Source organism: Pyrus communis, chromosome 10 (genome assembly GCF_041283825.1).
Source record: "Pyrus communis isolate YQ-2024b chromosome 10, ASM4128382v1, whole genome shotgun sequence".
NCBI classification, from domain to species: domain Eukaryota; kingdom Viridiplantae; phylum Streptophyta; class Magnoliopsida; order Rosales; family Rosaceae; genus Pyrus; species Pyrus communis.
Window position 1 is genome coordinate 6,407,749 of NC_142574.1, and position 72,089 is coordinate 6,479,837.

Below are 72,089 nucleotides of genomic sequence, written 5' to 3' on the forward strand. Positions count from 1 at the left end.
CTCCCTCTAAGCCACCACGGTAATTCTCCATTTTCATGCACAGAAGTTTTGGCTTTGCACTGATCAAGTCTAAGATGTAGCATTGCGCGAGACAACTAGAGTTTCTGGGTTTGTAGTTTGCAGAAACACAAAGTGAAGAGATAAGGAACACCTAGCATGCCGCCTAGCTCCGCCTAGCGCCGCCTAGTCAGCCGCCTAGACCCTCTCTGATTTATTGAACGTTTTCCCAAAATCGCCACGGAAGCCCACCGCCCAGCGCCTAGGCCGATTTTTAGAACACTAGTTGCCATATCATCACCATCATTCAAAAAGCCCAAGTGTTCCTTTGTAGCAACCTGATACAGTCCCATTTTAGCTCCAAGTCTTGCATACAATCCCTATGTTTCATAGATGTGATAATGCATGCAATAGCATTATCCCATTTAAGTAAGAATAAAGCTTGGCTACTTAAAAATGAACAAGAGTTCTTGCTCTCACCTAATTACAGTTTGACAAGTGTTCAAAAATTTGAAAAGTTAAAACTTGAACTAACAATTTAAGCACTTGTCAAGTTGTTATTGGGTGAGAGCAAGAGCTTTTGCTTGTTTTTAAGTAGCCAATCTTTTTTCTTTAATTAAAATACTTGCATCCTGCCATGGATATTCGGTGGTGATAATTACCCCATCTTGCATGCTTCATTATCTGATGTTGTGCAGCCGTATCATCTGTGACGCGCATAGCGCCAGTCATTACGTGAATGTAGTATTAGAGCGCAAATCATTATTACACCAAGTTCTATTCATGTTAGAATATCTCTGTATGAACTCGTGTGTCAGCATATGTCGATGAGCACCAGATATTACATGCTCTTTTATGCGAGATGTTGTGATTACCAGATTATTATCTATTTATTTATGAGAATTTGTGACGTACTGAATTCTTGAGATATAGCAGGATACGGTAAGTATTTTCACACTATACGTAGTATGTGTATTTGGAAACTATACTTGTTTTATGACGACGGGTTATTACGTTTTAAAAAGGTTTTACAAAGCTTTATTTTTAGGCCCACTCACCCTTGTTTTTGGCTCCTCCAAGTTTTAGTAGCAGAGCCTTCGTATCGACAAGGATTCTTGGCAAATCTTGGTATTGGAGATTACCTTTGATGGTATAATTCTTATTCTACTCGTACTGTACTTTACTTATGTTCTCTAACATCACATATGAAATGGGTTCATTCCCGCTCACATGTGCACTCTTCCATTTAGGCACTTTTAGGTTTAAATTTACTCACATGTTCCACACTATGACACTTTATGGCTTCGTCACCCTTCGGGTGTCGGAGAGCATAGCTCGATTCGAAGTTCAGGTGGACATTTCGAGTTCGGGTGTGTCAATGTCGCTCACTCATATTAAAACATGTGAAATGGAATATCAAGTGACAAGAATTCTGGTTATATAAAAATTTCTCAAGGGGGTTAACATTATAGAGACACATGGTTTCATAAACCAGCTTCAGTTAAGAGTTTGTTAGAGAATTGTTTAAGTGTTATTAGGATAATACTCAACACTCCTTGTAATTATTATTATTATTCTTTTTTTTCAAGATACATACAAAGACCGAAGCTGTCTTTCTCTTCAGTTCATCTTCCTCATTTTACTGACAGGTCGCTGATCTTCTACAGTAGTTAACAGTAAGCAAATTTATTTCTTATAATGAAGTACAAAACATGAAATGCAGAATGATAAAAAGAACAATGTAACCTAAATTTCGTTGTCATTTCTTGCATATTTATCTATTCAACGCTTCTTTGTCAAAGAGATAACCAGGTTAATGTACTGGCAATTCTCCATTTCCATGTGATCTAGGACATCTTCTTCGGACCGGCAAAACAAATCGTCCATTGCAGCTTCTCCAAATTGTGTTGCCAGAACAGGCTCTCCCACGGCTCTTATATCAGTGGCAAGTACGGCAGCCCGTGCCTTTTTACCAACGTCACTGTAAGCGTGCTTCATATAAGAGTCCCAATCATTTTTGAAAACTTCAACGCTTTGCAACGTAAAAGATCCTTCATCCTCGTTTACATCTTCAACTTCCTTTGTTGTTGGTGGATAATATGGCAGATTGAATATCTCCAAATTTTCCTTCTCAATCAAGCCCTGAAATTCATCAGACTAAATAAACTAAATAATTAGTAAAGTAATTATTGAAGGAAACCCGTACATTTTAAGACTTTGATGGGAAATTAAGGTTCCTTGTCATTAAGATTAGGGTTCGCTTTAGTCTGTTTTTTCAGTTTTCTTTATATATAGGATGTGTTTTGTAACTTTGTAGAATAACGAATCATTTAGAACATAGCCCTCAGTTTGTAATCGCATTGGCAATTTTGATTATTTGTTTTTCCATTGGTTCCATCTCGATTAGAAATGTACTTAAATAAATATCTAATAATAAATGTTGTACTTTTTTTGAACAAATTTATATTGTAAGTACTAATTATTAAGCTTGCGATAGTGGCCATAAACTAATGTGGTTCATATTAAGTTGCTTTTATTTTGTTCCTACCTGGTACGTAGACATTTAGGTTTGATAATCTCGGCCACACATTACCTCCAAAACCATATCATTGAGTTTGAGTCCATGGCTCTTAATGCTACCCATTGTTGTGAGGGCCCTCAGTTTGTAATCACATTGGCAATTTTGATTATTTATTTTTCCATTGGTTCCATCTCGATTAGAGATGTACTTAAATAAATATCTAATAATAAATGTTGTACTTTTTTTGAACAAATTTATATTGTAAGTACTAATTATTAAGCTTGCGATAGTGGCCATAAACTAATGTGGTTCATATTAAGTTGCTTTTATTTTGTTCCTACCTGGTACGTAGACATTTAGGTTTGATAATCTCGGCCACACATTACCTCCAAAACCATATCATTGAGTTTGAGTCCATGGCTCTTAATGCTACCCATTGTTGTGAGCGCCCTCAGTTTGTAATCGCATTGGCAATTTTGTTTATTTGTTTTTTCATTGGTTCCATCTCTATTAGAGATGTGCTTAAATAAATATCTAATAATAAATGTTGTATTTTTTTTAAACAAATTTATATTGTAAGTACTAATTATTAAGCTTGGGATAGTGGCCATAAACTAATGTGATTCATATTAAGTTGCTTTTGTTTTGTTCCTACCTGGTACGTAGACATTTAGGTTTGATAATCTCGGCCACACATTACCTCTAAAACCATATCATTGAGTTTGAGTCCATGGCTCTTTATGCTACCCATTGTTGTGAGGGCCATACTTCCTCAGAGGACCAGCTCTTCTGCTCGTAATCTCAAAAACACTGTGAAGTCCTTTTTGAATTGCTCAAAATACAGCTTATACACAGCATATGGGCTTGTTTTTGCTATTACATATGTTCTTCTTGTTTAGTCCCTCTCCTTCCTTGGTCATCAAACCTTCTGGAGCCTACACAGTACGTTTTATCATACTAAATACCATGATTAATTAAACCACCACGAAAAATATTAGTAAGTGTATGAGGGGTTAAAAAAACAATTCACACCTCAGATATCCACATAAGGGCATAATTAGAGTGAACGAAGTGGAGAGAATTGTTTGGAAAAAAGCCTGCCATAGAAAGAACCAGGCATTGCAGTAATGAAAAATGGCCCCAACTTCTGTTCTTCCTCAAGTTTCTTGTAGAACCCTGGCAATGACCTGAACACATTGTTGGAGAACAATTCAGAAATAAACAAAAAATAGCAGAAATAAACAGAACTTGAAATTCTAATATTTTATTAACCAAAAATACTTGATGTGCAAAATAAAATTATACAATAAATACAGAAACTAATATAAGAATATCAATGATACTAACTTGAAAACAGAAGGTAGAGGTTAGCGTAAAAGCTATGTCCTTCGAACAGTATTTTCATCCCACTCTTGTGCTTGTGGTTCTACAACGTTTACTCGACCAAGATTCAGCTACCTAATTCTACAACCCGCACTGGATTCTAGAATTCTAGCGAATTTGCTTTGTGTGCTTACTCTCTGGAAATTTCGTACGGAAGTAAAAGAGTAAGAAAGGATGATCTCACTTGGATACTGTGATTGCAAATATATAGGCTGTTTCACACCCTTTCAGATACCTGTTCATTGTATTTGAAAGTACACAATCTTTCTAATAGTTGTGTCTTTTAATCAAAACGTTTTTAATTAATAAATTAATATTAACTGTATTTAGGCTATATTATATTCAAGCCTAATCCACACAACCATAAGGCACAAGCCTTCTATCCATTTCCAAATGGTCCAAGTTCTAATTACTAAGAAGAAGGAATAAGCCTATACTGAAGGTAGTGAAAAAATATTGTTGCCCGATGTGGGATAAGAAGGGTCTCAAACTCCTACACACAGTGTTGAAATCGTTCCCGAGAAGATCATTCAAGAAGGCTTGGAGTGAAGGAGATGGATCTGATACCGCCAAAAGGGTGTTGGGTCCGGAAGAGCATCCCAAGTCTGCTATTTTTAAACAGTCAGAGAAGAGTGTGCTGCAAAGCTGCTCTATTTTTGCCTTAACTATGGGCTTCACCATCGAAATCACAGCTCTTTGAAATAAATTTAGACAGCTGAATATTATTAAAATGTTCTTAATTTTATGAGAACAATTAGTTCCTGTCATATTAAAAAAGCTCATTAAAATCGAATATGATCAAATAGTAAAGTCTACACAGAGACAAGAAAAAACAGGATGCTGTCTAACTTGAAGTAGAGAGTTGGTTGCATAGCTTGTTTTCCCAATTCCTCCATTCATGTCAAGCACTTGCTCTACCTCCAGTTTAGTTTGTGTACTCAAATAATGCTTCTCTACACTCTTAATCCCGGTGCCTATTCTGCTATAAGAGTTGCATATTTATAGCAAAATACTTTCCTCATGCAGCTTACTTGTTATTAGGTATAGAGTAATTTTTTGTATACTTGGAACCCAATCACGTGATATTATTAGTAGAGTCAAATTATCATACGTTTATTTTGTTTATATCATTTTATTTTAGAAGTAAAGCATATAAATCATGTCGTCAATAACTCGTCATACATATTATACATAAAATAGTAACACAAGGTGATGATGTTCCGGCTCTTTTTGTAAGTAGTTTTAGTTCATCACGAATATAATATGATAGTAGACAAATAACTTAAACTTAGTCTTCTGTAAATTTAGTTAAATAGTACGTAGCTATTTTACATACGACTCCATGCGTCATACACGTGACGTCATCTAGAAATCATAGGATAATCAAAATTCGTCTAACAAACACATGTTTGGCATCATTTCAGAATCTGCATCAATCAAGCTTGGTACATGTTGCACATAAAAAGTTGTCGTTCACTCTTTGGAAGAATCTAAAAATTTGGTCCAATGGTGTTGGTCTTGTCGTTTATGAATATGAATGACTAATTAAGGCACAATTCCGAAGAATTCAATATTTAAGGGCAGTGTTGGATCTAGGAAATAATATTAGGGGGTTCAGTAATAATAGTGAACGCAGCGTGCAAATTTTTTTTACTAAAAATAGCATGCATATTGCCATTTCATCGAGTCTTGGTAGGCCTGAAGTTATTTGGAAAGACATATTGCACACCTGTTAACGTATGCAAGGGGCAACACCCAAGGTATCCATGGACATTCACCGAGTCTTGGTAGGCCTGAAGTCAGTTGGAGGGTATGTATAAAGCCAACTCTAATCTTCAAAAGGGCAGCACCCAAGGTATCCATGAACATTCACCGAAGTTCGGAGGGTCAGCATCTAAGGTATCCATAGACGTTCACTGAAGTTCGGCGGGTCAGCTGACCTTCCTGCCCCTCAATGCATCCCCCACTGTTTAAGGGCATGCCATGCAGAATGATGATAATTCCGAAGAATTCACAGTTGAAAATAAAGGGTTTATCACAAATATAAGAATTTTCTACAATTACACAATTGGGGATGGGAAAAATACCCTTGGGTTTGGGTAATCGCGGTTACCCGTCTATTTAAAGTTCACAGTTACGGTTATGAGTAACCATTTAGATGAACAAACGGGTATGGGTATAACTGTTTATTCCGTGAAATTTAAATGAGTGGTTATGGGTATTACCTGCAGTTATAACGGGTATCCATTTACCAATTTAATATATATATATATATATATATATATATATATTGAGTGTACAATGTAAATTTTCTGTGATCACTTACCTATGTTGGATGCATGCTAATTGGTGTCGGTGTTCCTAAATGGGATACTAATTCAATTTATACATTTCTTTTGGAGGCCTCTTTTGGTCACAATGAGTCGATGAGACTTTGTGATTGAACGTGCTAAAGCATTAGTGTTCGAAAGTGTTCAGTTTCGGAATATTTTGGAGCTTTGAATCATCTAGTATTCAATATAATAACTACCTTTTGTTTTTAGAAGCTTTACTTTGTAATCATATGAATTATAATTAAAGACTTGCTTGGGTGGAGTAGAAAAATATCGTTCGTAAACTATTATTTCAATTATTGGAATTGTATGATTAAAATAGGGAAATGCATGCTAAAATGTACCTATAACGGTGTTTAATTGTCAGAAAACAAAAATCATGACAAATTTTTCCTTTGTAATTTTCAAATTGTTAAAAAAGAACATGTAGACGGGTGAAAAAAGGGATAAATGGGTTTAAAAAGGATAAACGGGTTCAAAAAACGGCTAAACGGGTAAATGGTTATGGTTAAATGGGTAAATGGTTATGGTTAAATGAATGGTTAAATGGGTAAATGGTTATGAGTATAGTTAACTGTTTATAAACAGTTATGAGTATGAATATTGTAACGTCCCGTCCCGAAATATTTATTTCGAGAAATAATATCGGTGATAGGCCCAAACTAAACTTCATTTTATTTAGCTACTATTAATCACGATTTTTTACTTAAATTCCTTAATTCCTCATAACACTATAGTCATATTTTAAGTACCAAAGCATATGTTTAGATCACCAATTAAATCTCCATATTTCTTCTATTGCATCAATTCTCAACAAAAGGTTAATTCTTGATTTTCCAATTATGAGTTGCTCACAAAATCTATAACCCAACTCATTTACCAAGAAGATAAGGTAAATTTTGTAAATTAATCACCCAATTACTCTTCTTAGACAAATTTCAACGAAAGATTAATCTCGGTTAATTTAAGGTTGCATCTAACTCTGTTAGACTGCCTACATACCTTTGAACGGGATCAAGCATTTCGTAGTTCACCATTCCATTTCCTAACTCATTTCCGAAAAATATTTAAGTGACTCACAATCACTAACTAGGTTCAAACAAGTGAATCACACCAAATGTATATTAAATATGGACTTAGAACATCAAAGTTAGCGTAAAAAGATGACATTCGCTCACTGGCCACGCGCCGCCAGACATGGCGGTCGGCCACCCATAAGTACATTTATTAAAATTAACCAAAAAATTATTGTATCAAAACATGGGAGGCCTCCAAATCTTTGCATAAATTTATAGTTGTTTTATATTACAGTTGTTGTTTATATATATATATATATATATATATATATATATATAAACATAAGTACATTTATTAAAATTAACCAAAAAATTATTGTATGGAGGCCCCCAAATCTTTGCATTTTATATTGTACATAAATATTAAAATTAACCAAAAAATTATTGTATGGAGGCCTCCAAATCTTTGCATTTTATATTGTACATAAATATTAAAATTAACCAAAAAATTATTGTATGGAGGCCTCCAAATCTTTGCATTTTATATTGTACATAAATATATATATATACACACACACACACGTAGCTATTTTGGCATCATTAGAGGGTCTACACCAATCAAAGCTTGGTACATGATGCACGGTAAAATTTGTCGTTTACTCTTGGAACAATCTTAAAATTTGATACCATGCAAAATTTGTCCTTTACCCTTGGAAGAATCTTAAAATTTGATCCCATGTTGGATATTGTCGCCTATGAATATGATCAACTAATTAAGGCACAATTCCGAAGAATTCACCATTTAAGGGCATGCCATGCAGCATGAAGATAATTCCCAAGAATCCCCTATTTATGGTGTTTAGTCTTCTGAATGATATTGGTCGAACTTAGGGTAACATGGATGTTGTTCACCCTTGTCTGGGATCTCAATGAAGGGTGGGGGTGGGTACTTGGAACCGAAAATCGAAACCGAAACACGAACCAAATCGAACCGCATCGAACAGTTTGGCTTTGAGGTTGTGAAACGGTTTCAGTTTGAAACCGAACCACAATGTAAGAAAACGGTGTAGACATGTAAATTGCATTGCATACAAATGATGCATCACAAAGCTCCACGTGGCATATGATTCATCACAAATGGACAAGTCATCAATGACATGTGGCACAAATCAAGCAAACGAAGCTCAAAAGCATTCCTAAAATTCGGCAAAGGGCCCAAATTGCCCCCAAAACTAGAATGAAAGCTAAAGCATCTTCACAAAATAAGTAAAAATTGAAGATTGCTCGCAAAATAGGCAAGAATGCTCTATAGATTTCAGCTAAGCAAGGGAAAGTGGCTGAAATTAAGACACAAAACATGCATAAATTCTCCCATTGACGAATCAAGACACAAATCAAAGCAAATCCATCCAAAGGAAAGCTTTGAGAAGTCTATAAATACAAGGTCCTTAGACAAGCATAAAGGTCGACAATTTCTACATTGAAGGGCCGAAATTCTCACGAGAACCTCTGCCAAATCTTTGAAGACTAATACGCTGCCAAAGCTCTCTTCGAAGAATGAACAACCAAAGCCAAAAATTTCTTTTGACCAAAGCCGAAGCATTCCCTTAAAGAATCAACAAGCACTTGTTCCGATTCCTTCAAGCTTTGTTGCAAGCTTAAAACTTGTAACGACGTTCGATTCAAGATCAAGTTGCTAAGACCCTTGAATCAACAAAATCCCACATCAACATCACCTTTTCTGTAAGTCATGCACAAACCTAAAGGTGAAGACTATCCACGCATTGTTTCAAGCTCAAAACTTGAAGCAATCGTTCGTTCATTCGTCCGAGATCAAGTCATCGTGACTCTTGGATCAACAACCTACACATCCACACATCTTTCAAAGATCGAATCAGAGGAAAGTTGTAAACAAAGATTGTAACCCTACAAATTTATCAATACAAATCTACTTTGTACACGTGTTCTCGTTTCATTCGTTACAGAATTTTCGTGTTTACAAATTTGGCACGCCCAATGGGATTTCTCTGCCTCTCATCTTTGTCTTCAAATCCATAAGAAACACACATGACATCAAGAAAGGATCAAGCTATTCCTGCAACCAACGCAAAGAACAAAATCATCCTTGCAGCAAGTGGTGACACTTTGGGCGTCACAACCTGAAGCAAGGCAAGAACTCTCTCTGCCGTGCCTTCCACCTCTACATCAACTCTGTCGAATGAGCAAGAACACCCAAGGCACGAGCCTATGATCATCATGTCCTCGCTAAGGGCACCAAGGGAAGAAAATAGCAACTTGTATCCTATAGCCATGCAAGTCATAACTACTGGTGCGACTTCAATCGAAGAGTAGCTGACACAAATGAGTGAAGCAATCACAAGGCTGATAAGGACCATGAAGGAAAATGACTTGTAGATTGCTACACTCGTCAATCTTCTGAAGGCGCAGCACGACAAGAAAGCTGACCCGAAGGTTGATCCACCAAAGGAGGAAATTAACGAAAAGGAAGAGCCTCTGATAGAAAAAGCTAAGGATAAGCTAGAGGTGGACCAAGCTGCAACGCTTATGAGATCTCTCTATCCAATAGCTGCAAGAGATGATCACAAGCATGATCAAGGAGCAATATGAAAGAAGCTCGCATGATTCCGTGTTGTACTCAAAACCATACTCTAAAAGGATTGACGCCTTGAGGATGCCAAAGGGTTGGTAGCCACCTAAGTTCATGCAATTCAATGGAAAAAGGCAATCCTAAACAACATATTACCCATTTCATTGAAACTTGCAACAATGTTGGGACCGGGGGGGGGGGGGCTACCTCGTCAAGTAGTTGGTGCACTCGCTAAAAGGTAATGTCTTTGACTGGTACACCGACCTCGAGCCCGAGTCTATCAACAGCTGAGACCAGCTTGAAAAGGAATTCCTCAACAGCTTCTATAGCACTCGCCGCACCATAAGCATATTGGAGCTGACGAGTACGAAACAGTGCAAGGATGAACCTGTCGTTGACTACATCAATAGATGTCGTTCATTAAATCTGGATTAAAAAGATCGGCTTTCTGAAACCTCTGCCATTGAGATGTGTGTTCAAGGCATGCAATGAGGGTTACATTACATCCTCCAACACATAAAACTAAGAACATTTGAAGAATTGGCAACTCGGTCCCATGATATGGAGCTGAGTATTGCCAATCATAGGAAGAATGAGCCGATCATCGACTTCCAAAAGGATAAGTTGTTTGCCCTAAAGGTAGACAAGATTGGAAAAAAGCCCGCCAAGGAACCTTTTGCCGTCCATACTACCCCCATCAAGAGCTCTTCCACACCCGTCAAGATCTCCTCCAAAAACAAAACGAAGGAGATGAAGAGAGGTGAGCCTTCTTGCACCCAAGATAGATACAAAAACACCTTGAGGGATTTTTTACGGTACTTTGGCTATATTTCGCACCAAAACCCCATCAAACCAAACCGTGCCCACCCTTAATGAAGGGTTAAGTGGCTATATTGCCCCAACATTAATGGAGGAATTTTTTATGGTACTTTGGCTCAGAAGATATTTTGAGTGTGTCAACTGTTAGATTTTTATTTAAAAATGCAAAACTAAAATCTAATTGTAAGTATGATGAGCTCCCAAATATCATTAGTAACGTTCTTTTAGAAGATTGTAATGTTTTTTAATAATAAAAAACTAGCTACTATTTCCCCTGAAAAATATTAGAGAAATGCAGAAATTTGCATATGTGAAGTTTCTTTGGAAAGAGGATTTTCTTTAAGTTCACTTTATGAGGATCTTAGATATCTCTACATTATAACTGTTTGTCGTATATTGTACGATTAGTTTTTGTCTGATTCTATTTACGTTTAAATTTAAATAAAAAAAAATCAAATAATTTTTAACAGCATAATGCACGATAAATAATTAAAATGTAAAGAGTTTTACAATTCTCACCATTTGAATTCGGATCAAAACCATATCCATAACCTGTGTACCAGTCAATAATCAGTCATGTGGTTTGCTTTCGTTTGCATTAAAAATTGAAATCTTTTCCTTGTCAGAATTCACATGGCCAAGCTACCAAACATTGACTTGGACTTGTAATAACAACTCACGTTTCATATATATATATTTTTTTAAATAACTCACATTTCATATTTGAAGTAGGGCTGGGCACGGGTCGGGCCGGGCCCAATTTTGAAGGGACCGGACCGAACCTAGGTTCAAAGGGAACGGGGCGGGCCGGGCCGGAGATTACTTTTTTTAATATAAGAACCGGACATTACCCGGCCCGGCTGAAACGGGCCGGGTCCACGGGTCTTTTTTTTTTTGGTTGTTTGAAAAAAAAAAAAAAATTGTACAGAATACAGATTGCAAACTGCACAGATTGCAATCTGCACAAAAAACTGCACAGATTGCAATCTGCACAAAACTGCACAGATTGCAAACTGCATAAAACTGCACAGATTGCAAACTGCACATTATTTTTTAAATCAAGCAGCTGGATGTTGTAGACTTTTAAACACCTAAAAATAGAGATTCAAAAGACCCAAATTAAGTTACTCACAAGCCTGCAAATCAATAATAGTATAGATATGCAAGCATGAGACTGTATCCACAAGGATTACTTTAAAACCAATTTACCAGTTAATTACACCACACTTAATTTAAGTACTTCTCTGAGAAGCACTTCAAGAGTTTCTTCCCTGCTGCTATCCGATGTTTCTGACTCGTCATTCTCACATTCATCATCATCACCATCTTCTTCTTCTAGCATTCTTTTTTCGAGTTCAATTGGATCTAACCCCGCCAATTGCTCAAATCTACGACGCTTCAGCAGAAGGTGGTGCTTTGTTCCTGTAAATTCAATGCAGGAAAGACCAAAATTGGTAACTTGTTCGAAAATTCAAAATTGCTACAAGAGTTGTCCATACACTCAAAAATAACCTGTTACTTTGATATCACATTTAGGAACCAACATTTGTTACTCAGATGGGAAAACAAAATAAAGGCACATACACAAACATATACATGCCTCCAAAATTTATTAATGTGCAGTTCTAATTTTGAAACTTTGAACTGATCCTCTCCTACTCTCGTGTCCTATATACGGATCTTTATTTAACTGTAATAACACCGAGGAAAAACAGAGAACGGGGGAAACAACTCTCGTGCCTTCAACAGGTTCCATAACAAAACAGGAAGAAGAAATGCAGAAAATAGGTGAATAATTGCCACATTTTGAAGCAGGGCAATCAATGAGCCTATAAATGAATAAAAAGGGTATGATCAAAACTGAAAACCACTAAAAACTCTCAAAACACAATCACAAATTTGAAATGAACAACTAGGGTTGATGAACCAACACATGCACATTGACATCAGAAAACAGAACTGTGGGTCACATATGCAGTTATGGTCACTGCAAAATTACGTATGTAACATCGATACAAAGACAACAAGCGTTTTGACCGACACTTCTGAACCGAAACACTGATAAAAACATGGAGAAGCAATCTGGCTATGGATCCCACAAAGATAAGCATGGTGTCATGACAAAAACAATCTTTGCTTTGAACTTTCATGTCCTACGTAACAAACAGTAACAAGCTCATTGAAAATGACCACACAACCAGCAAACAAGGGTATAAAGATTAAAAAAAAGTTTAGTACAGCATGGCAATTATTAGATACTCAGCACATTGGCATAGCTGCACTCCAAATCAAAACCGTCTTCATCGTCATGTCCCTCATCATCGTCTTGGAACGGAGGGTCCAATACAGAAACCGGACTGCATTGTTCCTTCTCTTCCTCCTCCTCCACTTCTGCTTGGAATTTCTGCAACCCCCCCTCCTATTAACACATCAAAACCCTAATCAAAACACTAATCACATGTAAGTAAGCAATATAATAATAGTTTAGATTAAATCCCAGATCCATAATTGCATTGCTGATTGACTTTTCTTGTTAAATTTTAGAGAATGTGATTGCACAAAGTGTATAATTTTAAATACGTCGGGACTCCATGATGGGATCCAACACAAGAAAAGAAGGGCAAATTTGTCAAACCCGGACCGGTTCTTCTTCGTAACGGTCTCCCGATTCGAATATTTCAACAGCTCCTTAACCACATCAAGGTGCCCTTTATCCGCCGCCGTGAACAAAGCCGTCTCTCCCAGCTCATTGACCTCATTCACTACCGCCGCCCGAACCTCAGCCACCTCCGTATCAAACTCCGCACCGCTAACTGTCCCCACAATCTGCGAATCGATATCGCCGAGAATCTTTTTCACGGCGGCTAGATCCGCGCGCTGAGCCGCCAAGTGGAGCTCCGTGTCGTTGTGCCGCCCGGTGACCTGCTTCAAGTACTTCTTCTTCCCCGCCTGGTCCATCCGCTTTCCGGAGTTGGAAAGCACCAAAGCCGGCGCCGACGTCGTGGAAGACGGAGACGGCGACGGCGATGGCTCCGCCAGAGAGTTCTGGTTTGGCTGTGCAGTCATCGGACCCTTCTCTAAATCCCCATCACCTCCTACAAGTGAACACTGAAGTCGTGTCGTGTCGGAGAAGGTGGACGGAGGAGCGGCGCCGCGAATTTGAGAAAGGGTTGGAGTGTTGGAGAGATTGAGATTTGAGACTGAACACTGAAGTCTGAAACTGATTTGGAAACCTAGGTTACAAATTAACGGTTCAGATTGAATGATAGGTTATCATTCAATCTCAACCGTTGATTATAATATGAAACGGGCCGGTCCGGGGCCCCGTTTTTCTAAGGTGTAGGAACCGGCCCGCCCCGTAAATAACCATGCCCCGGCCCGCCCCGCCCCGTTTGTTCCCAAAAAAAGGGGGACCCGGCCCTTACCCGCCGCGAACCTACACTACCCGCCCCTACCCGCGGTTCCTTTACCCTTTTGCCCACCCCTAATTTGAAGTACACGCATAAACGAGTTTTATGAATTGGATGCACCAAAAATATGTTTTACGAGATATTTAAGTAACGCGACTGAAAGAATATTATTTGAAGAACATGATACCACGTGATATTTGGATGGGTTGAAAAAACCAAACTAAAACAAATCATACTCTTATTCTGACAAAGAAATGGTATTGATCCAATGCAACTGATGATGCTCCAAAATAAATGAACGAGCTAGGTTCTCTTCATAGAGTTCTATACCAATGTGAATGAGAGGCTAAGTAGCCAATTCAAGTTAAATGATATATAGTATAATAAGCATGTCATTGTTGGATTCTACCAATGACAGTCTTTTGAGTGAGTTAAGTATTACTTGCACTTTAAATTATTGGGAATTACTTAAAATAGAATATTTTTTTAATCTTAGGATAGAAATAGGATTTTTCAAATATGCATAGACCATGCACAACAATCGGGCAAAAACATGATTTTTCTTACATCTTGAAATGACATAATTACCCTCGTATATAAATGGGTTATTTCTTCCCATTTTCTATTTTCTCTCTCTACTCTCCATCTCTCCCTCCCTCTCTCTTCTCTCACCTTCTCCCTCATGCACTCTCTCTCCCATTCTCACTGTGCACACACGGTGCATAGTCGTCCCGATCAACACCGTCCAAAATGAAGCCACCACCAATTTCATCTCGTCCTCACAAGTCGAAAACACCTAGCCTTGTCACAAATCCCATCCCTAATCGTTGGGATCAAAACTCCAGCAGGCCGTGAGTTTTCTGACCATTTTTCGGCAACACATCAAACAATCGAGGATCGAGACCAGCACCACTAGACTCACATTGAGGGTGGGAGGGTGGGAACAAAGCCTAGTCATTAACTGCTGCTACACACACGGTGTCTGGTAGGAAGAAAGCCCTCCTCCTCTCTCTCTCTCTCTCTCTCTCTCTCTCCACGAACATCCTGGGCTCGAAAGGTCAACACCACCGAAACAAGAAAACCCATTTGTTGTTTGCACTCTTCCTTCCAATATTTGCAAATTTGTGGGATTAAAGAAGTGAGCTTTTTCATATTTAGGGAAGGGGAGAATAAACCCAGAAGCTATATGAAGTAATAGTGAAACAAAATTTAATCATTTTTCCCTCTTCTATATCATAGGATTCCCTACATTGTTTTAATGTTCTGATGGTGTTTACTAAAAATTGGCAAAAATTGGTGTTTTGTTGGATGAATTTTTCAGGATATGCTCATTGTATGTACACGACATGCACACACATGCACATGATATGTTCACAAATATGAGCCAACCCAAAGCTCAAAGCTCTCTCTTCGAAATAAAAAAAATGACATCATCACCTGTGATGTCACCACCATATACACTATATGCACACCACATGCACATCATATGTACAGTACATGCACATTATATGCACAAAACTGAAGATCGAGCAATGAGTTGTTTTTTGCATTAATAAGAAACTTTAACGGCAACTTATTGGTATATTAGATACAATTAAAACATAATTGTTACGTATATAAGGTTATAGTGGTAGTTTGAAAAGTCTTGTTACGTATACCAACCACCGGTTAACCGTGCATGTGGAAAACATGATACTCATTGTTGTTATTTCAAGGACACGCATGACCCTTAATGTCCTCTAAGCTTTTTCTTAATTTTATTTTTCACTGAGGCCAACTAGTTGTGGTCATACTCGTTAAATTCCAGACCCCAACATACGTGCATCATAACTAGTAGACATTCCCCGTTTCTCATATTAACTAGTAGACATTTCCCTATATTATTTAACTTCTTAGAAGATTGTGCTTGTTTTGATTCTTTTCTTCGTCTAGTAACTTAAGGTAACTTAAGGACTTTGTTTTATATCCTACTACGTGCCAAGAATCCAAATATCAACGAAGTATAAAATAATAGCTTTGTCGCACTTCTTGTCTTTGAAGTGGCAGTTGTCCTGACGCTCAATCACTCGCAAAGCTCAAGAACACAGGCAAGTTGCAGCTCATCATCACGATAGCAAAGCTTCTACGTCTAAAATGGACGTGGCCTTTCTATAGTCTTAATTATTGACTGATACATATTAAATTTCTGACAACAAAGTTAACAAAAGTTAAGTTTATAAACACTTATTAGTCAATGATTTGGGTTATAGAAAAGCCACACCCATTTAGATGCAAAAGATTTGATCTCCATCGTCGCATCGGTGGCTCAATCACAATACACAGTTCATGCAAGGTATAGATCTTGTGGATTGAATTACCTTAATAAATCACATGAAAACTTGTCAAAAGTACGTAGATCTCCAAATATGTAGATGAACTAAGCTAGAATGACGCTTGTTAACTGGTAGAAAAGTATAAAAATTGGATTGAGAAACACACGAACTTCCTTCAATTGGAATCACTCTAAAATTCGTCTGTTTGACTACTTTTTGCTCAAGAGAAAGTCGAATGTTTTACATTAGAAATATAATTCAAAGTATCAAAATTCTCACAAAATAACTAGTAATTAATACTAAAAGTAGGAAAAAATATATAATATAATATCGACTTATCATTAAAGCGTAGGGTCTTTTTAGACTCATTAAAACAATGTATAGTTGACAAAGCACTATCTTAGTTATTAATGACAAGCGCCACCAATGACCGTTCTTTTACGAATGTCAACTCACGCGTTGGCTTGCAACAGAGAAGGACATAGTTGGTTTCAGAGCTAGTGCTTAGCTTAACTGATTTCCAACCACCCACTAACGAGCACTGCACTCGAGTGGTGTCGACGAAGGAAACCAAGCAAGTAGCCATTTCTTCTCCATGTGTCAATCAGATAGTGGAGAAGTAGCCTACGGACCAAGTTTACTAGTACAACTCATTTAGTAATAGGACTGTGAAAAACTTAAATGGCATAGACTTTTTGGGCTTAGTCATGACTTATATATAAAAAAATCAGTGCCCATTAGAAGTGGTTCGATCACGAGAATAGACTAGGATTACTTTATATTAAGAGTTCTTGTAACATACCAAATTTACAGGGATATTACTCCAATGGACATAGCCCAATTTTATGGGAGAACCATTTAAATCTTCTTGTTTTCGTATTTGTTTAACGTTAAACTCATCCAGGGTTAACCGTATTGGTCTTTTGTTGACCTCCAAGTTTTGATCGTTAACAGTTTGGCGCCGTTTTGGGGAAATGCTCAATTGGGCACTTCTTTGCCGATCAAAGTCATACACACTCCTTTGAGTATCATGACGAGCATAAGGTTAAAAGAGAAGTTTCTTTACTTAAGCCTCGAGAAGGTGGGATCTCCGACGGGTCAAGTTAGTGAATTGTTTTAGACTCAAGCAGTTGCAAGAAAATTCAAGTATAAAGATTGTGTTACCATAGGTGAACCCTAGATAGGTGTATTTATACTATGGGGAGAGACCGTTTTAGGATAAAATCATCTTTCTAAGCCAAGAAAATCTTGGAGGATACTTAGAAGTAGATATCGCACCCTCTTAGGAGTTGTGATTACTTATGGCGCATGCCAATTCCAAGATTGTAGGAACTCTAAGACTTATAAGGATCTGATTGAGTCTATATTTGGATCAGATCACGCGTCTTTCAAAACAAGTATGGTCATCCAGTGAAGTTGCTAGGACTCTGCTTATTACCCCAAAACAGGGTGATAGTTTCACCGCCGTTCTGGTTAATCTAACTCCTTGAAGCTGGTGAGTCTATGACCGAATTTCTAAGGTAATTGTATTTGGATTAGCCTTACTCCGACCTTGAAAAATCATGGTCACTAATATTAGCGTTAACAAAGCTTTCCTTAGCAGTTATATTTCCAGTATAGTGATTTGGCCAAGAGGAACTCTTAATGAAAGCAGCAATTGTTAGAACCAAATTTGGGCACTGCCATGAATGATGGAGGCATAAATTCGAATAACTTACAAATATCAAACAACTGTGACAGTAAAAGAGAACAGAAAAACATATGCATGAAAGGAATTGCATGTGGAATGTGTGTTTATGGTTTGTTATAATGGTCAAGAGAACAACAAACATACACAATGGTTGCACACTTCAGAGTGGCCATGCACCAACACCCATCCATGGTATTTCCCACATTAAGCCTGCTTGAGAAATCTAGGAGACTCCACAAAGAACGTATGAGTCGGTGAAATGGTAAACATGAAGTTTCTTTGACAACGGTCTTTTCCAAGCAAGGTGCAAGAAGAGATAAGCGTGCCTCAGCATTTAGACAAGATAGAGAGGATTTAAAAAGAATTTGTACCAATGAGAGTCAAAATGACTGATCATGTGTAAGGCTGTTCTTTGATTGGTCAATTGGGTACGTCTATTTCGCTTCTGCAATAGAAGGTGATGTAAAAGGTGGGCTTGGCTAACAAATAAAAACCTTCGTCCCCTTTCATTGGTCTAGTCCATCATTGCTAATCTCTTTCTTCTCTACTGGTGAATTGAAGGAGGTGAAAAGGCAAGAAATATTTGAACAGATGAGCCTTGAGATCTACGAAGCAAAGCAATGCCTTCATAAAGCCAACGAGATAGATGAAACTCATTGGGAGTTGAGGCTTGAGATTCCCCATTTCAAACTTTAGCAAGAAAGTCTTTGTTTGTTAAAAACTCTTGCTTTGCCATCTCACTCCAGTGTCTTACCAGATCATCACTTACTTCAAGCTCCTCAACAAGTGGTATGGTGTGGAGCTCGAAATTCAGGAGTTCTGAGTCTTGCACATAATGCACCAAAGTACAAGCACCCACTACTTCTTCTAGGCAAAGGCAAATCTTCATTGGGAAACCTATACTACCAATATGTCCAATCATGACAAAGATTGTTACAAAGATATTCTAGTTGTTGAGGGAGAATAGAAAGGTGATATCTTCAGAGTTAGGGTTCAGAATACTCCATACGTAGATCTGAATTTCAATAACAACATAAAGTAAGTTAGACCTTGTTTTCCCCATCTTATTAGTCTGGCCTTTGAGATCCTTCTAGTGGAGCACCGAGACTAGATGTGGCTTATAACTCTGAAGTGAAACAATACTAACAGAAAAGGTGTTGTCATGAGGCATTGCTTTAAAATACCCATTCTAGACCGCTCTTGATAGATGAAGTGCAAGTAAAAAAGGGGCTAAGGTATATTGAGGAGCCCAAGAAGACTAGAAGAAGGAGGAAGAGTAAGAAGTCAAGTGAGGCCATTCCTAAGAAGAAGTATGAAGAGGTAGCTATGAGAAAAAGAGAGTTCGTTGATGAAGAAACATCTAGTCTTGAGAACACACTGGTGCATTAAGACTTGCCTCTTGGATTATAAGGTCCATAATTTTTTGATGTTGGTCTTAAGGCCTTACTCGGTAACTTTTCACTCTTATTCACTAACTTTTGGTCATGGCCCAGAAGCAGGTATGTCCAAGTCTTACTCACACTGACATCTACTACAAAGAACCACCCATTTGATTATTGCAGTTTTAAGCCTCTCAAGTAACTTCTTGCTGCATTCACCTCTCTCTCTCTTGCTTCTCCCCTCCATTATCCAATGTGAACTTCCTATTGTTGCTCTCAGGCCATTTTAAATTCACCATGGTTATTGGGGCCTCATGAAAGAGATCAACATCAATTATCATTGTTGCTTGTGGTTTCTCGAGTAGCATCTTCCTTTTCTTGATCAAGTCATGGATCCAATCCTTGAACTTTACAAGTTTATAATGGAATGGTTGAAAGTGTAGTGGACCTTGCAATACTTCATTCCCCTAATTCCCTCAGGTTTTGGCATTGTCATCTTTGGATCGGGCTTAATGACCTTGGCCTTCACCATTCCTTATAGATATCAAGTGTTTTGGTCAAGCTGAATAAATAAGTTTGAAACTTTGGAGGTTTAATAGGAACAAACCCTTCACTATTCATCACAATCTTCTGGTCTTTAAATGACTTTACCAACCCCTTAACCATCAGTGGTTTAGAAGGTGGTACCAGCTTTTGTAGCACACATCTTTACTTTTCCTTCTATGCTTTCCATGCTTGCTTCTTGTTCTAAGTTCTCAAATTGGTGGATTGGAGCTTTGTTCTTGAAGAACTGGGGCTTTGATGAGTGCTCGAGTTGTTGCTCTTCTGAGCAATCTTTCATATTTGGTAGCTGTGATAACTATTTTTTGCTGCTCATTGAACTGCACATCATAAAATTTCTTTCTCAAAGGCAGTCACAAAGCGTTTTTAGCAATAGCAATGAGCTGCATGTGATTTAATATAAGAAACTGATATTCCATACAATATAGCAAAGCTTTAAACGTAAATGAAATTGCAAAGGTGTCGAATTACAAAAGAAAGTTGGTAACTGTAGGCTGCCAAACTTTAAAGTCTTGTGGTTTGAGTTGAGTGTCCTTGTTTTTTGCCTTCCGTCCATCAAATTACCGAAATGCCATCAAAAAGTTGATTTTCCTATGTAAAAACCTACCGAGGTTAACTGTGAGCTTAATTACTTTTTTTCTATTTTGGAACTTAGTTACTTGTTAGTCTTATACTAATTATTTAAAGTTCTGAAACACATTATAGTTCTGATTAGCATAAAAGCTTACGTAGGTTTGAGTTTTAGTACATCATGAGAAATGCGATGAAAATATGTAACGTCGAAGCCACACCTTATAATAACGTTCAAATAATTACCCATCCCTTTCATTTCTTTTATTTTATTTTTCCATTTGATTTATTTTATTCTTTTAATATTAAAAAATGTATAAAATTAAACTTCTTCTAAGATTCCTCTAACACACACATGTTTGACATCATTTATTATTTAGAGTACAATTTTCATTTTTCATTTTTTATCATTTCATTATTAGAGTCTACACCCCACATTAATCAAGTTAGGACGGTATCTTTTACTTTATTTTATTTTTAATAAAAGTTAACATCGCAATCAAATAGCAAGGTTTCTCATTTACTTTTTGGAGAGTTTAAAAATTGATCATTGTTGTAAGTATTATTATTTAAAATTAATCTAAATTTATTACTCTAAAATTTCTTGATTTTCAATATTTGGTACATAATTTTTTTTTGTCTCAGAGTGTTAACTCAAGTCACAATTTTAGGACAGTTTAGTACATCAGTTATGTTGGCCGTTAAGAACCCTATTATCTTCGGACGTGCCACCCACTAGCTAGTGACTTGACGCAACATGTTATTTTCGTGCCACGTGGAAATTAAAAAATTTACAAAAAAAATCGAAATTCAAAATCTAAAAAACGTGAAACAATTAAAAATAAGAATTCAAAAAGTAAAAACCACTTTTTACCTAAGCCCACATCCCCAGAAACACACGACCCCGATTCCTTCGCAACTCTACTAGATCCCCGCCGCAAGCTGTTGCGTTTTCCCGCCGTCGCTCTTACTCGTCGTCGGTCCGCCTTGCTGTTGACCCAACAATTTCTCACACCGTCGCATGTTTACGCACCTCGAAGAAGGGTGCGTCGTTTCTAGAAAAAGAAGCCTTCAAGCCATCAGAGGCGATGGGTTAGGAAAAACAGAAGATTGAAGTTAGTGAAGCACCCTCATATTGTAAGAATCCTACCTTTTCGATATTGATTAGGGTTTTAGGTTGTACGATTTAACAATTTTGAATTTTTAGGGAATTGTGACCTTTTTATTCCGATTTCTTTTAAGAGCAACTCCAGCGTTGGAGCCCTCCTCCTGGCAATACACTATTCAATCCACCTAATGAACAGTAACTGCCCTTAATGAACAGTAAGTAGCCCTGGCAATAGAATTTGCATCTCCACCGTTACACTTCAATAGCCCTGGCAATAGGCAATAAAATATTAGTATTTTTTTTTTATTATAAAATAATACAAAATAATTTTAATTGTAATATCGGATAAGATTTTTAATCGTTCTCGTTGTGCCACGTGTCATTATCCGAAGTATTATTAAATAATACAAAATAATACATTTATTGGTGATGGATTTCTGATAAGATTATTAACCAATCACGTCGCGCCATGTGTCATAATCGGTTCACAATCTTTGAGGATAGATTTCCATCAGATTTTTAACGAATGACGGCATGCCACGTGTCATAATCTGTTCACAATTTTTGAGGATAGATTTCCATCAGATTTGTAACAAATGACAGCATGCCACGTGGCATTATGCAGAACCTAATCCTTTCTGAATCCTCTATATAATCCACCATCCATCCTCACAAATCTCACACCAAAATTCTCAAGATCTCTATCATTATTCATAGTTTCTGCTTCCTTATTCACAAAAATTTGTATCATTATTCATAGTTTCTGTTTCTTTCTTTCAATGTCGTCTTCTTCTTCCTCAAGGATGATGTGGGAATACAATCAGGAAGAGGAAGAATTGTTTAACGAATCTGAAGCAATCTTCAATCACCAGAGGGTAAGAAATGAGAGGGAAGAGGATGAGGAGCGTCAAATGAGAAATGACGAAGTAAGAAGGGGCAGAGCCTCACATTCCCGTCGAGTCATCCAAGCTGCGGCTCAGATCTGCAGGCCTAGCCGTTCCGGAAACCTTGATAGAAGCAGGCAACGACGAGGTATGGAACTCTTGGATGATTATTTTGTTCCTAATAGTGCATTCCCTGATACGTACTTTAGACGTCATTTTAGAATGGAACGTCATTTGTTCAACAAAATCATGATTGCTGTTTGCAACCATGATTCTTATTTTGTGCAAAAAAAAGATGCTTTTGGTGCTATGGGTCTACTGCCTGAGCAAAAAATTACTGCTGCCTTGCGGATGCTTCCATATGGAGCATCTGCAGACCAAGTGGATGAGATAACGAGGATGGGGCAATCAACCATTCTTGAGTCCCTGATGAGGTTTTGCGGAGCAATCGAATCTATCTACACCGCTGAGTACCTCCGCAAACCTACACATATGGACTTGGAGCGGCTGTTGAAGAAGGCGGAGATGCGTGGCTTTCCTGGGATGATTGGAAGCATTGATTGTATGCACTGGACGTGGAAAAATTGTCCAAGTGCATGGCAAGGCGCTTACGGGGACAGAAAAGGAGCAAAAAGTATCATTCTAGAGGCGGTGGCATCTTTTGATACATGGATTTGGCACGCCTTTTTCGGGGTCCCGGGAGCTCAAAATGACATCAACGTCCTTGCCCAATCCCCAGTGTTCAACGATGTCCTGCAAGGAAAGGCACCAAAAGTTACGTATGAGGTCAACGGACGTATGTACGACGGGCCATACTACCTAGCCGACGGCATCTACCCACGCTGGTCAACCTTTGTCAAAACAGTGCCACGTCCGCGGAGTGCAAAGGAAAAACACTTTGCAAGCTGTCAAGAGGGGTGCAGGAAGGATGTGGAGCGTTGTTTCGGTATCCTCCAAGCTCGCTGGGCCATCGTCAGGGGTGCTGCCAGATTGTTTGATGTAGAGTCGCTTCGATCCATCATGATGACGTGCATTATTCTTCACAACATGATTGTGGAAGATGAGTACGATTATGAAGCTGTTGATGAATATGAGCCATTACAAAGGGATGGACGTTACAATGAAAGGCTCATTCAACGATATACTGCATTTCAAATGCCAGACATGCACAATGCCCGACAAATTGACTTGATAGAGCACCAGTGGGCATTGAAACAAGCTGAAGATAATTAAGTTCATTTAGTGTGTTTTTTTGAATTTGGTATGTTTATGTTATTTTATTTGGTGTGTTTTATTATTTGGTATGTTTATGTAATTTTTTTAAGTTTATGTTTATGTAATTCTTAGTATATGTAATTCTTAGTATGTTTATGTTTATGTTTATGTTTATGTATTTTTTTTATGTTTATGTTTATGTAATTCTTAGTATATGTAATTTTTTTATGTTTATGTTTATGTAAAGGACTTTTAATTAGAACGATGGACTTTTAATTATTTTATACAAGGACTTTTAATTTGAACAATGGACTTTTAATAAATAACTTACCAAATTAATTTGAATAAATATTCAAGAAATTGGAAACAACATAAATAATTAAAAACAATTTTTTTTACAATTTTTTTCAGATTTATCAGATATTTTTTTGAATTTTTTTGAATTTTTTTTTAATTTTTATTCAATTAATTAATCTCTGCCGTTAGATATAAAAAAATTTGAATTCCAACGCTCCAGATTGTGCCACGTGTCACAACGGTAACTTTTCAAAATTTTAAAACTATTTTTTCATTTATTTTTTAATTTATAAAGCATTTTAATATCCACCGTTGATCTCAGATGTGGTTTTTTTAAATTGTTTTGGAGCCCGACTCCCGAGCAAAACCCCACGCTGGGGATGCTCTTATGTGGTTTTTTTAAATTGTGTTTTGCAGTGGGTGTCTCCACTATTTAGTGTTTTCAATGTGCATGTGGTTTGTGTCTCCATTGGTGGTCCTAGTTGCAATGCTTTAAAAAAACCCTTTATTGATGGTCACCATGGTTTGTTTGTCCTTTTTTCTGTTCTCATCAGGCTTATAAAGGCCTTGTGGTGCCATATTTGTTTGTGTTTTTTGGCTTTTAAAACCTTTTATTATTGACTTTTTAGGCATGCTAGATTTGTTTACCTGTAAGATTAACCATGGTGGGAAGTGGTTTGAAGATGCATATACGGAAGGGTTTGAAGCTTGGTTTGATTATGTAGACAAAGACTTTATGTCTTCTTTTTTTTTTTTGAGATAGATTCGTGGTTGAGGAGTTAGGGTATGACAGGTCCATTTTGTATCACTATAGGATTCTTGGGATGTCTTATAGGGAGGGATTAAGGATGATAGAATGTGACCAGATGTGGATAATATGTGCAAGTATGTTCTGGGGACTAGGGAAATAGAATTGTACCTAGAACATCAAAGTGCAAAGCAAGCTACCCTTAAACATAAGCTTTTGATGAATCTAGATGAGAGTGGCATAGTAAAAAGGAGGGTAACTATACAAGATATTGAGGAGTCAAGGGTTGCATTGTCTATTAAAAAGGATAGTAGGTCAAAATTGAAAAAGTCTAGAGCAAAAAGGGGTGTTGATGACTTAAAAAAAAAGGTTATGCATTTTGAATGACATAGCCTACAATGCCAATCACAAAGATATGGATACGAGACTGATGGAAGTTTGTGTGTTTGAAGGAATGACACTGAGGGAAGACAATGAAGTGGAAATGGTATTGAAGAAGGGTCTCTCTACAATGCTGATGAAGGAACTCTCAATGGTGCTGATGGAGTGACTCTCAATGTTGCTGATGAAGGTGATATTAATGGTGGTGATGAAAGTGATAATGGTACTGCTAAGTCCACTGAAGAAGGAGCTGATGTTGGAACTGAAGGTGCAGAAGATGCGGTTGCTGAATGTAATATTGGAAACACTTATTTATGCATTTTTACTAAAAGTATTCAATTGTTATGTACTCAAAACTATTTTTTGACTAATATTCATTGTATCTGGCAGGTAATGCAGAGGAAGACAATATTGATAATGAATTTGTGGATAGTGACTATGTTATGGAAGATGATGATCGTGATGCAATAGATGAAACAAGTGTAGATACACTGATTGGAGAAGCTCATTGAGGTGAAGGGTTTGGTAATGGTGGAGATGGTGAGAACTAAAATACTGATGAAGTTATTAATGCAAGGGATGTAAAAGATGTTCCCCTTGATGGTGGAAAAAAAGACTTAGATGGCCTGCACAGTGTTGATGAATTAGGTTATGAGGTTGATGAGAGGGTCATATACCCTGAGTTCAATGAAGAAGCTAACATGGATGATCCAAAATTTGAAAAAGGTCTGAAGTTCAGAGATGCTTCACAGTTGAGAGAGGTACTATGGTCACACTCCAATTAGCATGGTGCTCTTTCAATTAGGCTGAAAATGAATAAGAAGTGGAAGATAAGTGCAAAGTGTGCAACAAACTGCAGGTGGAAATTGTATGCTTTCAAGATAGGGATGACAATTCTAACCGTTAAACCCGATAACCATGGATAACCGTCAAAATAGATTGGATTTGGGGTAAGAAAATTGGGGTATATTTTGAATATGAAGAAAAACCATGAATATTATTCGGTTATGATTTTGGATATGGTTATAGAGGTACCTAATCCGTATTCGTCCCCGAATCTGAATTGAACAATATATAATATAATTATATACAATAATGGTGTGTGTGTATATATATATATATATATATTCATTTTTCACCGAATTCATTTCCTTGAGAATATAAAAGTTGCATTTTGTGAGGAAGTTCAAAAGTTTTTTATATGAATCAAAATATATGAGAATTCAATGGTACTTATGGGCAGTGTTCTAAAACTCAGTCTAGGGGCCGTCTAGGTGCTAGGTGGTGGGTAGCTGTATAGTAGATGCTTAGACATCGATATCCAAAACCATAGCTTGGATAGTAGGGGCCGTCTAGGGGCCGTCTAGCTTGTATAGTAGGGGCTGTCTAGGGGCCGTCTAGGTGCTAGATGCTTAGTAAAAAGGAGGGTAACTATACAAGATATTGAGGAGTCAAGGGTTGCATTGTCTATTAAAAAGGATAGTAGGTTTATATTCTCAAGGGTTGCATTGTCTACGGTGAACAATTTCAGTTTTTTCCATAAGTAGTCGGCAAGACCTCTGGTGTATTTCATGAACACATCGTAGTCATAGACATCGATATCCAAAACCATAGCTTGGTTATTGAACTCAGTAGCGTACTTTTGACAGTTTACCTGAACTTTTGTCAGAAGTGTTGCCACTTTTACCATCTTTCTTCTTCGTAGCCAATTGGATAGAATTGTTTTCTCAAGATCATCTTGAATTCCTTCGAAGTCAATTTAGATATATCATACCGTTTTGGGTAAGTTTCCACCATGTAAGGGCATATGACTTGTAAGTTTCAAGTTTGCAAAAGTCTTTTGAGGGTTGGAGTATTTATACACAGTGAAGTAAGTTTCTAAGGTATCTATCCAATTGCCTAACTTTTTTGCATCAACATCCCCTCTGCAACAGGGATCTCAACATTAAATCAATTTTTAAGGTATCTATAGGAGTTTTGTTCTTACCCGATGATTCTTCTTTGTTATCCTCTGTTTCAGGATTGTTGTCATCATCGTCTTTTGTCTGTGACAGCAACTGACTTTATATTGCGAGCAAGATTCCGAAGAAGAAGATAGAGGTTGATGTTCCTTACCATTTTGGTTTTTTCATAGAACATGAAGAGCTCCTGCTAGGCTTTGGTCTCCATATATATTACAACATGCTCTTCATTACCAGACCTTAATGGAAACATGAACGAAGATGCAATTCCAATAAAAATGAGAATTACGTATTCAATTGTAAACTAATATAGCTTTGATTAATTAAAACAAAAATAATTGAAAGAACGAAACCATTTTGGAAGTTTGATAAAGGTTTAGCATATATACCGGAGCTCGGATAAGGATTTGTCAGCAATGCTATCAAACATGTCCAAACCACTTGATTGAAGCAGCAAATGTAGAACTGCATGCCATCCAAGCATAAATAAATTATGAATTTTTATTTATTTTAGTTTTGTTAACTTCAAATAGTTAAAACCGTCAAGCTCAACATATATAATTTCTTGTTATACAGATTCTCAATTTGGCTGCTGGCTTCTCACAACCATTTATGTCACAAAGTAAAATTTAGAGATAAATATACCTGTAAAATAAAACGAATGAGCATAGAATTGGTTCTCTTTATGACAGGCACCACTTGCAGGCGGTGCCTTGAAAGAAGCAGCCGAACTTGGAAGAGTGTTTCATCCAAGTGTAGGGGGAAATACGAATCCCAGATAAACGACTCAGCTAACTCACCAATCTGTTAGAATTAAATAAAAGTGCTCATAAAAAAATGTTAAACAATGTGTATAAAAGTATCACTTTAAAGTTCTAAACTACAAGTCCACAACAAAGACCTGGTGTTATAACTTGGTTGGTACTCCAACATATAGCTAAGGAGATTGCAACACTGGCTTCTCTGCCTTGTAAGAATATGAACATGAGATTAGGTGATCTGGCATTAGCTATTTGAGACCAATTGGTATAAGCCTTATGGGAAGATGTATACTAGTTCTTGTCAATAGAGGATTCTATTGTAGTAATGAACTGATATGGATTAGGAAAACATAAGTTGTTTTCCATAAGGATTCTAATAGGGTGTCCTCATTCTGTTATGAGAAGGGATATGTGCATATGTATACATATAGCGACCTCTCCTCTCATAGGATCATGCTTTTTTGGAACTAAGCCCTATTCTTAGTTTGAGCAATAAGCATCCTGATAGAGAAAAGAAGAGCTCGTGTGCATTTTGGTTAATCGTGAATAACCATGGCTGCATCCAATGGAAGTTCTTCAGGTTTGTATGCTTCAAACTTACATGGATTAATGTTCTGTATTTTGTTTGGTTTTAATTCGAGTAACTGAATTTTGTTTGTGATTTAGAATTAACATGTATCAGAGCCATAGATTCATGTTCTTAAATTCAAATCAACAAAATCGATATAATCCTAATAAATAAAAAATAAAAAATAAAAAAATTCATCTTTATTGCCATCAGGTTTTGAAACTGGTTCCACACTTAAAACTGGGTCCAGGAAAAACAGTGTGTTTTAATAAAATATGATTATTTATTTTTTTGACCGTTAGAACTCAAAACCTATATACTTTTGGGGGTTTTCTCGAATTAGGAATACAACAATTTATCTTTTCGATTTAGAATTTTGTTGATTTAGGTTGTTCAAGTTGCTGTTGAGTCTTCAATATATATTATAAATGCTTCTGCTGCTGGGTATTGATACTCATTGAATGAAAGGATATGTCTTCTAAACATTGGATTGAAATTTGGATTTTGATCTATCTTATCTCGAATATATTCCTTTCTTAAACATGATTTGAATAACAAGCATCACGATTACGCTTATTTTTGTTTTTTAATCCCATGATGTCTAAACTTAAATGTTTTTGGTACAAAACTAAGGGCCATTTAAAAGTAATTGTGAAATCTTTAAGGAATGGATAAAAAGCAAAGAAAAGGAACAGGTACATGTTTGTGTTGAGTCAAATTTCTGTGAGGTACCTGTTGATTCTTGGTGGTTTGATACTAGATGCTTAGTGAATATAACCAACTCTTCAAAAGGTTTTCAAACACAAAAGGAAATTGGAAATACTTTATATAATGTCTAAGTGAGGGAAGGGACTAAAGTTGCACTACATTCAATAGAGGTTGTGAACTTAAGATTAACTTTTGGTTTTGTTTTACAATTAAAGGACGTGCTATATGTTCCAAATACGAGAAGAAAATTAATTTTCCCTTCCAAAATTGTAAAAGATGGTTTTTCCTTTTTTTGATGATGATGAATGTCTTGTCTTGATTCGGTTTAGGGACTGCTTTTCTATCTGATACCTTGTGGAGTCTAGAATGTTTAGTGGAGTCAAATAATCACTCAGTATTGAATGTTGGTTCCAAAGGGATGCTAGAAAATGACATTTCTTACATTCTTTGGCACAAAAGGTTAGGGCATATCTCTAAAGAAAGAGTAATTAAGCTCTCAAAGGCTGAATTAATTCCAAGATTAGATTTCACTACTGCAAAAGAGTGTGTAGATTGTTTAAAGGGAAAATGACTAATTTTAGAAAAATGGATGCTAAGAGAAGTCAAGGGTTATTAGAAATCATACATACTGACATTTGTGGTCCCTTTAAGTCAAAATTTTTTGTGGGAATAGGTATTTTGTCAATTTCATTGATGACTTTTCTAGGCTCGGATATATTTTTCTCATTGGTGAGAAGTCAGATGCACTCAATTGTTTTATTATTTATAGAACTGAAGTTGAAAAACAATTAGGGATGGTTATTAAAATTGTTAGATCAGATAGAGGAGGAGAATACTTTAGCAGATACACTGAATCTAGGTAACAAAGTGGTCCATTTGCTCTCTATCTTAAGAAGAATGGCATTGTGGCATAATACACCACACCTGGAACACCTCAACTGAATGGTGTGTCATAGAGAAGAAATAGGACTCTCATTGGCATGGTTAGGAGTATGATGACAAGATCTAAACTACTAGGTTTCTTATGGGGAGAAGCTTTGAAAATAGCAAATTATATATTGAACTGAGTTTCCAGTAAGGCAGTTTCAACAACACCTTTTGAGTTGTGGCATGGGAGAGTTCCAAGTTTTGCCCATTTTCATGTTTGGAGATGTAAGGCAGAGGCTAAATTTTACAATCCTAATGAAAAGAAGTTAGATCCTAGAACACAATCATGTTACTTTAGTTGCTACTCTGAGAAGTCAAAGGGTTTTAGGTTCTAAATTCCTCAACACCATACTCGAATCCAGGAAGCACATAATGCAGCCTTTCTAGAAGATCAAGATGTTTCAAATTTTTCAAGGGAAAATTTTGTGTTTAAAGAGATGCATCAGATTCATGACAACCCTGTAACAATGGATTATACTCATGTTTCATTATTTACTCAACAATTGTCACCTGCAATTGAAGATTTAAGTGAAGAATTAGGAGCTCATGTTATTACACTATGGAGGTTGACCAATTAACACAGCATGCAACATCAATTCCCTTTTCAGAACCACAAGTACCAATTGATGCTCCACCTCCAATTGAACTAAGAAAATCTACAAGAGCTCGAAAATCTACTACAATCAGTGACTGTGTGTACTTACAAGAAAGTGAGTTTGATATAGGTGACATTGATGACCCTCTTACATACACTCAGGCAATTGAAAGTCCTCAATCAGTTCTATGGCACAAGGCTATGAAGGATGAGTTAGATTCAATGTTCAAGTATCAAGTTTGGACATTGGTGGAATCAAATTATGGAATTAGGCCAATAGGTTGCAATTGGGTGTGTAAAACAAAAAGGGATGCTCATGGTAGAATTGAGAGATATAAAGCAAGGTTGGTTGCTAAAGGGTTCACTCAGAGATAGGGAAACGATTACAATGATACTTGCTCTCCAATTTCCTCTAAAGATTCCATGCAAGTTGTCATGTCATTAGCTGCCTATTTTGATCTTGGGTTACATCAAATGGATATAAAGACAAATATTCTTAATGGAGACATACAAGATGATATCTATATGAAGCAACCTACTGGATTTGTTGAAAGGGGATGGAAAATATGGTATGCAAGCTTAATAAGTCAATATATGGCTTGAAACAGGCATCAAGGCAATGGTATTTGAAATTTGATCAAATTGTCTCTTCACTAGCTTTTGTAGAAAATAAGTTGGATGATTGCATATATATTCAGTTCTCAGGATCCAAATCCATCTTCCTAGTGCTTTTTTTTTTTTTTTAATTTTTTTTAATTTTATGATATTCTTCTTTCTAGTTCAGTGTCCAAAAATTGATTTGGAAATGAAGAAAATGCAATCTAAACCTTATGCTTCATTGATTGGATGCCTCATGTATGCAACTATATGTACAAGACCAGATATTGCCTTTATTGTTGGCATGCTAATCAGGTTTCAAGCAAATCCAGGTGAAGCACACTGGATGGCAGCTAAGAAAGTTCTATGATACTTGCAGAGAACCAAAAGTTATATGTTGGTATATGGCAGAAGCAATTCTTTGGAACTTATAAGATACATTGATTCGGATTTGGCTGAAGATGTAGATGAAGGAGGATATATCTTAATGCTCAATGGAGGGGCAGTTTCATGGAAAAGTGCAAACCAAACTGTCATAGCTACATCTACTATGGAGGCTGAATTTGTACATTGTTTCGAAAGTATGAAATAGGCAGCTTGGTTGAAGAATTTCTTAACAGACTTAAGATTGTGAATTTAATTAAGAAGCTTTGAAGATGTTTTGTGACAACAACTTAGCTGTATACTTTGCCAAGAATAATAGAAGAACTTCAGCATCAAGGTTAATGATGTGAAGTTTATTAAAGTTCGAGAACAAGTCAAGAAATGAGTGATTGAAGTGCAGCATATTAGTACTACTATGATGCTTGCAGATCCCTTGACTAAAGCATTGCCTGTTGGAGAGTTTAAGCAACATATTTCTTGGATGGGAGTATTGGAAAATTTTGATCAGTGGGACTAGTCAATTATCTTCTCGAGATTTGGATTGCAATTGTGATAAGTTCCAGAATAGTGAATGCAATCCTGAAGTAGCAGAGGTTAATTTATTCAGTTATAGCTAGTTTGTTAGTCTATTTTGATTTTCAATAAGTGTCTTAGTTTCGAGGCTCAATACTTCAGCTTTGGAGTTTTGTAGTTTTGAATGATGGATATTGTCTTAATTTAGATTCATTTGATGTTTTGAAAATAGTTTGTCTGTTTTTTAAGCTCATGATTAATGAATTGTTCTTTTATCTAGTAATTGATATGTTGCTCTTGGTTGTCATTAATATGTTTTGATCTCTTGAAAAGTGGGAGCATATCTTTTGAGTCGTGAGTTATATTTGCGGATTGGATATATGTGGACTTGGAATCAATACTACACTTTGTTTGTAGTTTATGGTTCTTGGTCTCTGTATTTTGAAATGCAATGTAATAATGATCATGATAGTAAAGTCTTAAATAAGGCTATGTAATCATTTCTTATAATTGGTGAAAGCCATACTTGATCTTCGTCTCATGCTCAAGTGGGAGAATGTAAGAATATGAACATGAGATTAGGTGATCTAGCATTAGCTATTTGAGACCAATTGGTATAAGAAAGCCTTATGGGAAGATGTATACTAGTTATTCTCAACAGATTCTGTTGCAGTAGTGAACTGATATGGATTGGGAAAACATAAGTTGTTTTCCATAAGGATTCTAATAGGGAGTCCTCATTCTGTTATGAGAAGGGATGTATGTATATGTATCTATAGCGACCTCTCCTCTCACAGGATCATGCTCTTTTGGAACGAAGCCTTATTCTTAATTTGAGCAATAAGCATCCTGACAGAGAGAAGAAGAGCTGGTGAGCATTCAGGTTAATCGTAAATAACCATGGCTGCATCCAGTAGAAGTTCTTTAGGTTAGTATGCTTCAACCTTACATGGATTAGTGTTCTGTATTTTGTTTGGTTGTAATTCGAGTAAATGAATCTTGTTTGTGGTTTAGAGTTAACATGCCTATCATTTTGAAAGACTCAGAATGATCATTGTGCATCTATACTGGTGCGTCTTTATATTGGTTCTATGGTATTTGAACTCAAGTTGTCAAATTAATTCAGGAGTCTATCACCTGTAGCCGTAGGTCATTAACTATATTGTTTACAAACATGATTGTACTTTCGGACAAGACCAGGAGAAAATGTGCACCACAAGAAAAGGGTAGCAGAATAGTGAAACTCATATGTAATCACGAGTGGGAGGAGGATTGAATTTAAACTCAAATTTTATGTTGTGTAGATAAAATGTGGGTGAACTCAAACAAGAGCGCCAACTCATTGTTGATGGACAAGGGGTTTAATTTTTAAGCTTCCATTAGATAAAAGAAAAAATGAGAAGAAAAGAAAAATGAAACCTTGGTCTGGCCAATGTGAGGATGTTGTTCAAGCATGTCAAAAACACCCCAACTGCCAACTGCTTCAGCTCAGGTTTCTTTGCTGCGATTCCCACTTTTTCACATTCCTCGAGATGAAAATTTTCGTGAGATTCAATAACTATAAGAATGGTCAACTAAGAGTGTGGTTTGGATGTTAAATCTACAAAATAAAATTCCTTACCTCAAGAAACCAAAGAACCATGCTTGCAAAATCAATGGAACCGATATCCCGATCCGAAAACTTCCTGAGGTAGTGTCTGCAATTGGTACACCACACACATTCTTCTCGTACAACAAATGAATTGCATCTCTTACTTTCCCCAGTTTTCAATTCCACAACTTTGCACTCATGTAGAAATACAAAACACACTACTAGATTTTTGGCTAAAAGCCACCCTAATTCACATTGGTGGCAAAGTTGCAAAATAATATTAAAAAAAAAAGGATGCCTCCGGGGTCACCCAGATTTGAATATAATATTTCCTTTTTCTTTTCTTTTTTTTTTTGTTTTGGTGAGGAAACAAATTGTAGTATCTTTGATATAAGAATATACTACAAATTTGCATAACTGACCTTTTATACAATTTTGAACAAATGAGTGTTTCCAAAGAGCTTAATCATGTCAATAACTTGAATCTGATCATTTGCTGCACCCAAAGTCAAATCCACAAAATTCATAAGAATAAGGTTAACTCAACTTCAACTATTAAAGCAATTAGAGTTGAGGACATGTATCACTGAGATATGATCAAATAAATACCTAGGAAATGTAGTTTTTCAAGAAGTTTGCAGTCATAATATCAGCCATGAAGACTCTCACGTTGCTGCTGCTATTTGGCCTAGCTGGTTAGGCCTCTAGCTCTATTTGTTGTACTTTGGGGACTGCTTTGTAGTTTGTTATTAATAAATTTCCTTCTTTCAGAAGAAAATGAGAACATAGAATTACAAGGTCTAAACATTAACTTGAAAAACCAAAATATCAAAATCAGATAACTTAAAAGGAAAGATATAGCTCCCACACATACTCATGAACCCAGGCATCATGCACAAATACAAGAAATCCAAACCCATTCCTCATTTCAAACCAATAGGCAGTCTGAAATATAGGCCATTGAACCAACAATCATATTAGGCATTCAAAAAAGTAATCATTTCACCTTATCTCTAATGAAGCTTTAAATCTTCTCCCGAATGATCTCATATGTGCTTGGTTCCTCAACACTCCCAATGTGCTTGAATAATTTTGTCAAAGAAGCTGTGCATACAAGAAGATGAGGTACATTATGAAAGAGAAAGATTTCGATGATCCTAGATGTATCAAGTGTTGAACTTAAGGCTAGTAAGAAAAATACATAAATCTGCATAAAATGTGTATTTACTTATAAATAAAAATGCTAACTTACAATCCGATGTAATGAAACATCAGTTAATTTGTAATAAACATGTAATCTGTAATTGTGCACCATCACTTAATTTGAAGAGCACAAATATACCTTTAACATCTTGCCTCAAAAGGGCAATAAGTGCTTTATGCACAACATCATGCTCCACAAATTCCTCTAAAAGCATCAACAATGCCCAACATTAGGCTCATGTAACACAACCACCATACTCCCATGATCACAATCCCTAACAAAGAAAGGACAAAAAATCACCAGTGTGTTGAGGTGTGAAATATGCCAAGAAATAGAAAGTTAATTAATTAATTTACAATTGATTAATTAATTCAAAATTATAGGAAGCAGTCGGTTGAAACAGGTAGAAAATGGAGCAGTTGCTCCCCCACTTTCCTTCAACGTGCAAAAGAGGAGTTAATAAAAACCTTCCCACTATTTCCACGGTGTTTCACAAATAAGTTCCATAAACTCAAGTCTACAGAAAGACCTAAAATGGATTCAGAAAGGGGACGGAGAGGACAGCGGAGGAAGAAAACAACGAAGTAGAGCACAGCAAAAGGCTAAAAGAGAAACGGAGAACAACTAAAGGAGAGCAATGCAAAAAAAAAAAAAAAATTAAAAAAAAAAAAAAAAATTAAAAAAAAAAAAAAAAAAAAAAGGAGACAGCATAAAAGCACAAGAAAAAACCAACTAAAGAAATTTTGCTCAACACAGTGCAAGGAGAAAATCACCCTGTTCACTTTAATTTGACCCACAACCTTCCATTCTTCTCGCCCCAGGTTGGAAATAACCTTGATTCACCTTCTTCGTCCCCAATCTTTGACATGCATACAAAAAATGGAATTAAAATTCGAAATCTAGAATCTATCCAAAAATTGAAAATTTTTATTTTGAGAAAGCACTTACACTAGAGAACAACCCATGAAGAGTGTGATGTGACATCCCACATCACCCAGGGGAGTGGATCATGTAAGCCTTCTATGTATATTCTCATCTTTACCTAGCACGTGACCTTTTGGGAGCTCACTGGCTTTGGGTTCCATCAGAACTCTGAAGTTAAGCGAGATTGGGCGAGAGCATTCCCAGGATGGGTGACCCATTAGGAAGTTCTCGTGTGAGTTCTCAGAAACAAACCCTGGGTGGATCATGTAAGCCTTCTATGTATATTCCCATCTTTACCTAGCACGTGGCCTTTTGGGAGCTCACTGGCTTTGGGTTCCATCAGAACTCTGAAGTTAAGCGAGATTGGGCGAGAGCATTCCCAGGATGGGTGACCCATTAGGAAGTTCTCGTGTGAGTTCCCAGAAACAAAACCGTGAGGGTGTGGTAGGGGCCCAAAGCGAACAATATCGTGCTACGGTGGAGTCAAGCCAGGGATGTGATGGGGCCCAGGCCGAGATGTGACATTTGGTATCAAAGCTCCCTGGCCGGAAGTGTTTATATCGATATTTTTGTCGATATTATTGCGATAATATCAAAGACGATATTTTCAACATTTTAATGCATATATTTGGGCAATATATCACGATATTATCGATATATTGGGAGATGAAACCCAAAAATACTTGAAAAATGCTGAAAAGTCTAAATCTTGCGCATAGAGGGATTTGAACCCCTCCCTTTGTCAACCACGCACCTGGGCCTTATCCAACTCGCTACAGATGTGTTTGTGATTACATATTCAGCCTGTAATATTTATATGGTCGTTAAGATGTTTGCAAGGCTTGCAAGCTAATATTTATTATCTAGGATAAATTTCTATATTTAAAAAAACACACCAAGGGGATTCAAACCCCTCCCATTTTACTCCTTCAACACCTTCACCACCATATCACTTATGTTTTTGTGAAAATATGCTAAAATATTTATATATATGGTTTTGTTTTGAATTCTTTTTGCAAGAAACAAATTTGCACATGACAATGAATCTTTGACAATTTCTTTTCAAGTATCTACTTTTGAACTACTCACCACGTTCACTCACCTAACTAATTAGTTGTAGTCATGTTTCTATATATATGGTTAGGTAGTTCTATTTCTATATTTACAAATAAAATCAAATGGTCCCATGCTATCCCTTATTCTCAACATCTCTCCAAAACAAAACATAATGCTCATGTTATTCTCAACATCTATCAACCTCAATTTCCCCCCAAGTTAAAAAAAAACTGAACTATAGTAAGTTATTCTCATTCATTATTGTTATTTAATTTGCATGTTTGTTATTATCTATTCCAAATTTTTGGTGGTATTATATTTTAAATTGTGTCAATTAATTACTTAGTCAATGGCATGTGGTTTTTAATTTTTCTATTTTTTATTTGGTCACTTACATGTGTGTTTATTGTCTCTTAATTCATTATTAAAGACTTTATATGTTTTCATGACATTTTGTTACATTTGTGTAATTCTTATTTTATTGTTGGTCCACGCATATTCTATTTGGCCTTTACACAAAGGGTTCCATATTTAAGGTAACTTTACAAACTTATATTTATATTATTGTAATTTATACAACAACAAAAATATTTGTGTGGACCCGTGCATGTGATCTAAGAACCAAATAATACTTGCATGTTAATTTTTTGAAGTAATTAAGTAATGTTGTATAATTATTCCCTGGGAGAATTTTAATATGTTTGATGTTATTTATTACTTTATTATCAAATTGGATTATTATTCATTAATATTAGGTTTTATTATTCAATATTATTTTTATAATTACTTTAATTCTTACAATCATTTTCTTTACTTCCTATTTAATTCTTCTGTAGAGTAACTTTATTATTTAGGTTCTCTTATATAACCGTCACTACTATATTTTTTGGCCAAAAAATAATTGCCTAATTTCCATGAAAAATAAATATAGGTACATTTAAGATGTCTAGTGGAGTTACTAAACGTGATCCAGCTTGGGAACATGGAGACCCAATAGACGGAAACAAACATGGCACAATTTGCAAATATTGTGGTCGGGTAATGAAGAGTGGCGGAGTGACACGACTTAAGTACCATCTTAGTGGATTAGATCCAGGAAATAATGTCCAATGATGTGATAATGTCCCCCCAGAATTGAAGGCATTCATCACCACATTATTAAAAAATAAAAAACACTAGAAGGAAAAGAAAACACATGGAAAGAAAAATATTCGAGCTGGGCTACGAGGAGAAGTCATTGGCCAAGCGGTTGACAGTGATGATGATGATAATGAGGACGAATGTCATGATGACATAGGACCTGAAGAACGATGCAATTTCAAACAAGCATTATGTGCCTCCAAACAGTCAGCATGAGAAAGAGAACACCTTCATAAAATTCCTAATAGAGCACAAGGTTCCGGGACAAGTGGTGGTGCACAAATGAGATGGGGAGCAAGTGTTAGAGAATTACAACCACCACCACCAATAGCCCCAAGTTTATATAAGTCATCCAAAGCACGTCAAAAGAGTGTTTGGAGTTATTTCACTGGAGGTAATGTGAAGGAGGGAATGGGGCGTCTAATTAGCAAGTTCTTTATCTATGAAAATGTCCCTGCTGAGAAGGCATCATCACATCATTTCAAAAATATGGTATTAGGATGTCAACAGGCCAGTGTTGGAGTACAACCTCCCACTCCCTATGAGGTAAGAAACAAATATTTGGAAATGGAGTATAAAGATATTGGCGAGTATGTTAACAAGTTGAGGTCAAAGTGGGAAACTAATGGTTGCACAATCATGTGTGACAGATGGACTGGCCCGACCAGATTGTCTATCATAAACTTCATGTATACTCCAAGGGAAAGACAATTTTTTTGAAGTCCATTGATGCTTCAGACCATATAAAGAACTACAAGTATATTTATAAATTATTGAGGGATGTAATCATGGAGGTGGGAGAGCATAATGTTGTCCAAGTCGTGACCGACAACGGTTCTGCATTTGTCAAAGTTGGAAAAAAGTTACTGAAGCATCATAATGTGTTTTGGACATCATATGCAGCACATTGTATTGATTTGAGGCAATGGGGAAGAGAGAGAATATTGCTAATGTCGTAAAAAGAGCTAGAACGATCACAAATTATATTTACAATCACGGTTGGTTGTTGGCAAAGATGCATGAATTTTGCAAAGGAGAAATTATTGTCCAGCTACCACTCAATTCGCCACTAACTATATTGCATTAGACAGCCTACTTAAGAAGAAAGCACGGTTGAAGCAACTATTCACTAGTGACGATTGGGCCAACCACAATTTCAGCCATTCAAATGCAAGTCGTATGGTGGAAAGTATAGTGCTTGATCATGTTTTTTGGACTCAATCAGAACATGTGTGCCAAGTGTTTAAACCTTTTTACAAAGTTTTACGGATCGTTGACACAGAAGTGTATCCTACTATAGGGGCAATATATGAGTTGATGTGTGTAGTGAAGGAGGACTTGGAAAGAAAACATGGTGCAAGGTGGGTCATAAAGATAATTGATGACCGATTGTATAAAACATTATACCACGATTTGCATACAGCAGGTATAAATTATGTCATAATTTGCAATTCATTTCTTTAGTTGCATAAGTATTATTTCTCTTATTAAAGTATGTGTTTCTTTGAATAGCATATTATTTGAATCCTCGATACCAATACAGACCCGATGTTGGAGATGATGGTGCCCTTATAGGTGTTGTACATAATGTATACTCTAAATTAGACCCTACATCACCAGTAGTTGGCCAATTTGGAAATGAGGTACACAATTACTTAAATTATATTATTACATTGTTGGATTAAACTAACACGATTTATTGAATTCAGCTAACATGGTTTAAACATGCAAGAAGAACTTTTGGAGAACCAACATCAGTTGTTGCTCGAACAAAAATGTCTCCTAGTGAGTGTAAACATATTTCACTATCAGTTTATAATAGAATTTATTGGAGTAATTAGGCTTATCAACATTGTTTTTCATTATAGCTGAATGGTGGATCATGTATGAGATTGATGCACCAACTGTGAGAAAGTTAGCAATCAAAGTGTTATCACAAACAGCTTCCTCATCTGCTTGTGAAAGAAATTGGAGTACATTTGCACTTATACACACAAAACAAAGAAATAGGTTGGCTCATAGTAGGTTGGAAAAATTAGTTTATTGCTACTACAAGATGAAGCATCAAATTCAAGATAAGGAAGCAGAAATAGATCATGTCGACCGTGGTGACCCACTAGATGTGTTTGATATTGTTGCTGAATATGATGATACAGAGGGTAACCAACTTTATCAATGGATTAGACCTCTTCATTTAGATGATGATGAAGGCAATCCAACTCTAAGAGTTACTGAAGAAGCACGTAATGAAGGGATAACTGTAGAAAGAGTATTAGAGGAGGAGGTAGGATCTAGCAGCGCTGACTCTTTGGAAGAACTTTTGTGCCCAAGACCAAGAAACATTGGAATTCCACCTTCTTCCAATCCTACACAACCACAAGATCCTGCTGATACTAATGATAGCTTTAGTACAAGATCAGGAGCCTAACTACCACCGGAGGCGGGAATGATGAAAGATATAGTGGAGCTGGAGGTAGTGGTGGATATGGAAACTATGTTGGACCACCTCCCGAATTTATGAGCCCCTTCACTAGTGAGGCAAACTTCACGCATGCAACACAGGATGAGGACCATGGCAATAGGTGGGCAGGACCAGGAATTGGTGCCATAGGGAAGGACTATACTCATAGAGAAAGAGGCAAGGGGACTTTGTCAAGTCAATAAGATGACTTGTTATCTATAACTTCGGACTCTGTTGGAGTGGGAAGTAGTAACTATGGTTATACTTATAACCAACCATTTCCCTACCCTTCATATCCCATTCCTGTTGGGATGGAATCGAGTGACTCATGGAAAGAATCCGAGACTCAATCTTCAAATGATTTTGCTTATGGACAACGTCAACCAATCTGGATCCATATGGGTGGCATGTTAACAATTACATGCAAAACTATTTTGGGGATTTATCATTTGATGACTACTCTTCACAATACACTTACTCTACACATAGAGATGATAAAGATAGTGAAAATTTTGAACCTCATAGGAACTCTATGTGGTACTAAGTCACTCATCTTTCTTACCATGCAATGTATAAAGTGTAAAATATTGTACTAATTCATTATATATAAATGATTATGGTGTGTTTAAACTTCTTTCATTAATTACTACATATTTTCTACACTCACAATGCTTGCCAGCTCGCTATATAATCAACTTAAATCAGTTAAATCCATCATGCAATGCATATCCTTCCAATTTTTTGTGATAAACTAAAAGATAATTGACTAAATAAACATCCTGCAAAGTTTCAATAAAAATTTCCAAGTTTTTCTTACAATTTTCGTGGTTTTTATTCAATTTTATCAATATCGATAATATCCTAATATTTCTATCGAAACTTCCGTGTTTTTGGACTACCGATATTTCCGATATCATCGATATTTTAGACCTTGATCGTAACATCCCATATTGCTGAGGGGAGTGGATCTTGTAAGCCTTATATGTATATTCCCATCTCTACCTAGCACGAGGCCTTTTGGGAGCTCACTGACTTCGGGTTCCATCGGAACTCCGAAGTTAAGCGAGTTTGGGTGAAAGCATTCTCAGGATGGGTGATCCATTGGGAAGTTCTCGTGTGAATTCCCAGAAACAAAACCATAAGGGTGTGATAGGGGCCGAAAGCAGACAATATCGTGCTACGGTGGAGTCGAGCCCGGAATGTGGTGGGGGCCCAAGCCGGGATGTGACAAAGAGATGATCATTTTTACCTTTTCGATTGAGGTCCAATTTCAGCAAACTTCGCCGAAAATTGGCTGGATTACCCGCGATTACCGTTTCTTAGATCTGAAATAGGGGAAATTTGGCTTCGACTTTGTAGAAACAAACTTGGGGGTTGGAAAGAGGAAGGGAAGAGGATTATAGAGGTATAATTTGACGGTCGTTGGTGATCAGAGGACGGCGGCGCTACTGCATGAGAGAGAAGAGGGAGAGAGAGGATACTGGAAGGAGGATAGAGAGAATGAAGGGGGAAGGGAGTAGAGAGAAAAAAAAAAAGAAATAAAGAAACTTAAAAAATATCTGAAGAGATAAAACAAAAGAATAAAAAAAGATATGTATAGACGAGTTTGGCACCAATGCACCAATATTGTTAGTGGCCCTATTTCAAAGCCCACCGATAATAATCTTCAATGAATATAGAGTTAAGAAAGGCACCAATCTTCATTAGTGTGTAAAGAAGGGTGTCCTATAGCCCTTTTTCTAGTAGTAACATTTTGTTTTGATTAAGTGACATAAAGCTAAAAAAATCTTAAAATGATAAAAGTCAAGGTTAGGCTAGTTTGCCAACTTCATTGCTGTTGCACCCAAGTTCAAATCTAGTAGATTTTTTTTTTTTTTTAAATTTTTTGTGAGGCCACTAGTGCAATCCATCACTTGTCCTGTAGATTATAGTAGTTTGAGAATATATTCTTATAAAAAGTAAATTAAAAGGAAAATTGTCACTTTCAAAATGGGATTTCAAAGAAGACCAAAACTAATAAAGTATAAAAATCAAAATCAAAAACAAAAAGAATGGAACATTATATAATTGATGCTTAATACCGGGTGAGTTTTTTATGCCAGGAATAGAACTGATGGGGATGTGATTAAGAAAGAGTTGTAGGGCAGAGCCTGAATCAATTTCTTGGTTGTTTACTTGCGTTCTGAGGTTGGAGACGAGGCTCTCTTTTCTTCTGCGCCACTCCACTTTCTGAATTTTTTTATTTATTTAATTTTTTTCCATTACATTCCTCTATAACTGAGCAGACTGTAGTAGCAAAGCAGTTGGAAGAAAAATGAGGTATTCTAAATTACCTCTGTTTTTAACTCTTTTATTTATTTATTTATTTATTTTCTTTCTGTTTTGGTAGTGATTTTAATCACTGCCAGTATTTGGGCTTCTCTGATTCTTGTTAGCTCTCTACTGCTCCATTGACACTTCTCTTCGAAACTAACATCCGCGCGAATGAATACGCATGTAGACGGACGGTTTCTGAGACAAAATGATTTTTCGTTATGCAACATACAACCATATTTCAAACTCACTGCAATTATATTTGATACAGAAAGTTCATAGCTTCTTATGGATATATCAGCTCCATGAAGGATGAAAGCAGCCGGCGGTCAGCTTTCTGTAACTTGTTTTTGCACATCTCGCGACTCTCTAATGCTTTAAGCTTATAAAATCCATATTCAAGAGTTCTGAAGGATTTTCTGGTTTGAATACAGTAACAAAGGTGGAACTTGGCTATTGAAAAGACAAAATGCTGCAGAAGCTATTCACTCATCTGCCAAATGCGCACTGCGACTGCAAGAGTCTTTTCTCGTTACCATTTCTCAACTGTCCTTGGAAAGTAGTTGAGACGTTTAAGACCATTATATAACCATGCCGTCTTGTACTGTTGCCTTCTCCAGAATAATTGTGATTCCCTCGCGAATGTAAAATCCGTCTTCTGGCCTATCTGCTTCTTGAACACCCTACACGACCAGAGAATTTAGATGGACCGTAAGACTCCGGTAAAATTTTGGTTAAGAGGTAGAAGGAAAAGATAAATGTAGCCTAGAAATAAGACTAGATCACGGGAAGCCATGCTTACATCTTTGTTCACGATCATTACGTCCTTCCCTATACTCGCATTCTTATCAATTATACAATTCCTTCAAGGAAGAATCATAAGACATAATTAGAGACCTCGGCATTCTATATTTCAATTAAAGCAAAGAACCGTTTCTCAAATTACGAGTCTAGTTACCAAATCTTTGTATTGCTTCCAATACCAATCGGGACCTTCCCGTCTGCAAGCAGCGATGCGATTTCAGATTCAGTTTGGTAATAGTCGGCACCCATCATTATGGAATCCTGCAATGAGAGAACAACTTAATAAACTGTCATCTGAGAAAATGTAAACAAATAACAAAATGGCCACATCATCAAATTTTCTGTTGCAAATCTATGATAACTAACCTTGATTTCGACACCATAATTCAATCGTGAACGTTCACCCACAATTGAATGCTGGACACTACAATCTTGCAAGAAACATCCATGTGAGATTATTGCATCTGCAATCTGCAAAAAAACAACACATGCATGAGGAGAGATACCTCAGTTAAGTTACCAATAAGAGCCTAAGTCTGTTACATACCCGGCAGTTATCAATCTTTGTTGGTGGTAAGAATCCAGGAGAGGTGAAGATTGGTGTCTTTGGATCATAAAACTCAAATTTCGGAATCTGAAAAATAGATAACGCAATTTTCCCAGGTGTTAATCACATATCAGGGATAGAAAATGCTTTTGCTGTTTGCTTCACATTAAGATTAAGATATTACGTAAGAACCCTACATCGTTGAAGAGATTGTATCTTCTCTGTGTTCACACGTTATGATGTGCAAAATCAGTGTGCCCGGGACAAAAAGGAAAGGCATGTATGCAATTACTACACAAGCTTAATGAACTCGAGGAATGGGAACTGAAGGGGAAAGGAATAAAAAAAAGTTGCCCCTATGGAAACAATGACATCTACCTCTTCGGTAAGGGCCAAGTTAGCATCATAGAAAGACTTTATAGTTCCAATGTCCTCCCAGTAGTCTCTGAACATATATGCCTGCAAATGAGAAAGGAAACTTACAGTAATGTTATCTTCAAAACTCAATATCTGAGTATAAACAGATCAATAGGTACGTAGAAAACATGAAAATCATGAATTGCTGATACAAAAGGTACAAAATTTATGGTCTTTCAGTTGAGGCTTCACTCTGCTGTTTCATTAAATCCTAAAATTGGGGTAGCCAAGCCTTGATGGAGATGGAGAAACTCATCTGCATTCTCGTAGATGACACGTCAACTGTAATTGTTATGTTACCTGGACATTGTGGTCTCTCACTGCCGCAGGAATGATTTCAGATCCAAAGTCATTGGATGTCGGATACCTCCACCTCAGAAGATTTAGCAAAACTTCTGTCTTAAATACATAAACTCCCATTGATGCAACATAGGGGCTTTTCCTGGCATCTTGTGGTAACAATCCCAGAAGCGTGGTATCTGCTTGCTGCAGAATATCAACCAAGAAGAGTAAAATTGACGTCATATAAATTTTCACATAAATTAAATCATGTACATCCAAGTACAAGGTAAATGTTCAAACACAAAGAAAATACATAGCATATCATCATTTCATGGTCTTATTCTCGTCTATATTTTAACTTTACTTCCAAATCAACTTAATGCCTTTAAAGGAAGAGATGGAGCGTGTGTGCGTGCGTGTGAGTAAGAGAGAGAGAGAGAAGAAATCTGATATCATATTGTAATTGATTTTGTGGTATCGTTTCGGAGGTCATTCTGATGTCCATGATTTGACTTACAAACGGCTTAAATGGAATGAGTAGTAACTAGGCTTTGTAAGCATAAAGATTGAGTGTCAATGGAAAGTGTAAAAAAGACTTAACAATAAAAAGCATCATCCAGCTATTCATTCCTCCTAATGCTACTATACTGAGCAATACGATAACAGGATGCTAAAGTTATTTTCAACGAGGGTGGAAAACAATTCAAGTGCAAAGGACCTGACTGAAAGCGAGAAAATAATCCGATAGAATAAATCTGCTGGTTCTTGCTCACCATTGCTTTTAGATCAGCTCCCCTTGGTTTTTCAGCAAACTGGATGATTTTACCTCTGCTGTCTATCTTCACCAATCCATAATCAGACGCACGACTGGAAAACATGCATTCAACTTTAGACAAATTTAAGAGCGATACTAAAAAGATTATAAGAATGAGGATTTGGGGTTGGGGTTGGGGACGTATTATATATTTGATATTATCTTTCTTCTTTGCCTCCTAAGTATCCTTAAGTAACATAGCGTGTATAAGGAAACTGCTACAACGATTGATGTTCCGATAGTCTTCAATGTGTAATTGTTAGACTAAATACAAGCAAGGTTGGCCCATGAGAGCAACAGCTTAAAATTTTGTAAAAAGTTGTAAACAACGAAAAAAAGTTTACACGATACAATCAAATCCAAACTTTTGTAACTAGTTGTACTTTGTAAACAAAGAAAAAAGTCACACATATGGGATCTCTTGTGTTGGAAAAGACCATACGTGAGAGTTATGTTAGAATATCAAACAATAGTCGACTCACACGCCAACAGCTGATGCATTTGAGATTGAGGTAAACCAACAAACATTATCAACAACCCACAGAAAACCATTAAAAGTGACATTTACAAAGAGAAAAACAAAAACAGACCTGTCACCCACTGCTGCACACGAAATTGTAATATCGGCATTTCTATCAACATGACTCTGCGTATCATAGAAAATGTGTAAGCAAAATTCAACAACAATAACAAGTCCATTGTGAAGGGAAATGATTATACCTGCACAAAGTCCATATAATCCATTCGGTAAAGATGATCGCCAGACAAAATCACTACATTCTCAATATTCCTGTTCTTGGCATCCTACAAAAGAAACAACAATGCATCGTACCTGATATCAAGCTATGTGCAAACCAAAAGAACAACAGACGGTACTATTGCTTCACCCCTCTCCTCTAATTTTTAAACAAAACCATTGGTGGAAAATAGTCTGCCCACCTCAAAAACCCATATAAATTGCCTCACAGCATCTGCTGTTCCTTGGAACCAATTCATTCCTGCTTCCCCTTGCGTTTGAGTGGCTGCCAGCACCTGCTCTTGAAGCCACCAAATAATCAAGGAATATGAAAGAGAAATATTGAGAAGTGCACATTCGACTGAAGGTACTTTTTTTTCACAACTCAATCCATTGAAACAAAAAAAAACCATTATTCTTTCCTTTTTATACACTGAGAATCACTTCATTTAACCAGAAAACAACAAGAAGCTTCCCTAACAGACTAATTTGTGAATTTGAGAGTTGATTTTTGCAATACGTGTACATAATCATCAGCCTACAACGAAATTTACTGTCGAATTATTCAGCTTTCAATCACAAATGTCTTTAAGGATTCATTACCTCTACAAATCCATCCCCAAAGTTGATACCGTTTCCAAAATAGGTGCGAGCAATGTGACGATTGAGAGAAGCAGAATTAAATTGCGTCAGTACGAAAATCTTGTTTATATTGCTGTTGATGCAATTGCTCATTGGAATGTCTATAAGCCGGTAGCATCCTCCAACTGGGACCTGCAATCGTGCCAAATCAACACATGATAAAACATCAAAATCAATATAAATTCACAAACATGAACAAATCATGAGCGTGTACGACTAACATTAAGAATCATAAAACCAAGTTGTCTGCATAAATCAGAAAAATTCCAATATATACACCAACATATTTGATCTTACCGCGGGTATCGCTGATCTTATGGTAAGAGGAAAGAGCTGAGTCCCTGCGCCTCCTCCTAATATAATGGAAGCTACATTTTTCGGGTCTACTCTCCGCCTAGGTAACGATGGCATTTGCAGAGTCTGAGACTGAACCCAAGATTAAGGAAACATTTTTCATAATTCATCATACACATAAAGCTAAAGAAGTAACAAATATTAACATACACAAATGGCAGTGATCATACAAATTATATAAATCTCGAAAACTATCAAATGGGCAATCGAATGTAAGAAAGGATTAACTTACGACAGCCTCGGCGTCTTTTGAGGTAAGAACAGCAAGAACAGCTCCAGGTATCACCTTCCTCTTGTCAGTTCTCAACTGATTAGCCCAAAGCCTGTTACTAAAACTCCCTCTAACCCTCTCCCCCAAAAACCCAGAACCACCATTGCAGAAACCGCTTGGTCTTCTCAAGTGGGTGTTTTTCAAAGCCAGACAGCAAGAATCCATTCCTGTTGCCTGCCAACTCCAATAGAATTCTAACCGATCAGAAATTGAAAACTCAGATAGCAGTTAAACCAAAATCCCAGTAAAGTAAGAGGCTTGATCTGATCACCAAGTAACCAAGCAACGTACAGATCACACAAAGATTATTATTATTAAGTGGCAATCAAGGCATGATCAAACTCACTTATAGCATATTAATACCAAGCCGTACACACCAAAACAGAGTTTCCGAATGAGGAAGGTGAATATAACCCAGATGAGAGAGACTCCTAAAAAGTAGAATCTCAAGTAATCACACAAGTCCAACAACCAAACATTTTCAAAGTAGAAATGGAAAAACAAAACAGAATCAGAGTGTAACAGTGAATACAGGTGTCATTGTAAGCTGTACAATCTGCAGAATTTAGGGAGAAAGTGAATTATTTTAAAACAACGTGATTAGCTTTATTGACTTGTGAGCCTTTTTGAAACTCGTATTTGTAGTTACACCTTAATGTTATTAAATTTATTAACAAATATAAATAAATAAATAGATAGATAGATTTGAGATAACTATAATTTTGTTCCTTCAGGTATCGTTTAGTATGCAGACGGGACGGGACGGGATGGGACGGGACAGGACGGAACGGAACGGAGCTGGAGCAAAGATGTCCTCAGATGGAAACAAGGAGGAAGAAGAAAGAGACGGAGAGGTTATAATTTTGTGTTACACGAATGTGGAACGAGTCGTTCCAGGAGGGTGAGGTGGAACGAAAATTCACCCAAAACTCGTCCCGTAGATCAACTCGTTCCACCTGTTTTAGACGCACCAAACGTAGGACGGAACGCCTTGTCCCACTCTGTTCTGTCCCGTCCCACGTACCAAACGGTACCTAATCTACGGTGGTTGTTCATTTTGGTCTGCAAATGTATCAAAATGATTACAATAGGTGACGTCAAAGCTGATAGAAAAACTGACATGCGTATTTCATTGAAACTTTTCTCAGGGACACTAAACTGTCAAAGTTTTTGCCAACTACAAAAAGAGATGAGAGAGATATATAATGTTTAAGTTGTGTTTATTTTTTTTTTTTTTACAAATAGCGATATTAATTTTTATTAACAAACGAGAACACAACTACAAACACACGATAACACACTTACAAGGAGTGTCGTTTGAGTACATTCTTCAATGACCAAAAAGTATTGGCTTGGAGATAATTCGCGCAAGTAATCATAAAAGTAAAACTCTTAACTACTACCACAAGCACCTCCGTAACAGCACAAGCATCCCGGTACAAATCTTTTGGTGAAATGTCCAACATCGACTGTATCTATGAGAAAATAAGAGTTTAAATACCCTAATCCCACTCCAACTAATACTAAGACCTTTTGTAATAAAACCTCACACCTGACACATTGTGCAGGTGGTAATTACCAAGTTGGGGACAATATCAGTGTTGCTAGAAGTAGGCATTCAACTGTCTCTTTGATAATTCTACATGATATCAAAGCCAAGAAGCGGGCTCGTATTGTACTACCACATGATAGGTGGGTCCCCTTGGCCCCGTGCGATGATGGTGGGTCCCTTGGGGCCACGTGTAGGGTGAGTCCTCTTGGCTCCACATGGTTGTCGATGTATGGATCACATGTGACCCACTAATTGGGTCCCACGTGAAAGGGCATGTTGAAATGTCTCACATCGACTATATCTATAAGAAAATAAGAGTTTAAATACCCTAATCCCACTCTAACTAACATCGAGGCCTTTTGTGATAAAACTCCACACCTTACAGATTGTGCAGGTGGTAATTACCAAGTTAGGGACAATATCGATGTTGTTGGAAATGGGCATTCGAGCCATCTCTCTGATAATTCTACATCTTCCACATAGACAGTTGACGCAACAAATTATATTGGGGCACACGCAATGTCATCGCAAATAAGTGAGACCATAAAAACCAACCCTGACAAGCGGCGCTGCATCACCATCTAGGTGAGACATCACCAACTAGACATGGTAACTACGAAACAAACATTAATCCGAGAAACGGAGTTCACCGTTAGCTTATCTCCACTAATTGGGTCGTCTCCATCTGAGACGATACTACATCTGTAAAATCCAATGTCATCACGGATAAGTGAGACCATAAAAACCATCTCTGACAAGCAACGTTGCATCACTCTCAAGGTGAGACATCACCAGCTAGACGTGGTAACTACGAAATAAATACTAATATGAGAAACGGAGTCCACTGTCAACTCATCTCCACTGATTGGATCGTCTCTATCTGAGACAATACTACATCTATAAAATCCGCTGCTACCGAAAGTTAAGCAAGGCGAAGCTATCATGAATCTGGCTAAGTAAGGGCAGCATTATTGTGAAATCAGTATAATGAACAATAACACCATTAGAATTAGTCGTGGGAGGCGGATCCATCCCACCAACAACCAATAAACCAACCCCAAACCACATATCTTGCCTCAAATCAAGAGAAAACCCTTAAGATGGGGCATATCTCGACGTTGGGGCGAAAGCTTCATAGAAGCCATGAAACCTTAGTTGCCCACAAAATGGTGGGGCAAAGGAACTGATGGTCATACTACTGAAGGGATAGAAATGAAAAGAATAAATGAATAAGAAGGAAAGGTCACATGAAGAAGCTAGTCAGAGGAAAGGGTGGGAGGTGGAGTGTCCAAATGAAGCTATGAGGGGTTAGGAGATGATGGAGAGGCTTGGAGGAAAGTGAGGAGAGGTTGTCACCAACTCCAAGCCAGAACAAGGTGTCAACAACTGAGATTAGCTGTTGATTTATGGTTTTTTGTTTTGGAGAGGGAAACAGGCCCGAAGGAGCTTTAAATTGTGTGTTTGTGTATGGAAGGAAAGGGAGCTAAGTTGATAAAGTGTTTTATGTCAACTATTACAACACTAAAACAGCTACTCATGATGAAAGGTGTTACGAAAAACAATTTTTTTATCATATTATTTAGTCATGTTTGATGGAAAGATATAGAGATATAAAAAAGGATTTGCACATGGTCTTTATAGATTTGGAAAAAGCGTATGATAGGGTCCCAAAAGACATTCTTTGGATGATTTTAGAGAAGAAATGAGTATGAGTAGCATATATCCAAGCTATAAAGGATATGTATGATAGAGTAAGGACTGACATAAGAACTCATGAAGGACAAACCGAAAGCTTCCCCATAACTGTAAGGTTACATCAAGGCTCATCTTTAAGTCCTTACCTTTTCAGGACATATTCAAGATGATATTTCTTGGTGTATGCTTTTCACAGATGATATAGTGTTGATGGATGAAACTCAGGAATGAGTAAATACGAAGCTTAACCTTTGCAGAGAAGTGTTGGAATCTAAAGGTCTTCACCTAAGTCAGTCAAAGATAGAGTATATGGAGTGCAAGTTCAATGCAAAAAAAGGCTCTAATGAGTTAAAGGTGAAGATTTGGAGATCAAGAAGTACCAAAGAGCGACAACTTTCACTACCTATGATCTATCTTGCAAAAGAACGGAGAGTTGGATGGAAATCTCAACCATAAAATACAAGCTATATGGATGAAGCTAAAGAATGCATCCAGTGTGTTGTGTGGATGTCGTATGCCACTGAAGCTCAAGGGAAAATTTTATAGGACGGCAATAAGGCTAGCAATGCTTTATGACATGGAATGTTGGGCGCTGAAACATCAACACGTACATAAAATAGGTGTAACGGAGATGAAAATGTTTCGTTGGAGGTGTGGGCACACGAGAAAAGATAAGATTAAGAATGAGGACATCCAAGGTAAAGTAGGAGCAGCCAAAATTGAAGGAAAGATGAGAGAAAATCAGTTACGGTGGTTTGGACATGTGAAATGAATGCCTACTGATACTCCGGTTAGAAGATGTGATTACGAGACAGAGGTTTAGGGCCGAATGGGTATAGAAAGACCTAGGAAGATTTGGAAAAGACTATAAGAAAAAACTTAGAGTACTTGAATTTGACAGAAGACATGATACAGAACCGAGAGCAATGACATTCTAGGATTCACAAAGTCGACCCCACTTACTGGGAAAAGGATTTGTTATTGTTGTTGTATTATTCAGTCATGTTACTTATGGCAGATTAGTTTAAGGTTAAAACTAGTTTTTCTTGTTTGCTCAGTTTAGCTCAAAATCTAACCGATAAATATGAATTTGTTTTTTCATATAGATATATGCTCGTACATGCAAATGTTTGGATGTTAATAAGTATAAGGTATTATTGATTGAATAGTTGAGTTATTTAAATGCCCTTTAGAAAATGTTTACATACTATTTTGTTAACTTTTGTAATGAAGTCGTTTCATGTTGTTATTAGATAGTTTCTCAAGGTTAGGGAACCAATTTGAGACAAAATATAGTTGAAGGACTAAAGTGAACAAATTTGAATAGTGGAAGGGACAGATATGAAATTAAACTCGGCTCATCCTTAAAGTCCAAGGTATTTAACAAGAAAATATGTTAAATTTATTGGACAGGTCGGTGGACCCCGAATCCCAAGATTCTAGGTTCCGTTGCATTATGAGCCGAACACCTATCCTTTTCAAGACCAAAATGATAAATAAAAAAAAAATTCAAACAAAAATGTCACATAATTAAGTGAGATAATACTGTTTGTTTTATGATTTGGTGCATTTTCAACTGATGTAATTAAATTAAACTCTCCCACCCAATTGACGGTCGATATTTGTGGCCACTTGATAAGTTGATATGCTAATCAAACTAATAAGTGATTAAAATAATTTGTCACATGTTAAAAACTTCTTGTTTAGGGGTGATTGTGTAAATCTTAGATTATATTTTATTCTACTTATTCTTTCTTATATGGACTTGTATTCCTTGGAGGAGAATGATTTTTTCTCTCTCATTACTATAAATAAAGGCACTGCATAGAGGAATAACACATATTCCTCTACACAACCCAACAAACACATCTCTTAATTTTCTCTCTTTGTACCACCGGCCCCCTTCCCTTGTTAGATAAAATAGGCTACTACGTGTTATGAGCATGCTCCTTCCACTGTGCTTAGGAATCTGACGTGGAAGCTTTCTGCATTGATATGAGCATATATATGCGACTTTGTTATCTTATTTCTTTGCATTTACTTAGTTAATTTCCATTTATTGTAGTATTTTAAGTTATTTTTGTATTATTGTAGGTCCAGTTGGTAAAGATGACAATAAATAGTCAAATTGAGCAATTTGGAGCAATTTTGGACTTGGATTGGATAGTAGGCGTGGATAATATGAGCTAGACGTTTTTGGTGTTTAAATGGTGTTAGACATGTGCTAAAATCTAGAGAAATTAAAGTTGACGCTTGGAAGGCAATGAATTACACAAAAAAGAGGAATCCTAATTAGAGAGAAACATTATCTATCTTATCCAACATTATCTTATCTCTAGCTGCAAGGAGGAATCCTAATCACATTCTAACACTTTCCACCTACTTCTTAGAGTCCTAAAATAACTCAAAACACCTAATGCCTTTTCTCCTTGGATTCAACCGTTTCCCCCATATATATATGAAATTCCTCCAACGATTTAGATTGTGTCGCGCCTACCATTCATCCATTGAAGTTGTTGGAATTTTTAGACTTCTTTCTATCTTTGTTTTAAGTTTCAATGTTTATTATAGATTGCCTTTCAGTGATGTTGAACATGTGTAACTAAGTTTCTTTTTAGCTAGAGGTGAATTCGAAGCCATGATCATATGTTTTATATAAATTGATTACATCCAGTTATTGTTTCATAAAACATGAATGCGATTTACTTATCTACTTTATAGAGAACCTATTGTTGTATGTTTATTAAGGATGCATACTTAGTTTGCATGCAGGGATTTGATGCTAGAATATAAGGGAATTTCACCTAATCGTTATGAACTTATATTTGTAAGTAGTAAAAGTCATTAGTCATGATTGAGTTAAGTAAATTCTTGGCAGGAGTATCATGTTTTTCATAGTTATGAATGCTTTTGTCAATGCTTATGATTTTCACATAACTTAATGATCTTTGAGATGTATCTCTATCATGCTTTTCATAGTTAGGGAACTTGAGAAGAATAATTTGGTTGCGTCGCTGAGTCCAATTCCATGAACTTAGGAAAATCTGAGAGTTAAGTAGTGTTGTTGACAATTAATTTGGGACATTGTCATTGGTGGTTTATATGAAGAATAACTAGAAATCGATTTGTATGCATATGATTCATGTGTGGAGAAGAATCCCTTAGCTATCCTTTCATCCATATTTCATTCACAACTTAATTTACTTGCTGCTATTTACTTTTGTTTTCATTAAATTCATCCAAAATCCCCCTAGTCATTGTTTTGATGTTAGTTTAACTTAGTTTTCAATTTTTTAAGTTTAATTTATGTTGATTAGCATCCCTTCTAATCCCCATAATAGAACGATCCTTACTTACTCGTACTACAATTGCATAATTTATAGGGCTTAATTTGTGTGTTAGTTCCTACCACATCAAATTTTGGGGCCGTTGTCGGGGATTAGAAAAATTGCTAATCCTCCCCTTTCTTTTTGTTCGTGTCTTTTCTTTTGTGCCTAATTTTGTTTTGTTTTCTTTTGATTTAGGTAATAGTTTATGACTTGAAGTTCTCAACTTGTTCATGAGAATATATTAGAATTGGATGACGATTTTGAACGAACTTTGAGAAAGAAAAGGAAGCAGCCATAATTCAATTCACCTAGTTCTAGTTTCAAATTCGAATTTGAAGCTGAAACTGAAACTGAATTGGAAGAGAAACAAGACATGGCTGTTGACAATCGAATAATCTAGGAACTTTCATCCTCAGGAGTGGACAATGTTGTTCCCCTTTACATTCAATACCCTAGGGCAGTTCAACGCAAAATCGATGAGTTTGAATTAAAGTCTAGTTTGCTACATCACATTCCCAAATATCATGAGCTGTCTATGGAAGGTTTGAACAAGCATCTTAAGGAATTTGAAATGGTGTGCTCGAGCATGACACCAATTAATATGGATGAGAATATTTTGAAGATGAAAGCCTTTTGATCCTCTCTTTTGGAAAAGGCTAAAGATTGGCTCTTTGAATTAGCACTTGGAACCGTTACCTCTTGGGAAAGTATGACGAAAGCATTCTTAGAGAAATTCTTCCCCTCAACTTCAAGAGTCATTCTTTTGAGAAAGATAATTAATGGAATTCAACAAGGCCAAGGAGAATCCTTTCCAGCGTATTATGAGTGTTTCAAGACTTTAGTTGAATCTTGTCCACAACATCAAAAGACGGAGGAGCTTTTAATTCAATATTTCTATGAAGGGCTACTTCCACTTAAGAGACAAATGCTTGATGCTTCAGCTAGAGGTGCTTTAGTTGACAAAACCCCAGTTGCTGCGAAGATTTTAATAGCAAATCATGCCTTGAATGCACAACAATATGAAGGAGTTGGAGAAAAAGAACATGCATGCCCAATCCAAGTCAATAAGGTAAGTGCTATTTCAGAACTTCAATCTCAAATGGCTAATCTCTCTACTCTTATATCACAGGTTATGAAGGATCCAAAGTGCAAAGTGTAGCTACATGTGGCATGCACTCTATGCAAGGACATCATACTGATCAATGTCCTCAATTAATAGAGAATAGGGGATGGGAAAGTGCCAATGCCATAGTTTATCAAGGCCAAAATCAACCAAGGAGTGACCCATTCTCCAACACCTACAATTCGGGCTAGAGAGATCATCCAAATATGAAGTGGAGGGAACCTCAACAAACTCAACAACAAGGCAGATATAGACAGCCGCCTTCCAGGGCTCTATCAAAGGCAATTTGTACCACCACAGCCTCATTCACAAACTTCACTACGAAATTCAGGTATGTCAATGGATTATGATAAAATTCTTCAAACACTAACTTCATTGACTTAGGGTTTACAAAACCAAGCTAAAGAGATGGGCGACGTGAAGAATCAAATTGGACAGATAGTAGAATTCATGGAACAATTTAGAGAACAAGGCAAACTTCCTAGTTCAACCATTGTCAATCTAAATGGAGGTTTTGAAACTGCTAAAGCTATCACTTTGAGAAGTGGTAAAGAGGTTGGAACTAAACCAAAAATGTCCAAACAAAGACAAAAAGAGGACGAACAGTTGCTGCCCGAAGAAGAGGAGGAAGACAAGGCCACGACAAAGAAGGAACAAACTTTGCCGCAGCCTATATGCCACCCAATTTAGGTAAAGTTATTCCAACTTCAATTCTTTCTAACAAAATTCCTCCAAATGTACCCTTTCCTCGCATGCTTTTGCAATCCAAGAAAGAAGAGAGTGAAAAAGACATCTTAAAAATATTCAGAAAGGTACAAGTTAATATCCCGCTTCTTGATGCGACAAAGTAAGTTTCGAAGTACGCTAGGTTTTTGAAGAAGCTTTGTACGACAAGAAAATGGAGTTCAGAGAAATAGGTGGTACATGTAAGTGAAAATGTCTCTGCAGTTTTGCAAAAAAAGCTGCCACCTAAATGCAAAGATCCAGGTAGTTTCACTATCCTTTGTGTTATTGGTAATACAAGGTTTGAATATGCTATGCTAGATTTATGTTCTTCCATTAATGTCATGCCATATTCCATTTATGCATCTATGAATCTAAGAGAGTTTAAAAATGATGGTGTCATTATTCAATTGGCTGATCGATTTAATACATATCCAGAAGGAGTTTTGGAAGATCTTTTGGTGCAGGTAGACCATTTGATTTTTCCAGCAGATTTTTATGTTCTTGAGATGGAAGATTCAGCCCACTCTACACCATTGCCAATCTTACTTGGAAAACCTTTCATGAAAAACCAAGATTGATGTGTCCAAATGAGCGTTAACCATGGAGTTTGATGGTGATGTGATTAATTTTAATGTTTTTGAATCTGTTAAGTATCCTAATGATGTTCGTTCTTGTTTTGCCATTAATGTGATTAAAAATATAGGGCAAGAACGTTCAACACCCATCAAGAATGATGTATTTAAAACCACCATTGAAAAGGGAATTGGAGTAGATCACACGGGACACGCCACTGCCCTCAAAGCACCCAAGGCCGAGAACACCACGTCTAAAATTGTTGACAGTACTGCTACTTTTGAGTCTTCCTCGCAATACATCGGTGAGGCACCTATTCCAATTCCAATTCCTATTTTAACTAATAGGTTGTTACCTTCTTTGGTTCAAGTGCCCAATCAAATCCAAGATGGTGGGAGAGTTTACATTGACTTTAGGAAGCTCAACGCACAATCAGGAAGGATCATTATTTCCTTCCGTTCATAGATCCAATGCATGGAAATTTTAAGGAGCATTTAGTGGAGGATGTACAGTGGAGGATGTACCCCTCCATGTTGTAGGCCATAGTGAAGCTTAATTGGAGGTATCGTCCAGCTGGAAGATGTTAAAGCAAACGCTTCTTGGGAGGTAACTCATGTGTTCAAATAAAAAGACAATGGAATTTCCGACTCCAACAACTAGATTTGCTCTCTTTTACCCTTCTCTTTCTTGTTTTTGCTTTGCCATGATTGTCTTGTTTGCTAGTTATCTTTTATTACTTTCTTGTTTAATTTTATTTTTGAAACTTTGAGGACAATGTTTCGTTTAAGTGTTTGGGGGGGGGGGGGGGGTAAACATATTGCTTTTCATGATCTCTCTTCGAATTTCACCACCTATCACTACTAATATTGTTATTCACTGTTTTAAAGTGTTTTTTTTTGTGTGTCATATAACAAAATTTTGAAAAAAAATCGAAAAAGTTAGAGAAAAAACCAAAAAGAGTCATTTTTGTTGCTTGTGTGTGTTTTAGGTTACCTTCCAACACAATGATGAGAATTTGGTTTTTAATTGCATGACTATTAAAGAAAGTTATAAACATGGGTGGAAGTTTGATATGCTTTTTGGTTAATACTTAGTTGTGGTTGTCATGTACGAATTCACATGTAATCACAAAGAGAAAAAAAAATCAGTTTTTGTAATATGCTTGAAGGAAGAAACTCAAACTAACGCTACAACCTTGTGAGACTTGAGCCTATTCTTTGTTTGGAGAGTTATTAATCTGTGATATTCTTGTTTTCTAAAGTCGTCATATGATCTCATTATCTCTTTGTTTGGTTGCTACGTAGAATGCTTTTTCATCATTTTAGTTCCAAATACTAGAACGCATGCTCATTTCATTCAAAGCATAAAATTGATTGCATAACAAATAACAAGATGAAGTTGTTTAGTTACCACCACAGCCAAAAAAGCCTTATTCCTTGCATATGTATTGTAGGTTTAACCCCTTTGAGCCTTATTTAGCCTATTTTCTTTGTTAGCCTGCACTATCCCTACCTAGCCTAGTATAGGTAGGGGTGGTTCGGTATGGGATACCATACCGAAACTAGTATCCCGAATCCCAAACCAAAATTTTTTGGGATGGGAATTTGAAAACCAATCCCAAACCAAATTTTCGGGAATCCCAAATTTCGGGAATCCCGAAATATTTTCGGGATTTTGGGACAAATCGGGAATCCCAAATTGAAATATGAAATTATGAATTGTTCTTCAAATATATAATTCAAGAACACATTCATGAACTAGGAATTTCATTTTATTCACACTACCATTTAATTGAACACTGGCATGCCTGACTGTTTTTATCATAGTCAAAATTTAAATTAATTAAACCATTTTTGCAATCTGTTGAGAGACAAAAGAATCAAGTCTTCTGAAATCATCAGCCATGGCAGCAGCAATAATAAAATCCACATGAATATCAAACAGAACATGAAAAATATGCAAGGTGTAGGGCACTCCAGGTTGCAGAGCATGAATTAGAAACTACTAGCATCAATTATAAAAGAATAATATATATATGTATAAATATATATATATATAATAATTAACATTATATATTTTCGGTTCGGTATGGGATTCCCGAAATATTGAGAAGCCAATCCCGAATCCCATACCGAAATTTTGGGATCGGTTCGGGATAGCATCCCGAAAATTTCGGGAATTTCGGTTTGGGAAATTTTTGGTTTGGGATCGGGATTTTTTCGGTTCGGTTCGGGATTTTTGGGAATTTTTTCCACCCCTAAGTATAGGAATATCCATACCCTTGTTCTTAAAGAATAGTGGAGCATGACTTGTTGGGAATTCCTTTTGATCTATGATTTGCAAAACAACAAGTGTGTGGGAAGGATTTGTTCTTTTGAATCTAGTGAAGTAGTGCTTATGTTTTATGTTTCAAAAAAAAAAAAAAAAAGGTTGAAAAAAAAGTTGAGAAAAGAAAAAAAAGAGGTTGAATAGAAGTGAGAATGAGTTCATAAGTGTTGGTCGTTGAAGAAGGGTCCAAAAATGTGAATCTAACCTTAAAGTTGTATGAATCTCCCCTTTTGTGTTTAAAGCTGGGTGCTGCAATCATAAGTTGAATCCTAAGTGTTGATTTCATTACTTTGCTTACTATCACTTTAAGAACCTTTGTTTATCCTTAACCTTTCTTTGTTAGCTAATACCTTAGCCCTATTATAACCTTTAGACTTTTATCTTGATTGTTATGTGTTTCAATATGTGAAGTTTGAAATTGGTATGAGCATATGGAATCCCTGATTCTCGCTTCTAAGTAATGGAATTCCGTTCATGAGATCGTATACATGTGTGTATTAATAATTCCAGAAAGTGCCTTCTATGTTATAACATATGTGAGTGCTAGTCTACATGTTTACATCAATCTTCTCATATATACTTAATTGAGTGAATTCTTTAAGGCATGTTACTACTTTCAAATGTTGTTTTAATTGACTAAATGAGAGCTAGTGAGTGGTTACTGCGATTAAGTATAAGCTAAAGAGTAAGGATGGCTAAAATCTTTGTAAGTGGTGATTTTTAACATGTCATGTTTCATTAGAAATCCCTGAGGCAATTGTTAGAAGGTTTAGGTTTTGTTTTATTTTCTTTGTTTTGCTCGAGGACTAGCAAAAGCTAAGTGTGGGAGAATTTAATAGGAGCATATTTATGCGACTTCGTTATCTTATTTCTTTGCATTTACGTAGTTAATTTTCATTTATTGTAGTAATTTAAGTTATTTTCATATTATTATAAGTCCAGTTGGTAAAGATGACAATAAATAGTCAAATTGAGCAATTTAGAGCAGTTTTGGACCTGGATTGGTTAGCAGGCGTGGATAATATGTGGTAGATGTTTTTGGTGTTTAAATGGTGTTAGACATGTGCTAAAATCTAGAGAAATTAAAGTTGAGGCTTGGGAGGCAAGGAATTACACAAGAAAGAGGAATCGTAGTTGGAGAGAAACATTATCTTATCCTATCTTATCCAACATTATCTTATCTCCAGCTGCAAGGAGGAATCCTAATCACATTCTATGTAACATCCCACATCGCCCAGGGGAGTGATCCTTATATGTATATTCCCATCCCTACCTAGCACGAGGCCTTTTGGGAGCTCACTGGCTTCGGGTTCCGTAGGAACTCCGAAGTTAAGCGAGAAGGGGGCTAGAGCAATCCCATGATGGGTGACCCACTAGGAAGTTGCTCGTGAGTTCCCAAAAACAAAACCGTGAGGGAATGGTAAGCCCAAAGCGGACAATATCGTGCTATGGTGGTGGAGCGGGCCCGGGAAGTGATCCGCCCCGGGCCGGGATGTGACAAATTGGTATCAGAGCCCAACCCTGGTCGCGTGTGTGCCGACAAGGACGTCGGGCCCCTAAGGGGGGTGGATTGTGACATCCCACATCGCCCAGGGGAGTGATCCTTAAATTTATATTCCCATTCCTACCTAGCACGAGGCCTTTTGGGAGCTCACTGGCTTCGGGTTTCGTAGGAACTCCGAAGTTAAGCGAGATGGGGCTAGAGCAATCCCATGATGGGTGACCCACTGGGAAGTTGCTCGTGAGTTCCCAAAAACAAAACCGTGAGGGAATGGTAAGCCCAAAGCGGACAATATCGTGTTACGGTGGTGGAGCGGGCCTAGGAAGTGATCCGCCCGGGTTGGGATGTGACAAATTGGTATCAGAGCCTAACCCTGGCTGCGTGTGTGCCGACGAGGACCTTGGGCCCCTAAGGGGGGTGGATTGTAACATCCCACATCGCCTAGGGGAGTGATCCTTATATGTATATTCTCATCCCTACCTAGCACGAGGCCTTTTGGGAGCTCACTGGCTTCGGGTTCCGTAGGAACTCCGAAGTTAAGCGAGAAGAGGGCTAGAGCAATCCCATGATGGGTGACCCACTGGGAAGTTGCTCGTGAGTTCCCAAAAACAAAACCGTGAGGGAATGGTAAGCCCAAAGCGGACAATATCGTGCTACGGTGGTGGAGCGGGCCCGAGAAGTGATCCACCCCGGGCCGGGATGTGACAAATTGGTATCAGAGCCCAACCCTGGTCGCGTGTGTGCCGACAAGGACGTCGGGCCCCTAAGGGGGGTGGATTGTGACATCCCACATCGCCCAGGGGAGTGATCCTTAAATGTATATTCCTATTCCTACCTATCACGAGGCCTTTTGGGAGCTCACTGGCTTCGGGTTTCGTAGGAACTCCGAAGTTAAGCGAGAAGGGGGCTAGAGCAATCCCATGATGGGTGACCCACTAGGAAGTTGCTCGTGAGTTCCCAAAAACAAAACCGTGAGGGAATGGTAAGCCCAAAGTGGACAATATCGTGCTACAGTAGTGGAGTTGGGCCCAGGAAGTGGTCCCGCCCGGGTTGGGATGTGACATTCTAACACTTTCCACCTACTTCTTAGAGTCCTAAAATAGCTCAAAACACCTAATGCCTTTTCTCTTTGGATTCAACCGTTTCCCCCATATATATATATGAAATTCCTGCAGCGATTTAGATTGTGCCGCGCCTACCATTCATCCATTGAAGTTGTTGGAATTTTTAGACTTCTTTCTATCTTTGTTTTAAGTTTCAATGTTTATTTTAGATTGCCTTTCAGTGATGTTGAACATGTGTAACTAAGTTTCTTTTTAGCTAGAGGTGAATTCGAAGCCATGATCATATGTTTTATATAAATTGATTACATCCAGTTATTGTTTCATAAAACAGAATGCGATTTACTTATCTACTTTATAGAGAACCTATTGTTGTATGTTTATTAAGGATGCATACTTAGTTTGCATGCAATGATTTGATGCTACAATATAAGGGAATTTCACCTAATCATTATGAACTTATATTTGTAAGTAGTAAAAGTCACTAATCATGATTGAGTTAAGTAAATTCTTGGCAGGAGTATCATGTTTTTCTTAGTTACGAATGCTTTGTCAATGCTTATGATTTTCACATAACTTAATAATCTTTGAGATGTATCTCTATCATGCTTTTCATAGTTAAGGAACTTGAGAAGAATAATTTGGATGCGTCACCGAGTCCAATTCAATGAACTTAGGAAAATCTTAGAGTTAATTAGTGCTATTGACAATTAATTTAGGCATTGTCATTCGTGGTTTATAGGAAGAATAACTGGAAATTGATTTGTATGCATATGATTCATGTGTGGAGAAGAATCCTTTAGCTATCCTTTCATCCATATTTCATTCACAACTTAATTTACTTGCTACCGTGTACTTTTGTTTTCATTAAATTCGTCCAAAATCCCCCCAGTCATTGTTTTGATGTTAGTTTAACTTAGTTTTCAGTTTTATAAGTTTAATTTGTGTTGAATAGCAACCCTTCTAATCCACAGAATAAAATGATCCCTACTTACTCGTACTACGATTGCATAATTTATAGGGTTTAATTTGTGTGTTAGTTTCTACCACATCATGCATCAAACCAGTTCACCAATATCATCATGCAATCAGGTTCTTCCAAAACAATGGTTTTTATCTTGATATTTTTGCAGTCATGATAGCATGAACATTCACCATAATGCATGACCTAACTTTACGTTTTTCGAATTTTAGATTCTACGTAAATTGTGTATGCATTATATTCATAATTATTCAATTATGTGAATTGATATTGCCATGAATTGCATCAAATATCTGCTCATGCATCAAATTATTTTATGAATATGCACTTAATTAATCTGGAATTGAAAAAAATTATTATAAAGGTTTTTTTAGGGTTTCATTGAAAAACCTAACCATGTCGATGGGCTTATTTTCCCCCGAGCCAAGAACCCAAACCTGGAGCTATGGCTCCATGTCCAAACCCTACACATGACACCCAAACGATGTCGCCTCCCTTGAACTGTCGAGAAGCATGGCTTGCAGCCATGCCCAACCACCTCCGGCTACCTCCCTGACGACCTGCAGTCGTCACTGATGAGTCTTTGCCTTGAAATTCGATGTTTTTCTTTGAAATTCAAATTGTAAATTTCTAGGGTTTTACAACGTTGAAAGTTTTTCACTCTCCATTCAGTTTTATGGGTTGCCATTGAACCCACGGCTTTCGTCGTGATTTTTTGGACCACGACACGACCACTTGAAGTGGTGGCATCGGTCTTCTTCTCCGGCAAGTTCACCCAACTTAAGCTGGGGTGTCTAGATCAAAACCTAAGCCCACTTGGGCTTAGGTTGTTTCTCAACAAAGTTTCAACCCTTTAGGCTTGGACATTTCTCTCAACCCGCATCACAGAGCCCAATTGGGCTTCTGTTGGACTCAGCCTGCAACACTAGCCCGTGGCTTTGGTGTCCGCATGTCCCCACCGCAGCAGAACCAAGTCCCTGAAGGGCTTTCCGAGTTCCCTACACCCAACCGTACCGGATCTTAGCCTTAAGTTGGTGATTCGGTACACTTTTCTAGTGATGTACTCGATTGCGCCCCCTCCCCCTGTAACACATGTACTACGAAGAAGCAGATTCGTTCCTATCCATCTTGGGCCTACAACCCAGCTGAACCCAACCCAGCCTAATTTTTGGGCCTGGGCCACACGTTTCAAACTACTTAACCCACCAGTGGGCTTTAGCCCATTATTTTGGGACCCCGAGTGTTTATTGCCTATTTTTTTTAGGTACTTTTGGGTCTTATAATTTTTCACCCACACTTTAGATTTGGCCCGAAGTCTGAATAATTAATTCAATTATAATTGTACACCTAAAGTTCTATTTGCATATCTTCTTGTTGCATATTTCTGTATATATATATTTGCGTTTGTCTGCAGGAACCTATAAACATGAAGTTCATAACTATTTTGAAACATGAAGTTTCTAGAAACATGCCTTGTTTGAAAACCTGAAATTTTCCTTAAAAACATCACCCATGAAAACCTGAAGCTTTTTCATGCGAATTTAAACCAATACATGTCTATTAGAACCTGAATGTTCTACTCCTACGTGAATGAATTCATTTTTTTTTTCTCCATTACACTAACCACATCTTGTCTATCTATTTTGTGATAGGAACATGTCGAATTTGAACAAACTCGACTTTCCCGCTTTAGAGGTCCTTAGAAGAAACTACCTCAAGTGGGTCCAAGATGTGAAGCTCCACCTCACTACAAAGAATTTGCATCCCACCATTGAAGATGAGACGGACAACTCGGTTGGCAAAGCTGAGAAAGCCATTGCCATGATCTTTATCTGAAGACATATCCATAAGGCACTGCGCGAATACCTTACTGAGGAGGATCCACGAGCACTATGGATCGCTTTGGCTGATCGTTTTGATCACCAAAAAGACATCTTCTTGCCTAAAGCAAGACATGACTAGCAGCATTTGCGCTTCCAAGACTTTAAGTTTGTGAATGAATATAATTCTGAAGTTTGTTGAATCCAATCATTTCTCAAGTTTTGTAACGAGAACTTAACCGAAAAGGATCTCCTAGAAAAGACCTATTCGACCTTCTCTGCTACTAATATTGTCCTACAATAACAATATAGAGCTCAGAAGTTCACTGAGTTTTCAGATTTAATCTCTGTTTACTTCTCACTAAAAAGCAGAATCAGATGTTGATGAAGAATCATCAAGCTCGACCTACTGGGGTGACTGCTATGCTTGGAGCACATTATAGCACAAACAAGTGCCCAAAACGCCAACATAGGAGTGGTAGGGGTGGCCACAAACCACCTCGTTAAGGTCAACAGAGCCAATGCTCATCTAAGGAGGGAAATAAAGCCTAGAAGAGCCCTAACCTTGCTCCTAAGGACCCAAACTTCAAGAGTAAGAGCAAAACACATGAAACCAGGGATGCTGACATGTGTTATCATTGTGGTTTAAAAACCCTATGGAAGATTAGAATCTTAAACATAAACTATTTTTCTAGTTGAAATTTAGACATGGGAGCCGAATTCCACCTAGTGGTCGAACCCCCTTGTGTTTTTTTTTGTTTAATTTTGAACAATTTTCCTTTATGTTTGGATTATTTGTTGGTGATTTATTTTTGGATGTTAAGTTTTTAATTAATTACCATCCTTGAATACTTAAAATTATTTTGAATGGATATTTGTTTTTAGAACTTTTATGCATGTGACCGATTCAAATTAATTTTCATTCTAGGTATGACTAGTGGGGAAGTTACTTGTCTAGCAGATAGTGCAACCATGCACATCATTTGTCATGAACACATCTATTTCACTAACTTCATACCTAAAAGGTACCTCTGACAACCCTTTCAGGCCTATCCAACTTGATCGAATGATACGGTAAGGCACGTATAATATTATCTAATAGTACAATTTTGACCATTGATGAGGCACTTTATTTTCTTCGTTCCGAAAGAACATTGTTAAGTTTCAAGAACATTAGAGATAATAATTACCATGCTGAAACCTATATGGAAAAAAGAGTTAAATTTTTGTGCATAACATCCTACGAATATGGCCAAAAGTGTATTCTAGAGAAAATGGAGCATATCCCGAGTGGCCTGTATACTACGACCATACGTCCCATAGAAAGCCACTATGTGGCCGGCCTTACCTTTAGGACCGTGCACAAAATTACATTTTGGCATGATCGTTTGGAACACCCTAGACGAATAGTGATGTATCGTATCTTCAAATCAACACACGGGGAATTCATTAACCCGAAGTTTAGGTTCGATTCAAGGAGTCGCATGTCAAACCTACTCCATAGGAAAGCTTATTATTAAGCCTTCTTATGACAAGATTCGTTCGAATCCTCCTATTTTTCTACAAAGGATTCAAAGTGACACTTGTGGACCGATTCACCCTCCATCCGGACCATTTAGATATTTTATGGTTTTGGTTGACGCTTCCACACGTTGGTCACACATGTGCTTGTTGTCTATAAGGAACACTGCATTCTGCAAATTGTTGGCTCAGGTTATCAAGCTCAGGGTTCATCACCCTGATTATCCGATCAAATATATTCAATTGGATAATGCTGGAGAATTCACATCGAAAGCTTTTGATGACTATTGCATGTTAGTTGAGGTTGAAGTTGAACATTATATACCCCATGTTCACACCCAGAATGGTCTGGCAGAGGCATTCATTAAGCGCTTACAAATGATTGCTCGATCGTTGGTCATACGTACCAAGCTTCCGATCGCTGCTTGAGGCCATGCAATATTGCATGTAGCCATGTTGGTCTGCCTGAGGCCTGTTGCTACCCAACCATATAACGCCCTTCAGTTAGTTACCGCATACAAACCTGATATATCTCATCTGCACGTTTTTGGTTATGCGGTCTATATGACGATTTCGTTGCCCTTATGTACAAAAATAAGGCCTCAGGGAAGGATGGGAATCTATGTCGGATATGATTCTCCTTTGATTATTCGTTACTTAGAATCTTTGACAGGCGATTTGTTTACTGCACGTTTCACGGATTATCACTTCTATGAAACGGTCTTCATGTCGTTAAGGGGAGATAAGAACATCAATGTTCCTGAAGAACGACACGAATTATCATGGATGACTCCCACTTTGTCTCATTTAGAGCATGCCAATTTAAGACTGAAGTGCAATGCATATTTGATCTCTAGAGCACGCTAGATGCTTTCACCGATCTAGCACGAGTGGCAAGATCATATATTCCAGCTGCGAATGTGCCTGCAAAGATGGATATACCAAATGTACGACAGATTTCCCTCCTGGAGGCCCTGGACGCCATTTTGGCTGATCCTTGGACATTAACGGCTAGCCAATCATCTGCTCTTGCACATAAGCGTGGTAGGCCTCTTGGTTCAAAGGATTCACACCTTCAGAAGAAGAGGCCCACGACACAGGCACCTGAAAAGCTTACCGTGAATCTGAATGTCGCTTACTCATTCTATCCAACTCATGAGGAAATTCTAGATTATGGAAGCGTCATTGAAGAGATGAATCCACCTTATGAGAATCGGGAAATTTCGGTCTATTATGCTAGCTTAGATGATGTGTGGTGTAGAAATAAGATGATCCTCGATGATGCATTAACATATACAGTAGCTACTGAGATCATGTTGAGCAATGACATTGAACCCCATTTCGTTGATGAATGTCGATGTAGAACCAATTGGTTAAACTGGAAACAAGCAATTCAAGTCGAACTCAATTCGCTTGCAAAACATAAGGTGTTTAGACTTATAACTCTTACACCTCCACAGGTGAAGCCCATTTGCTACAAGTGGGTTTTTGTTTGGAAACATAATGAGAAGAACGAAATTGTGCATTACAAAGCTCATCATGTTGCGCAAGGCTTCTCATAACACCTCGGGATTGACTATGACTAAAATTATTCACCCGTTATGGATGTGATTACTTTTCGATACCTTATCAATTTGGTAGTTTCCGAAAAACTGGGTATGCAGCTAATGGACGTAGTAACTGCGTATCTCTATAGGGATCTTGATATGGAAATTTATATGAAAGTTCCCGAATGACTTACATTGACCAGATCAAATATTTCCAAACCCCAACATACGCTCTCAATTCGACTGAGGTGTTCACTTTACGGTTTGAAGCAAACCGGAAAAATGTGGTATAACCATCCGAGTGAGTATTTGACTAGTCAAGGATATGTGAACAACAAACTATGTCCTTGTGTGTTCATTAAGAAGTCACATTCCGGTTTTGCAATTGTTGCAGTATATGTTGATGACATAAACCTTATCAGAACTCTTGAAGAGTTCGAGAGAACTGTCGCACACCTAAAGTCGGATGGAATCTAAGTACATCAAACAAGCTACACCCAAAAGGTGTTGCGCCGCTTTAATAAGGATAAAAAAGCCTTCGAGTACTCCTCTGGTCGTTTGATCGCTAGATGCAAAACGAGATCTCTTCCATCCAAAAGAGGATGATGAAGAGATTTTGGAGACTAAAGTTCCTTATCTAAGTGTGATAGGCGCTTTATTGTACTTAGCTCAATGCACTAGACCCGACATCTCCTTCGCTGTTAATCTTTTGGCAAGATACAGTAATGCACTAACACGTAGACACTGGATTGCTGTTAAAGACATTTTCCATTACCTTAAGGGTACTACGGATTTGGGCTTGTTCTATCTCTATGAATACTAGAGTGATGCCGCTCCTCCTTATCTCGAGTTGATTCTCACCTTATTAGTTATGCCGACGCATGATACTTATGTAATCCGCAAAAGTTGCGTTCTCAAATGGGTTATGTCTTGATCGTTTAAGGCACCGCAATCTCTTGAAGGTCAACTAAACAAACCTTAGTTGCCACTTCGTCTGAAATTCCCACCTTACATATAGCAACTCGAGAATGCTTTTGGTTGAGAACAGTTGTAGGCCATATTCGAAGCTTCTGCAATCGTTACCCCTTTGTTGATGTCCCAATGATGATTTATGAAGACAACGCATCATTCCTCGAATAGCTTAAGAAGGGTTACATCAAAGGAGACAACACTAAGCATATTACGCCAAAGTTCTTTTTCTCACATTGAAGTCATGCAAATCCGTTCATAAGAAAATATGGCCGACCTCTTCACCAAATCACTACCGAAGGCAACGTTTCAGAAGCTTGTAGTATACTTGCTTGATCTTAATGTACTCTTTTTCCTATGATTAGGAGCATTTTTTTCCCATTCGGTTTTTGCTACATAACTAGATTTTAACGAGGCACCCACCTTGGGTTGATCATATCCTTGATGACGTCCCGTAGACGTTTCATTTGACTTCGCATTTCTCACGCATTTTTTCTTAGACTATGGGTTTTGTCCCTACTCAGGTTTTTACCATAGCCATAGGGTTTTTTGTGAGACTTACTTCCTTATGCAAGTTCCTACGTTATTGACAATAGAACGTTCCCAGAATCAGTGTCAATGAGTCGACTTCCTCAACCTCTACATGATGCCAAATCTACTTGAGTATTTACAAACTTAAGGGAAAGTGTTATAAACTTCTAGTTCAAGTGTGATTGTGTAAATTCTAGATTAGATTTGATTCTAGTTATTCTTTCCTATATGGGCTTGTATTCCTTGGAGGAGAATGATTCTTCTCTCTCTTATTACTATAAATAAAGGCACTGCGTAGGGGGCATAACACACATTCCTCTACACAACCCTACAAACACATCTCTCTCTATTTTCTCTCTTTGTGCCGGTCCCCTTCCATTGTCAGATAAAATAGGCCACAACATCACAAACATTGTTTGTCCTTTTGTACCATGTCATTAAAAAAAAAACCCTCTCAACTTCCATGATTAGTTCTGCTGGCATATTGTTGAAAATTGCCTTTTTTTTTTTTTTTTATTTATTTATTTTTTATCGTAAACCAAATGCATTCATTTATATGAAATGCAATCATCTTATAATGCATTTAGAATGCTAGCATTTTCCTTTCTAATAATTAGATTTCCTTTTTCTTTTGAGTTAACTTTAACGTCCATGTCCATTGAATATGTCAAGCTAGTCTGCATACCGATGGAGGAATGTTCTTATGAAATTCCTCGAATATGCTTTCGAGAGTCTTGTAATACTAAGAGACTGATAGAAAAGTTCATTACATATCAAGGTAATATGCATAGGTTGCGCGACGGTTGACTTGGACTACTTGCGATGAATTTGGCGTGGGGATCTTTTGGTTGTGGGATTCTAAGGCCTTCGTAGAGAACGTGGCCTGTTAGCTCATTAGGATTTGACTAACGTTTTACATATTCCGTCAATGACAAAATAGTCATATTTGATAAGTTATGTACTAGCGTGTTCCCATTGGTCGGGATACTTTATGTTCCCACAAAATGACTAGCTTGATTGGTTATCCACACTAGTTTATCTACTCTTCTTAATCTTAATTTCAAGAACCTAATTGAATGGTCATCCTCTTTGATTTATCCAAGTCTCTAACAACAAAGTCCTTAATGATAGCTGGCCACAAGAACATTCGAAACTAGAATTTACATACATACGAAGATTAAGAATTTAACATGGCAAAATAAATCAATCCCTATTCCATTTTACACCCAATTAATCCCAATGCACTGTCACATGATCATTAGTTTATCATGTAATTGAGATGTTTCAATGTCATGTATAAATTATTAACTCATCACTAGTATGTTTAATAAGAGTTTAGGTTTGCATGACTAGACCATACAGTATATGCACGTTGATCTACATATTTTCTCAAAACAAATTTAGGAAAACTACTATAATGTATGATATATCTATCTATATATTTATAGCAGATAATCTTACACTATGTTTGGATGAGGGAAATAAACTCGGAATTTTGGTAAAAGTCTGAATTTATAAATTGACATACACCAATTCCTTTATTTGGATTTATAAACATAGAAATTTAGAATTTCCGCGTGGAAAAAAAACTTGAAATTTGGGACCTCCAATTCCCAAGTTCAAATTCCATGCAAATATGTGTCATTTCCCAATTTCTATGATTGAGAGTTTAAAAATCACAAATTCCGTATTCAATTCCATTATTCTTTTAGGTTAACCAAACAAGAAAATTTACAAATTCTAGAAAATAAAATCTCGTCATTTTAATTTCCGTCATTTTGAAATTGCTTAGTAATCTTAAATTTCTTCATCCAAACATAGTGTAACGTTCAGATTATCCTATCATTTTAAAAAAATATCTATATACATTTATATACATTTATACATATTGAGATATAGGAGAAAATTGAAATATAAAAATATCAAGATACAAATCCATTGTCTTTATCAAATATAAAATTTTAGTAGGACTCATTTGGATATGCTTTTGGAAAAGTTAAAATCGCTTCCTAAGAGGTATAGCGCTTCAATTTTAAAAAAATTGTAGTTTAAAATTTTCAAAAGTGCTTTTGAGTTTGAAGTAGAAACACTTGCAGTGGTTATGGACCTAGTTTTTTGACCCCATTAAATATTTTACTACGTCGACTTGCCAAGAGGTTATCGCTCGTTTGGGTAAATTGGTAGGTATGATCATATTTTATTGGAGCAAATCTCAATGTATTATAATCATACATAACTTTAACGCTATCTTCCTCTACCATTAGCACAACACCGAGAGAAAAAGGAGGAAACAATTTTACCATTAGCACAACACCTAGAGAAAAAGGAAACAATTTTCACAGAAAGAGGTTCCAGTGAAAATATCTGTACGACTATCTTAAACGAAAAAGCCAAAGAAGTAAGAGATGTGATCTATCGGTGTCTTATATATATAACTTGTAGAGATGAATTAGGCGAAATTAGCTCTTCGTCAACGGTCGTGTTCGAGGCACCAACCCTCCTTCGAAGGAAAAAGGACCGTTGCACCCAGAAAACCCCCCGCCCAAGATTTTATTAAAAAGAAAAAAGGGAAAGAAATACAAGCGGGAGAACTAGGTCAATACCTGCTAAAAACAACTTTTGATGCCAAATCCTAACAAGAGTTTTTTTTGAGTAAAAACGGTGAATTAGAGAAAGTTGGAAATAGATCTCGAGAAAATTGAAGATATCGAGTTCAAAGATATAAAAAGTAGAATCCCTTAGTAACAGAAATTCATCAGCCATTTTCAGGGTAAAAATGCAAAATCAAAACAGAACCAAGAGCAAATGAGTGAAATACATGAATGATTTTGAAAGAAAGTGATTAGCCTTATTGGTCTCTGAGTACTTTACTAGAAAACTTGCAAGTCTTGTATTGATAGTTACACTTGTAATGTTCTTAAATAAAGTAATAAATATAAAATAAATTGAATACTTGCAAATCTGGTATGAAAAGTTGCATACCCTAAACTTGAGGTTTGCTGTTATAGGGTTATGCGATAATTTATTGT

General features: G+C 37.0%; 2 protein-coding genes, 2 long non-coding RNA genes and 3 pseudogenes across 6 annotated transcripts; 3 read left to right on the forward strand and 4 right to left on the reverse strand.

The window, feature by feature from the left end:
* Positions 1-1,779: 1,779 nt before the first annotated feature.
* LOC137728119 (S-adenosyl-methionine 4-1-methyl-2-pyrrolidinyl-3-oxobutanic acid methyltransferase-like) lies at positions 1,780-7,271 on the reverse strand (annotated as a pseudogene).
* A 5,195-nt stretch (positions 7,272-12,466) lies between these two features.
* Positions 12,467-13,893, reverse strand: LOC137732954 (ankyrin repeat-containing protein ITN1-like). The gene is made up of 2 exons (XM_088677293.1): positions 13,319-13,893; positions 12,467-13,096 (listed from the first exon to the last, which is right to left on the reverse strand). The coding sequence occupies exons 1-2, from the start codon at positions 13,741-13,743 to the stop codon at positions 12,937-12,939; spliced, it is 585 nt and encodes a 194-aa protein (XP_088533419.1). The 5' UTR covers positions 13,744-13,893; the 3' UTR covers positions 12,467-12,936.
* A 4,206-nt stretch (positions 13,894-18,099) lies between these two features.
* On the reverse strand, positions 18,100-35,604 carry LOC137727720 (uncharacterized). Its single transcript, XR_011067844.2, has 10 exons — positions 35,180-35,604; positions 34,844-34,941; positions 34,447-34,601; positions 33,868-34,333; positions 33,666-33,772; positions 27,839-27,997; positions 27,583-27,658; positions 27,348-27,432; positions 27,220-27,277; positions 18,100-20,349 (listed from the first exon to the last, which is right to left on the reverse strand). It is a non-coding gene; the product is annotated as an uncharacterized LOC137727720 (long non-coding RNA).
* Positions 21,598-26,286, forward strand: LOC148693428 (uncharacterized). Its single transcript, XR_015952168.1, has 3 exons — positions 21,598-21,736; positions 25,304-25,524; positions 25,623-26,286. It is a non-coding gene; the product is annotated as an uncharacterized LOC148693428 (long non-coding RNA).
* Positions 35,605-37,962: 2,358 nt separating the features above from the next.
* LOC148693429 (uncharacterized) lies at positions 37,963-39,625 on the forward strand (annotated as a pseudogene).
* A 311-nt stretch (positions 39,626-39,936) lies between these two features.
* LOC148693430 (uncharacterized) lies at positions 39,937-41,254 on the forward strand (annotated as a pseudogene).
* A 1,893-nt stretch (positions 41,255-43,147) lies between these two features.
* Positions 43,148-48,437, reverse strand: LOC137727798 (glucose-1-phosphate adenylyltransferase large subunit 1). Of its 3 annotated transcripts, none has more exons than XM_088677548.1 (15): positions 48,149-48,437; positions 47,764-47,976; positions 47,475-47,603; positions 47,139-47,309; positions 46,739-46,831; positions 46,520-46,603; positions 46,390-46,445; positions 45,759-45,852; positions 45,004-45,189; positions 44,665-44,745; positions 44,287-44,373; positions 44,106-44,210; positions 43,894-44,000; positions 43,738-43,798; positions 43,148-43,618 (listed from the first exon to the last, which is right to left on the reverse strand). In XM_088677548.1, exons 2-15 carry the CDS (start codon positions 47,965-47,967, stop codon positions 43,517-43,519), a joined length of 1,560 nt encoding a protein of 519 aa, XP_088533674.1. In that variant the 5' UTR covers positions 47,968-47,976; positions 48,149-48,437; the 3' UTR covers positions 43,148-43,516. The 3 variants fall into 3 exon arrangements, with proteins under 3 accessions (XP_088533674.1, XP_088533676.1, XP_088533675.1); XM_088677550.1 differs by having other exon boundaries at positions 47,764-47,996; positions 48,149-48,341; XM_088677549.1 differs by having other exon boundaries at positions 47,764-47,983; positions 48,149-48,284.
* Between the last annotated feature and the right edge of the window lie 23,652 nt (positions 48,438-72,089).

What these genes read in the sequence shown, in the direction of transcription:
- LOC137727798 (XM_088677548.1), bottom strand. Translation starts at nt 47,967, where the DNA reads ATGGATTCTTGCTGTCTGGCTTTGAAAAACACCCACTTGAGAAGACCA. An exon ending in TGAGAGACCACAATGTCCAG is followed by an intron (nt 44,746 to 45,003) that starts GTAACATAACAA and finishes TCTCATTTGCAG; the next exon opens with GCATATATGTTCAGAGACTA. An exon ending in ATTATGGTGTCGAAATCAAG is followed by an intron (nt 44,001 to 44,105) that starts GTTAGTTATCAT and finishes CTCTCATTGCAG; the next exon opens with GATTCCATAATGATGGGTGC.
- LOC137732954 (XM_088677293.1), bottom strand. Translation starts at nt 13,743, where the DNA reads ATGACTGCACAGCCAAACCAGAACTCTCTGGCGGAGCCATCGCCGTCG. An exon ending in ACCGTTACGAAGAAGAACCG is followed by an intron (nt 13,097 to 13,318) that starts GTCCGGGTTTGA and finishes ATGTGTTAATAG; the next exon opens with GAGGGGGGGTTGCAGAAATT.